Consider the following 54,249-nt stretch of genomic DNA (forward strand, 5'->3'; position numbering starts at 1 on the left):
TCATTGTAGCATCCCTTCCAATGTGGAAGGAGTCATGCAAAGCCTTTAAGAACTTCCACTGGGAGGCTTGAGGAAGGAAGAGTCTCTGGCCAATATATATCCAGGGTCCTTCATGGACACCTCCATGCTCCAAAGCCCAAGATATTTCCTCAGATGTATAGTGGGGCTTGATATCTGAGACGTTTGCAGAGGGGAATAAAGCCATTTGTCTATCAGTCCCTAGCGCTGCTTTCTTTGCTTCTTGGACTGCTCTCCTATTTCCCTGAGAGATATGGGACATATCCTTTTGGTGGCCTTTGCAATGCATAGCTGCCACTTGCTTAGGGAGCCTAACTGCTTCCAATAAATTTAAGATTTCTGGTCCATGTTTAATAGGGGAATTCTTAGCGGTGAGGAGCCCTCTTTCTTTCCATATGGCAGCATGAGCATGCAGAACAAGGAAGGCATATTTGGAGTCTGTATAGATATTGACCCTTCTTCTTTGTCCTAGGATGAGGGCTCAGGTAAGGGCTATAATTTCAGCCTTTTGGGCCGAGGTTGAGGATGGAAGGGGTTGTGCCTCAATGGTGTTATATAAACTAGCTGCTGCATATCCTGCTTTTTGCTGCCCATTCTGTACAAAGCTGCTCCCATCAGTGAACCACTCATCATCAGGGTTTTCTAAGGGCTGGTCTAATAAGTCAGTCCTGCTCGATTGAGTAAGACTAATGACATCTGAGCAGGAATGGATCAAATCGGGGGATGATTCTGTAGACATTAAGGAGGCTGGATTTAGGGTGTTACAGGTCTTTACAGTTACTTCAGGATTGTCTAGCAGAAGGGCTTGGTATTTGGTCAGTCTATTTTTGGTTAGCCAGAGGTGCCCTTTCATTTCTAGCACACCTTGTACCTGATGTGGAGTTAAGACTTCTAACTTCTGCCCGAGAGTTAGTTTATTAGCTTCCTCGGTTAGCATGGCTGTGGCTGCAACTGCTCTTAGACACGGAGGCCACCCAGCTGCTACAGTGCCCAGTTTTTTTGAGAAATATGCAACTGGTTGATGTTCATTCCCTAGTTGTTGGACTAAGACCCCTAAAGCTATTCCTTGCTTCTCTGCTATGTATAGAAAGGCTTGTTTAAGTTGGGGATGCCTAAGGCTGGGGCTTCGACTAGAGCCTGCTTGATTTTATTAAAAGCCTGATCACATTCTTTTTCCCATATAATGGGTTCAGTGTCTGGCCCCTTAGTAGCTTCATACAGAGGTTTGGCAATTACCCCAAAGTTGGGGATCCAAATCCTACAGAATCCTGCCATTCCTAAAAAGGAGCAAAGCTGCTTAGTAGCAGGTAGAGTTAATTCAGTAATCACTTTAATTCTCTCCTGTGATAATTGCCTACACCCAGAAGTCAAAATATACCCTAATTAATTTACTTTGTGTTTGGTCATCTGAGCCTTTTTCTTTGATACCCGATATCCTCTTTCAGCTAGGAAATTCAGAGTCTGGATGGTATTTTGATCAGAAGCCTCCTCTGAGGGGCTGCAGATTAGTATGTCATCTACGTAATGTAAAATGGCCCCTTCTTGTAACTGTAGCTCTCTAAGATCCTTTTCTAATACCCTAGCAAAGAGATGGGGACTGTCCCTAAACTCTTGCGGCAATACAGTCCAAGTATATTGCTGACGTATCATAGTCTTTGGATCAGTCCACTCAAAAGCAAACAAATACTGAGAGTCAGGATGCAAAGGAATGCAGAAGAAGGCATCTTTCAGATCTAACACTGAATACCACTGAGCATCATCTGGTATCTGCGAGAGCAAGGTGTAGGGGTTAGCTACTATTGGATGTAAAGGGACTACTGCTTCATTGACTAACCTTACGTCCTGGACTAGCCTGTATTCTCCTGTAGGTTTCTTCACTGGTAAGATGGGAGTGTTGCAAGAAGACAAGGGACTATGAGCCCATGTTGTATAAATTTAGTTATAATGAGCTGTAACCCCTCCAAAGCTTCTTGTTTAATAGGATACTGCTTCCTGTGAGGGTAATCTGACCTGGGTTTTAACTGGATTTTAACTGGTAATGCAGTCTTTGCTCTTCCAGGAATCCCTGACTCCCAAACTAGTGGGTTTACTGCATCCAGAACTGAACTTGGGATTTCCTCCTGGTTTTGAACACTACTGATTATCATCACCTTACTTAACTCAAGTGGCACTTCAGGGAACAATAAGATGGTTCCCATTTGAGCTAAAAGGTCCCAGCCTAACAGAGGAATAGGGCACTGAGAAACAATCAAAAAGGGGTGTTTGAATATTTGACTCTCAAATTGGCAAGTGATAGGGAATGTATAGAAATATGCCTTAAGATTTCCTTCGACCCCCATTACCTTAGCTGATTTGGAGGAAAGAGGCCAGAGTAAGAGTTAAGGACAGAGTAAGTGGCCCCTGTATCAACAAGAAAGTTGATTTTCTTACCTGCCACATCTAGAGTTACTCGGGGCTCCTCGGTAGAGATGGGAATATGAGTATTCCCTGGGGCTGACCTGTTCCCCGGACACCTTCAGTCCTCAAGAGTAGCCATGGCCTTGGGAGATGACCCCTTTCCACTATGGGAATGGGGGCAGTCTACCTTCCAGTGCCAGGGATCAGAACTGAAGTTCTTGCATAGAGGACAGGGCCCCGGAGGTGGCTGAGTGCAGTTCTTTGACCAGTGTCCAGGGCGCTTGCACTTATAACAGGTCCGATCCTTTTGCCCCTGATTCTTTTGAGGCCTCCCCGAGCTCCCCTGATGGGGCTGGTTTCTGCCAATGGCACTACTAAAGGCTAGTGCAAAGAGCTCTGCTTGCTTCTCCCTTTCCTTCTTTCCCCGTTTTCTTTCCTCCAAATCCCTATTGTTAAAGACTGAAAAGGCCATATCCATGAGCTGATCTAGGGGAGTCTGTGGGCCCATTTGTAATTTCTGAAGCTTCCTGCGAATATCAGGGGCAGATTGACTTATAAAATGCTGTCCTATCAAGATTCGACCCTCCGGGGATGAAGGGTCCAAGTTTGTATATTTTTGGAAGGCTTCTACTAGTCTGTTTCTGAAAAGAGCCGGGTTCTCTTCCTTGCCCTGGGTGATTTCCTTAATCTTTTCATAATTTACAGGTTTCTTGATGCAGTTTCTCATTCCTGCCAGTAAGCAATCTATCATTGCATCCCTACTCCAGATCCCTGCCTGAGTATTGTATCCCCAGTCAGGTTCCTGGTCCGGGACAGCTTGGGCAGCAGGCTGGTTAGTGCCGGGGTTCTGGGTATGCAGCTGGTCTGCATATTTACGGGCCTCCTCCCAGATCCGCTGTTTCTCATCTGGGGAACAGCAGGTGGTCAGAATTATGTACAAATTCCTCCATGACATACTAAATGCTAGAGTAAGAGTCTGGAAATTACTAGTGAAACGTGAAGGGTCCTCTGAAAAACTCCCTAGCCTGTGTTTACATTGTTGTAAATCAGTTACAGAGAATGGCACTTGTACCCTTATAGCACCTTCAGGGCCTGCTACCTCCCTCAAAGGTAGGAATGCACGAGTGGTAGGGAGATAAGAAGCGCCACTTCTAGTATGTCCTGCAGGGCTGGGCTTTTCCTCAGCTGGTGGCTTTAGGTTGCCCATAGCATAAGGTGGTGGAGAGGTCGCTCCCTCTAAGGTAGGGGCAGAGACTCCGGAACTCTGGGGTTCTCTTAATCTCCCTTGAAAGACAGGTAGGGAGCTAAGGAGGGTATCTTCTAATTGATCAACACTTGGGCCTGTAGGTTTTGTCAGGGTGGGGCTGGAGCAAAACAAGGGATCTTGGTACAGAGCCATAAATGCCTGCACGTAAGGAACTTCAGACCATTTGCCTTCCCTCCGGCAGAATAGATCTAGCTGTAGGATAGTATTATAATTTCTGCTCCCATTCTCAGGCCATATCTCTCCATCCCCTAATTTATATCGGGGCCAAACAGTGTTACAAAAGAAAACTAATCTCCTCTTTTTCAAATGTTTTGGGTCAAATTTATCCCAGTAGCTAAGAATGCAACCCAATGGTGATTTGGAAGGGATGGAAGATGTAGTTCCCATCTCGACTGCGGTGATCCTAAAGAGAAGGAAAAGAAACACAAAGATACTCCTTTGCAGACTAAAGGCATCCCTCTTTGCTTGCCTCAGGAGGTTTCCTAGTGGGCCATGGGCGTCCCCTGGGATCCCACCGAACTACCAGACGTCTCTGGCGAAAGAAATCCTAGTGAATGTCGGCCGACAGTAATCTAAAAGACTTGAGAGAATCACCACAGTCTACTTCTGTTTCTTTCTCTGTGATTCAGAGGTTTTGAGTTCCCTGGACACCATTTGCCTATACTGAGTGTCCAGGCTGCAAAGAACTATTAGGAAGGAACCAGTCCAGCATTCTTGAGCAATTGCCTATAATCCTGACAATCTCAGACTCTACCCTTATGGCCTAAGTACATTTCCATTTCTGTATTCTTCATCTACGGGGACCCTCATTTTCCTGTACGCTTTCAGATCTGGGGCAAAGGAAGTGTCTTACTAGAAAAATAGTTTCTGGCCCTGTAAACCATTAAGAGGAGCACCAAGATGATCTTATTATAAAATGACTCTTTTCCCTGGCTGGTGTAGCTCAGTGGATTGAGCACAGGCTGTGAACCAAAGCATCGCAGGTTTGATTCCCAGTCAGGGAACATGCCTGTGTTGCAGGCCATGGCCCCCAGCAACTGCACATTGATGTTTCTCTCTCTCTCTCTCCCTCCCCTCTCTAAAAATAAATAAAATTTTTTAAAAAATGACTTTTCCAGATCACAAAGACCATCAAGTATTTTATCTAATTTTCCAGAGCTTTAAGAAATTGTACCTGCATCTGAAATTTCCCAGAAGGGACCTCAAGAGATGTTTAAACCACCAACCTTCATACTGGAGGTGGATCTCATAGAGGGACAATGAACTGAGAGGGGAAATTAAAATACCTTTATAGGAACAAATAAACCATCTTAGAATTCCAAACTCAATTAATTAGGTAAGAGTGGCTCCACATGGCCATTCTAGTAACCAGTGACCAGCAGGCACCTGTTGTGCAGTTCTGAGCAATGTTGCTGCTTACAATGATAGTATACACGCGCAAAGATGGGAGTGGCTCATTCTTGCAACTGTACTTAGCACTAGCCTATCAATGACCCCAAGGTAGATATCTTAGTACAAAGACAGCAGGAACCCTTCATATATAAAAGGCAAGTGGGATATGAGTGAAGGTATAAAGACCAGAAGTCAGCTTGGGAGGACAAGCATAAAAGACTATCTGTGGGCCTGATGAGGAGACTGCAAAAGGAAGTCATAGCGCAGGTGAGGTGGTGACTGATATCCCGCTTGGAAGGTCCGACTATGCCTACTGGGGGAGTGGCCGTGGGGTGGGGCAGTGTTTTGTGCTTTTCACAGTGTGCCTGACCGTTGTGTGGACATTTTCTTGTACCTGTCGGGGACTAAGGCTAACCCCGTTCCGCACCCAAGTTATCCTATCACAGGAGTCTTCAAGCGGCGGGCGTCCTTGTGGCTTTTAACTGCCCGACCTGTGCCCGCAAATTAGCGACCGACCTTCCATCACGGAACATCAGACTCCCCGAAACAGAATAGGTGATAATGGAAAAGGGGATCCCGGGTGTCAGAGCAGCAAAGGGGGCTTACCACTCCGGCGTCTTCTCCTAGGTTGACTCGCCAAAACTGTCACAGGTGTGCACAGGTGTGCACAGGTAACCAGGTTCTTAGTGATTGAGAACAAAGAATTGAACCGAACACAGAAAGTTTACAGCATAAAGAAAGAGGGAAGGTTTATTAAGCGATAGTACACTCCACAGGACATGGGAGTGGGCCAACTCTGAGCCGAGGAAAAAAAGGGCACGTGGGCTGGGGGATTCTATTCTTATAGGGGCAGATGCTTCCTGGCTAGCCTTTGGCGGGCTTTTCCTGCGCAGGTACAAGGAGTTGGATTTCAAAGCTACTGCGCATGTGTGGTTTCCCATGGATTTTCTTGATTGGCTACTGGAGAAGGGAGTCCCACAATGTTATTTCATTATAATGATATTATAATGAGTCAGGGGTAGTGCGCAGGCGCATTCCATGATTCAGAGTTATACCAGAAAACAGAAACAACCGGTCTTAGGGGGTCTTTGTCATGTATGGATGTTTTTCACCTCAGCCCTGCGGGGCCTCTGGAGTTTCCTTCCTGACTATCTCCGGCCTCAGCTGGGCCTTGTAGGTGTCTCGACCTTGTTTGGCCCGGGAGGGCCCTGGGACCAGGGGAGAGTGCACTGGGTGGTTCAGCTGGGCAGCTGCTCCCGCCTCCCCCTTCCCCTTGGACCCTTTGCTCTCATCTGTCAGCCATGCCCTCAGGCCCAGGGGTAGCAGGAGGGCTGGGGTTTGGGGACAGTGGGGCGGCGGGCTCATACTCAGAGATGACAGAGAGTCTGTGCTGACTCTCAATGACCCCAAGTGATGGGGCGTGAAGTTGGACTTCTGGCTTTGTCTAAGGCCTGTGTGAGCTGACCCTGGGAGTTTCCTGGGCTGCTGAGGGCCCTGGTCCCTTGGCCCCCCTCAGGCCTTTTGCACAGGCCTGGAATTTCTCCAGTCCCCACTGGCCAGCCACTACCCAGCCCCTCCCCTCAGGGGGAATCCTGGCTGTGGGAACTCTCTGAGCACAACCCCCCTTCCCCCAACACACACTTCTCTCTATTCATTTTGAAGAGCTGGCTCCATTTCAGGACCTCCTGGGGCCTGATTCTGCGACTTAGGACTGCCCCTCGGCTCCTGCAACAGGTGCCGGCAGCCCCAGCAACTGGCCGCTTTTCCTTCGGGTATCTGTGGCCTCCTAGGGTTGGTTGGGCGCACGTTGGGGCGGACGAGCCCAGGTCACAATCTTGGAAAGGGCTACCATGAGGAGCCTTTTCCCCACCGGACTCCTGGCCCCCAGGTTCCCGTGGGAACCATACTCACTCCCACCCTAGCCGAGGAGAACAGCAGGCCAATCGGGATGGCGTGCACAGGGCCGAAGCGGGGGTACCTGGGGTGGGGGGCGCGACTCAGAGCCCTCAGAGCTAGGAGCCCTTTCCCCGGCACCTCCTGCGTCGTCGGATTGTCATCCTGGCCCCACCAGCGCCGCTCCCATTGGCAGAAAGTTCCAGGGCCACGCCACGATTGGTCGACCTGCTTCAAGCAGCTCGTGCACCCCGCAGGGCTCTGCAACCAAGTGGCTCGGGCAGTGGGCTGCATGGCGCCTGGGGCAGCTGACCCGCTGCTCCCGGCGCCAAGTGTCTCCGAGTCCTGCCGCCCCCTGCGTTGCTTTGCGGGTTCTGATGCTGCTTCTTGGCCGCGGCCGCCCGCGCCGGCTTCTCGGGGGATCGCTGCAGCTGGAGAGGCAGGTAAGACCCCGCGGTCAGCCACTGGGGCTGCATTCACCTCTAGGAGGAGCCCGCGGGATGGTATAGCCTGTCCTTAGGGTTGGGGGTGGGGGAGCGCTCCGCCCTGGCAGTGAATCCCTGCCCTCACGCTGGAGTGCAGAGGACAGTAGGTCTGATTTCTTTTGCCACAGAGTGGACGCAGCTGTGTGGCTGCGGGGAGCGGCTGCAGGGGAGGGGCTGCTTCGGGCGGGGACACTGGATGCCCACCTCAGCCCGCGTGTCTGTCCCCAGCGGTCTCACCCAGGAGCCCAGCAGCGTGGGGCGGCTGGCCCTGGCCTGTGCAGAGGGCGGGATTGAGTGGCTATACCCTGTTGGTGCGCTGCGCTTGACCCTGAGCAGCTCTGACTGTAGGGCGCGGCTCCGCATCGCCTGCTTGCGGCCAGTGCGGCCCTTTGCTGGCGTCCAGGACTTCGCTGAGAGGGCAGGCGGCGTCCTGGAGCTGCTGCTGGCTGAGGGCCCGGGCCCAGCCGGGGGTCGATGCGTGCACTGGGGTCCCCGCGAGCGCCAGGACCTCTTCCTGAAGGCCACCCTGCACCGTGACATCAGCCGCCCTGTGGCCTCCTTCCGCTTCGAGCTGCGAGATGACGGGAGTCCAGAGCTGCCTCCGCAGGCCCACGGTCTGGGTGAGGATGGTGAGTGGCGGTCTGCGTGGGGAGGAGTAGGAATCATTGAACTCGCGCCCTACCTGAGCAGGTGGGAAATGCCTGCTGTCCCCACCACACGGGGAGAAACGAGCGCTTCTCAGAGGCCACACTGAGTAGTAGCAGCAGTGCCAGGACAGGTCAGAGGGAGGGAGGGCAGTCCCCCGTGACTCATTTTAGGGAAAGAGCCCGCAGGGGGCAGAATGGGAGGAAGGGGAGGCCAGACTGGGCAACCCCGGGCCCTGGTCCTTAAGGGGCTGTGGATGGGGAAGGGGATCAAAACCGCAGGCCAACGCTGTCCAGGACTCCCTGGCCCCGCCTCTGGGGCGACCTCCCTCCCCTCCCCCAGCCCAAACACAACAAAAGTCCAGTGTGGGCCTGTCACCTTGGAGACGGCTCTTCCTCCTGGCAAAGCAGCAGGCCCAACTCTTTGCTCTCCTAGAGCTTACAAAACTTACCCCATAGGAAATGAGGGGTCTCTCTGTTCTGCCTCCTGGCTCCAGGGCGGAGACTCCAGAGCCCTCTTTACCCTCCTGCTGCCTGCCCCAGGCTGGTCCTGGAGGCAGCTCTGGGGAGCCACAGGGTTACCCCGTCAGTGTGCAAGAGCATGCACAAGGACACTGAGCTTCAGGTGGGTGAGTCCTCTTATCCTGGGCACAACCCTCAAGCCCCTGTCTCTTGCAAATGTGTGGGGTGCACACACAAGCCCACATGCATCACCCCAAATGCAGGGAGTCTTCAGGGTTTGTGCATAAGTGGTTCCTTGGGTTCTAACTGCCTAATGGCCCTGAGGGAGTATCTCATCACTTGCCCTCTCCCTCTGCCTCTGGCTGGTGGAAGGGAGGCCTTGGGTGGTCCAGGAGAGGGCGGGGCCTACACTCACCATCTGCCCTGCATGCCAGGTGCCTGCAGGCCCTGCAGCAATGCGGAGTTCCTGCTGGCCTTGTGCACAGTGACTTGGGTGAGAGCACCAGCCACGCCAAGTCGGGGGAAGGGGGAGCCTTGGGCCTCCCTTCCCCTACATGCCAGCCACGGGCCAATGTCTACCTGCAGTGATCCATGGGACCATCCACGGGGTTGCCCACGACACAGAGCTGCAGGAGACTGTCATCACCGTGGCAGCTGCCTGTGTCCTCAACCAGACACTGCCACTGTTCCAGGTGAAGGGCCCTGGGGGCCTGGTGCAGGCCTCCCTTCGAACCCCGCTGCGCTGCAGTGTCTGCCCTGGTCCTGGCACTTTCTTCTTCATGTGCTGGAGCCATTTCGGTGAGGCCTGGCTTGGCTGTGCTCCCCGCATCCAGGAATTCAGCCGTGCCTATGCAGCTGCTCATGCCAACCACCTCTACCCCTTCGAGGTGGCGCTGGACTGAGGGGTCTGGGAGCAGGGCTCTGGGGAGAAGCCAGAAGGAGGGTAGGTGGGGAGCAAGTGACCTCCAAAGGGCATCTCAGTACCATTTGCTCCTGAGGGAGCAGCAATAACCAATAAGGACATTGATTTCACCAGTTAGCGTAGGTCGAGCGTCCCGTGCCTGAGCCCAGCCTGCTTTATGCTGCTGGAGCCTGAGGCTTGAGAGCAGTGATGTCTTGGAACAGTGGCTCATGCCTACCCCCTGGAATGGGGCTGCTGCTGGGCAGGGACACGTGCAAGAACTCTGCAGCCACATGAACCTCAGCTCTGCCACTCCTGCCCCAGCATCAGGTGCTTCCCAGTGGTAGTGGAAAAGCGGCTGTAACTCCCAAGGTCTGAGGCAGGCTGTCTCGTGTGGGGACAGGAAGGCCAGTATTGTTCCCAGCCTGGGGGGAAGTGGTTGCAGTCTGGTGGAATGGCACCTTTCCTCCGAGGTTCGCTGGGGGCCCAGCACAGTCATCCTGACACCATCTTGCCCTCAGGGAAGAATGGGTCCCTCTGTCCATAGGCCCTGCAAAGGGCTGAGTATCCTAATGTGGTGCAGAGCCCAGGGGATGTGGTGTCACCCCTTTGGGGTCCTGCTTGTTGCTGTTTCTGGTAGGCGGGCACATACAACAGGGCCTCGAAGGAGCATTTCCCTCCATAGGCCCCATTGCTGCTGCCTACACCTTCCCCTGGCTTCAGTCACACGGAAAGTCACTGGTTCCGGACAAAACTGGCAGCCCCGAGACTGAGAGCCCCCTGGGTGCCGGGCTTCTGAACCCTGAATGAGATCACTCTGCTCACCCCAAACACATAGCTCCTGGGCAAAAAAACAAGCTCACATCTGGGGAGAAGCCTGGGCTGAACCCTAGAAACAGTTTCCCATCCTCACTTGCCTTCCTTGCTGGGTGGGGCTATGGGTGCAGGTAGAAGCCAGGGGCCCTGCTGTTTTCCAGGCAGGAGCCGAGGCTAGGAGAGGGACAATGCTGTGCAGGGCCCATACACAGGACCCCTTCCTCCAGATGTGGGGGACACTGGACTTCCCACAGAGTGGCTCTCTGGAAGCATGTGCATGGGGCACCGGTCATTTTACTCATGGGGGCTGGTGAGAATTATGGGGCGGGGAGCAGAGCCACCCCGGAAGGCAGGCCTCCGTGGGCTTCCTCCTACCTCTGCCTCTCCTCCCCTCCTGAGGCTTCCTACCACTGCTCCTCACCTCCCCAGGCTCATGGCTTTAAATACCATCAATGTGCTGATGACCTTTATGTTTTGGTTTTCAGCCTGGACCTCTCCCCCCGGACTGCAGACCTAGCATCCGGTCAGCCTCTCTCCCCCAGCCAGGGAGTAAGTATCTCAGCAAAGATCAGAGGAGGAGGAAGCGAGAGTGCTCAGACAGGTCTCTTCCTCTCTGTCTTGAGCAGGCCCCACAGAGGGCTTCCCCTAGGCCTGGTCAGCACCCTTGCCCTTGTCCCTGCCCTCATTCTGTGGCCAGCTCCCCACAGCCTCTTGTTTGGGAGGAGACCCTGGCCACATCCAGCAGTGACTGGACTGCCTCGGACCACCTGTTCACAAAAATGGGCAGCTGCTGTGGAGTGGGCTCTAGGCTCGACACTGGCATCCATCCACCTGCCCCACGACATGCCTGAGCTGCCCATGAACACACTGCCTGCAACTGGTGCTCTCCTCGGGTGCACAGAGGGCAGGAGTAGGTGTGGCCAGCAGCCACTGGAGCCCTGGAAGCCTTGGGCTAGGGGCTTTGCCTGCCCTGGGGGAAGTGGCCAGAGGGAAGCAGCATGAGTGAGCACGCAGGCCGGTGCTGTGGAAGCTGCCCTTTGGGGCCCCTGCGGTGTGTGCACTCACACGGAAACACTCCCTGCTGCCCAGTGCCCGAAGGCTGAGGAGCAGAGTGCCAGGTGTGAGCCGGAGAGAGTTGTGGGGTGTGTATGCTGAGGAGGCCAATTAGATGCATGCATTTAGTCAACAAGCTTTTACAGAGTGCCTGCTAGGTGCTGGTGCTGCCCTGTGCACTGGGAATAATGCAAAGAAAGAGACAAGTGCTATGTAAGACTTCCCCAGCCTAGAGTCTAGGACACACCTTTTCTGGGGAGGGCACAGTGACAGCCCCAAGGGGCTCTAAGGATACTCTAAGCCGGGTGAGGCTGGCTCTCCTCCCCACGGCTCAGGTCTTGGGAGCAGGGCACCTCAGTTTCCTGCCACTCAGGGACACCTGTCTTTCAGGACTGGTGGCAGCTGGGACATAGTACTAGCAAGCGTAGGAGGTGCTCTGCCCTTGGGAGGTAGGGGCAAGGGTCTTGGGTGTGGCCAGTGTCTGGAGCAGCCTGTGTCCCTGCTGGGGTTCCCAGGCCAGGTCCTGTGTTCAGACAAGCCCCTGACATTCATGGCCATTTGGCCTCAGGGTGGGGTGAAGAAGAGATCCCAGCTCTGCCACTTGATCTGGGGCTCTGTCCCCCCGAGTAGTCTCTCCCACCCCCAGGCTTTGTCAGGCCACCTCTGGGAACTCATCTTTTTGTTGCTGATGTTGTCTGGAGAAGAGACATGGTTTCCCCGACTCTTGGTTCTCTCTGTCCAACCGCCACGGCTGGGCCAGTGGCCAACAGCCCTCACGTCCAGCCTCCTTCCACCACACGCACAGAGAGCCAACATCTGTCTTCCTGTGTCTGCTCGATCTTCCTCACATCAGCTCCCTCCTCCCTGCCCCTCGGCTGAGTTCCAACTTCCCCGGCCCCCTCTCCCTCAAATACCAGCATATCCTCTCTTTCCTGCCTACTTGGGTTAATGGCCTCCAACCATGGGAGGGAGCCCCAAGGGTGTTCTCCCTTCAACTGCTCCTGCTCCTAGGCTTGGCTGGATTTTGGGCTGCCCTGATTGGCAGAGTCTCCACCAGCCTCCCAGAGACAGCTGTATGGGGCCTGGCTGTGACTCAGGGTAGTCAGGCCTGGATGTCACCCACCCCCAGTGAGCCCAATTCCCGCTGTCAACCTTAAAATAACTGTTTTACCAGCAAAAAAAAAATGAGTTTATTTGGGAATAGCAGAGGAAGTGCACTTTTGGGCTTACACTCCATGGTGAGCCACAGGCAAGTTAGGAGAACAAAGGAAGATGTTATTTTATAGAGAAAAAGAAGGAAATTGGGAGATGTCATTATAAGCAATGGATCATTGGAAGAGAGCAAGGATTCAGGGTGGTGGTGGCTTCTCATTGGCTAGGTTGTTGCTGGGTAAGAAGAAAAATCTTCCTACTGCTGGAGTGGTAAAGTAGGCTTCTCCTTGCAGTCTGCAGCGTGCAGTAACTGCAGGTCGGTGTCCCGTGCAAAGCTTCCTGACTTGATTTTATGAGGTTTCCTTTATTCACCTTTACATTTTCCACTTTGATCAAGACTTTTCTGAAAGCACCACTGACCAGTTTTCCCACAGTTAGCAGTTTAGTTCCTCTGTGTCAGGAAGGACCTTTCCTGGTTGCCATGTTCCATGTAGGAGGAAAAGTGTACAGAGATTGGAAATGTTTGAGGTCACGTTTGAGTGACAAGGAAGGTTAGGAGGAAGGATGCTCAGGCATTCCCATCTAAAGTCTATCTTATCAGGGGTCACAAGTGCTGCAGACCATCTCAAAGCATTGAGCCCGCATCATTTAGTGCATCCTTTCTGCCGAAGCTTGACAAGCAGCAGGTACCATGTTTGAAAAGTATACAAAACAAAATGAGCAGAATAAAATCCAGTTTGTATAATGGTCCCTAAGTCAGGAGCTCAAGCCTGAGGTAATCAGCTATATAGGCCAGAGGACCATGGAGAGCCTGGTGAAATTTGTTGTAACCAATGGGCTCGTTCCCTAATTCTGTGTGATTGGGTTTCTACTTCTGAAGAATGTATCCATGTGCTGTCGATGGTGTTTGCTATTGCAAACTGAAACGTGGTTCTTTTCAATGGACATAATTAGACTTTTGCAACATTGTGGTGTATGTGTCTCCTTTTATCAGCTGTGGATCAAAAGAGGCAGGGCCTAGATGAATCAGGCACCCCATGGCTCTCTCGGAGGGTGAGAGCTTATGAGTTCCCAAAGCGGGTGGATCTGAGATTTAGAAGGACCGATGGCAACGTTTTGGCCAAGGTTTTGGAGGGTTTCCACAAATTTTGCCCATTGAGTGTTGATGATGCTGTTGGTTCAACTAGTCCGGAGGACTGAGGGTGATAGCAAAAATTCTATAGTACTGGCCAAATAGTACAGTCTTACCATATTTGACCAGTAAAACTGGTTCCCTGGTCTCCATGGAGCTCAGGAGGATGATGTCTTTCCCCCCAGTAGGCACTGAAGAGGCATGTAGCTTGTCAACTTGGGAGGGCTTTGGCCCAACAGGAAAACACAAATCATTACGACGACATACTTGTCCCCACAAGATGAGGGTAGATGAATAAAGGCCATTTGCCAACTCTTAAATGTTCCACTGGACAATTTAAAAATAGCTGGGGGTGGCCCTGGCCTGTGCTGCTGGGTTGGAGCGTTGTCTCATAGACCAAAAGGTCACGAGTTTGATTCCCAGTCAGGACACATACCCAGGTTGCAGGTTTGGTCCCTGGTTGAGGAACATCTGAGAAGGCAACCAGTTGATGTCTCTTTCTCTCTCCACTCCCTTTTTCTCCCTTCATCTCTCAAAAACAATGAAAAAAAATTGGGTGGGAATGAATGAATGAATGAATGAATAAAATGTCCAGGGGTGGTGTGGGCAGTTTTCTCTGGATTTTTTGGGGGGCAGGTGGGGCAAGAAAAGTAGGTGCTTTTTGCAGCCTTCTTGATGTCTTCACCCCAGGACTGGTTTATAAGGCTGGTCAGATCTCCAGTCGACCAGCGCTGCAGTGCATGCATGACAGTTGGTAATGGAGGTTTAGAGATTCTGGCAGGAGTGGGGGAAAGCCAGAGTGATTTTTTTTCAAACCAACAGTTATTAGAGTTCCAATATTTTTCCTTTTCTGGAGCCAATTTTAGAGCATTGCTAGTCAGTTTTTCTTTTCATTTAAAAATTTTTTAAAAAATTTCTTTTACAGAGAGGGGGAGATAAACATTAATTTGTTGTGCCAATTATACCTTCATTGGTTGATTCTTGTATGTGCCCTGACTGGGGATTGAACTTGCAACCTTGGTGTATTGGGATAACATAACTGAGTTACCTGGCCAGGGTATTACTCAACCTTTTTGAATTATCATTTGGGGGAACATCCCTTTGGACCATCAGCAAGGTGGTTTCCTTTAGCCTCCAGGGACTCAGGTTTGGAATGCACAAGTATAAGAGCAAGGCAGCTGGCAGGAGTATGGCATCTAATAGGTTTTGGACTTCAGAGCTATTTTGAATTGTATCCCCATTAGAGGTGAGGAAATCTTGAGGTTTCCATAGCATTCCAAGGTCATGAGCAACCCTAAAGGCATAGTGGCTATTGGCATAAGTTTTGTGGTTTTGCTCTTGGCTAGAACACAAGGCAGAGCAAATGTATAATTCATTCTGCTGGGCTGAGGTAGCCAGAGGCCAAGGTGCTGCCTTGATAATTTGAAAAGTAGTTACAGTAGCATACCCAGCCCAATATTTACCGTGTAAATAAGAACCAACAGTAAACCAGGCAAAATCTACACTGGTTGAAGGAACTACCTATAAGTTATCATGGGGTGTCAAAAGGTCCTGAGGGCTTTTACCAGTGAAGGAAGGGATAATAGCCCCGTCGAGATTAAGACAGTGAGAAAGCTATGAGACAGTTACAAGAAGATCTGTCAGCAGGAGGATTTCACAGGTGAGACAACCGGCAGAAACATTGATTGTGATGAGAATGCAGGAGGGCCTCTAGTGGTTGGTACAAGATGGTGGGGGGTGGGGAGTGGGGCAGAGATCCCGTGGCTATTTCTTCCAGTGGACTGAACTAAAAGATCCGTGGCAGGTTCCTGACCAGTACGGCTCAGTTGGTTGGGCGATGTTCCTCAAAGCGAGAAAGGTCACCGATTACGTTCGATCTGAGCACATGCCTGGGTTGTGAGTTCTGTTCGTGGTAGAGCACTCGTGAGAGACGGCAGATCCATATCTCTCACATCCATGTTTCTCTCTTACTCCCTTCCCCCTCTCTAAAAAATAAAAGTCTTTTTTAAAAATAAAATGACACTGGCAGTCCTTTTTTAAAAAATAAAAGGATTCTGAGGCAAGGGAGTTATCCTTGTGCTCACAGGGTCTTAGCTGCTGGCTGTAGAACCCTATGGGGTGATGGCGTTCACGATGGTCTAGGAAAGTGATTTTCGATCTTTTTCATCTCATTGCACAAATAAACTACTTGCTAAAATTCTATGGCACACCAAAAATATCTTTTTCCCCATCTGACAAAAGAATAGGTATAGTTTTGATTCATTCACACAGACAGGTATTGTGTTGGCTGTCGTCATTTTTTAGACAATCTAAGGGAAAAGAGGTCAGTGCCCCGGACTAAATAGTCAGGTATTGCATCTTTTAAACATTCTTGCGGCACACGGGTTGAAAATCGCTGCTTTAGGGCGAGTGCCACGCTGGATCCTGGGCCCAGGCGGAGCGGAAAGCTCTGGGACCAGCCGCCACCCCCTGCGCTCCGCCCCCCCCCCGGCCCGGGCCTGGGCCCGGCCTTAGCCTTGGCGCAGCCACTTCCGGCGTCGTTGCTGGTGCGTGTGGGGTCTCGGACCTCGGGAAGGATAACTGAGCAGCGTGTTCCGCGGCCATGGAGCAGGACGACCCGGCCGAGGCGCTGACCGAGTTGCGTGAGCGGCGACTGGGTCCGTTTGAACTGCTGCAGGTGGCGGCAGGCTCGGGCCTGGCCGCCTACGCCGTGTGGGCGCTCCTACTGCAGCCCGGCTTCCGCCGGGTGCCGCTGCGGCTACAGGTGAGGGCGCCGGGCCTTCGGAGGGACCACTCAGGGCAGATCGACGCAGAGTAGCTGCCTGCGGCGGTGAGGGCCCCGGGCTCCGACCAGTGGGCGGGGCCAAGTCTGGGGGCGGGGCCCAAACTGAAGCTCCGAGACCCGTAATGGTGGAGCCGGGAAAGTGCTGCATTTAAGCGCCAGCCTGGTTGTGGGCTGGGACTTGTTTCAGGTGGGGTAGAGCAACCCATTCAAAGAAAGGAGCCCAGGTGGCAGGTTCTGTCCTGCGACCAGTGAGATTTAGGTTTGGGATCAGAGATGTGAAGAGCCTGAGTGGCTCATGGACTCCAGCCCTCCAAGCCACGTCTCCGTGCCCAGGTGCCCTATGTTGGGGCAAGTGTGAGGCAGGTGGAGCATACGTTATCGCTGCTGCGAGGCCGTTCTGGAAAGCTGGTGGACCTGGGCTCTGGAGATGGCAGGATTGTAAGTAGAGGGATTGGGGGGGTTGGACCTTCCTCACAACGCACCTCTCCACCTTCGGGTTCTGATACTGGTGGTGCCCGCAGGTACTGGCGGCCCACAGATGCGGTCTCCGTCCAGCTGTGGGCTATGAGCTAAACCCGTGGCTGGTGGGGCTGGCAAGGCTGTATGCCTGGAGGGCAGGCTGTGCTGGCAGCGTCTGCTACCACCGTGAGGACCTCTGGAAGGTAACCTGGGGAGTCCTGTACCTCTACAGATACCACACTTGATCTCCACTCTTCCAGTTCTGACTTGGCTACCTTGCTGAGAGCCCCAGATGCCCCTCCCTCCTGGGTGGGCTGGGGGCAGACACTCAGAAGTTGAGGTAACCCCATGCCTGTCAGAACACTTTCAGGGCTGGAGTGCCGTCCCCTACTGGGGTGACCTTTTCTTCCCACAGGTGAGCCTGAGGGACTGCCACAATGTGTCTGTGTTCCTGGCCCCCAGTGTGGTAGGTCTGGGGGTTGCCAGGCCCAGGGGGAGCTGGGAGGGGACAGCTGTGTTCTGCCCGGCCCACCCTACTCTCCTGCTCTCTCCTACAGCTCCCACTGCTGGAGAAAAAGCTGCAGGCAGAACTGCCTGAGGGGGCCCGTGTGGTGTCAGGACGCTTCCCCCTCCCCACCTGGCAGCCTGTGGCTGTGGTTGGTGAGGGCGTGGACCGTGTCTGGGCCTATGACATCCATAGTGGTGGGCCAGCTGGTCAGGCTGCCCCTGCACCCAGTTCTGCCTCGGTCCCTAGAGCCCCTGATCCTCAGGCTGGCTGACCATGTGGACACAATAAAGACACAGTGGGCTCCACCCTGACTCATTGTGTGGAGGGTTGGGTCACAGGACTTCCCAAGGTGGGGCTGTTGGGGGGATTCCATGCTGGCTGGGAGGAGCTGTGCTCCAAGTTTATCTGACGACCGGCTAGCGGCTGCGGGTCCTGGGGCGCTGAGGCTTGGCTGGAGGCATGGCCCCCACTTTCTGGGTGTCTCCTGAACCCACCATCTTCCTTAGCCTCAGGATCTCCTTCTTGTACCTGCTCGGAGGGACTAAGTTTAGTCCCCTGCCTGGCTGTGAACAGACCCTGCCTCTGGTGTTCGGGGCCCGTCCCCATCCCACTTTTCCCAGAGCGTACCTTCCTAAGTGCTGGTCCACATACTCCTGAAGCTCAGAAAGTTGCTCCTCAGCCTTGGTGGCTCGGACTAGCAGTTGTGCCCGCTCCCGTTCCAGCTCTGCCTGGCATGGAGGGGCATAAGCCATGAGCCAGGACAGAGTATGAAGAAGCATCCCTGGCCAGGCCTTGACCACACTCTACCTGAGTGCCACGGTAGAAGTTCTGGAGCTTTTGGTAGATCTGGGCCCAGGATGCAGCTTCCAGGCTCCTGCGAGCCAAGAGGGGGGTAGACAAGGGCTGGTGTAGTCTTGGGAGCTGACTAGTGACCCTGCTCAAGTAGAGGCACCTAGATCCTCAAGGCACCTAGATCCCCTGCTGGGGGCAAGTTTAGGACAGCACAGGCCCACCCTGCCAGCATGGGAGCCATCTGTGCATGGGGGGCAGGGCAGCCAGGCCAAAAGAGCCCACTGGCCATGTCCAGGGACAATTAAGCCACAGCCCAGCTTGGAAAGTGACTCCAGTGTTTTTACGGATGCTGATGGAGGGCCTTCCCCTGTGTTGGGGGTTCATTTCCCAAAACCCCGGGAGACGGGCCCGCATAAGTCCCTGCTCACTGCACAGCTGGAAGCATGGAGGCCCAGGGGTGAGGGCCATGAGGGGCACCGGGTAGCCTGCTGCTGCCCTGTCCTGTGGGGTCAACTGGAACATCTTTTCTAGGGCTTTCCCTAACCCATTCAAGGTCAACCCCTCTCCTGTCACCCCATGCATTTGGTTTTTCTGTGACTATTAGTGTCTCCCATACAGGCTGAGACCTGAGGGCACAGACCTACCACCTTGTTCACTGCTGCAACCAGAACCCCACCCCGCAGTGCAGAGTTGGTAGGATAAATGAGTTACCCCCTTGCAGGTTGCCCCCACACCCACATCAGGGCACTCACTGTGGCTCTGATGTGCTCCCCGGGGAGGCTTCATCAGGTCCTTTCTGTGGGAACAAGAGCAGCATCCTGAGGCCTCTGGAATAAGGCTGCATGATAGGGATTCTCAGTCAGCTGAACAAGGTGGGCTGCCCACGTGCCCTGGGGGTGGGGGCTCTGCGTAGCCGAGGATGGGCCCCCGCTGGGTTCTGGGCTGTGTGCCCCAAGGCCAGTGTGGGGCAGTGGGGAGGGCTGACCTGGACTTGGAGCTTCTGGAACTGTGTCTCCAGCCTTGCCTGATCCTTCCGAAGGTGGCCAGGCTCAGTGACCAGGGGCAGGGGCAGTGGCTCCAGGTCTGAGGTGGCCGCATCAGAGGTAGCCTTGGGGATCCCAGGTGCCCCATGTGGGTCCACCAGCACCTGCTGCACACTGAAACACATAGGAGGTCATGTAGAGCCACTCTGCCCCATATTCACATCTCAGGGGAGGGGCCTACCTGTGGGCACCTAGCAGCTCCTCATGTCTCCGGCTCACATCTGCCAGGCGCTTGCAGTAGATGCGAGCAGCCCGGGCCAGCTGTTGCTCACGGCTGTGGTGTGCTGCTCGGATGTCCTCCAGAGTGGTCTCCAGGAATGTCTGAAGGGCTCCTCCAGCTGTTGGTACCTGGTTTGCACCATCTGCATACTCCTGGAGGAGGTGGGGTGGGGCCTGGGCTTGGTAGGGTCCATACCGCTCCCCTCTAGCTCTATGGAGGCCCTGCAGTTCAGCAGTGGAGGCCCAGGGAGCCCCTGAAGCAGCCCAGCAAACCCAGGCCAGGCTTGGGCTTCCCCGGACCCAGGGCCCACCCACCCACAATAGGCCCACACTGCCCAGGGCTCACCACCAGGGCTCGGGCACAGCGCTGCAGCCGGACAGTGTACTCCTCATTCAGCCTCTTGAGTTGCAGCTGTAGCCGGCTGTTTTCGGCCTCGGCCTGGCGTAGTTGGCCCTGGCAGGTGGACAACCCCTGGGGAACGGAGGCAGCCCTGAATCTATACTCCTTGAGGTAGACCTCTGCTAAGTTTGTAGGACCCCTTCCCCTGGGTCTCAAAGTGGGTACGGCTGGGCCTCACCACAGCTTGTGCAGCCAGTCGCTGCCCAGCTATTCTGACCTCCTCTTGGGCTCCCTGCAGCTGCTGGCCCAGGGCTGACCTGCAGACATGGATGTGAGGCTCAGTCAGCCTCAGGGTAGGGGACTCCCTCTGCCCCTTGGGAAGAGCTGCTCCGTGCAATGTGACAGGTAAGGTGGCCACTCACACGTGCCTCTCCAGTGCTTGCTGCCTGGTCCTATGCTGCTCCAGCACCCACTTCACTTCTCCTTGTAGCTGCAGATTACACAGGACTGGCTGGATGAGACTCCAAGCTCTGGGTCCCCTGCACTGCCCCACCCATCCTTGGGCTGAGAGAAACCTGGACAGACCCCTGGGTGAGGTGGCTGTATACTCACGTCATTTCCTAGCTTCTGCAGCTCATTTTCAGGGGGCTGGGAGTCCTCAGGCTTTGCCTGTATGGGAGAGTGGGTCCTAGCCTCACTGTACCCCTGCTGCATCCCTATTTGGCTCCCACCCAACCAGGCCCTCCACACACTCAAGTGGTGACCTGCAGGATGCGGTGGTTGCCATGTCCCTGACCCTTGGCCTTTTGCTCAAGCTCCTGTGCAAATGCCTGGAGGTGCTCTGGACCAGCCTCTGCTGAGGCTGCATGGTCTCCATGCAGCTCCAGCTCCAGCACCCGGCTCTCCAGCCGCAGGACCTGTGGGTGACCAGGGTGAGCAGGTATGCCTGCCTGCTGGGCCAAATCAACATCCACTTGGGCATACACGCACCCCCCCCCCCCAACAGCACTGGTCCTGTGTATGCACCCCCCAACCCTCTCAGGCTGGCACATGTGGGCGCACATCAGCACCCACCTCACTCTTCAGCTCAAAGATTTCAGCCTCGTGCTGCACCTGCAGACGATGCGTTGTGATCTGCATGTCAACCAGCTCCTTGGAGATCTGTGGGTGGCCAGGGTGAGAAGTGGTACCTGTATGATCCTGTGGGTACGCTGCCTCCTAGCTCCTTAGGGCTCCCACACTCACCTGCAGTCGCTGCTCCTCACTCAGCTCTAGATCTGATGGAAGCTCTGTCTTAAGACTGGTGGCCCAGGCTGGGGCATCTCCAGGGACTCCTGGCAGCCAGTCCTCAGCCAGGGGTAGAACCTGGGGAGGAACCACCACCCATCCCCAGGTGGGTCTCAGGCCTTGGTTGTGGCCTCCACTCCTGTGGAGCTAGAGCCATCCACTCCCACACACCCAGCATAGCAGAGGTGGGGAAACCAGGCCCATAGCCAAGATTAGGGTCAGGACACGGGTACTTGCACCCCTCCTGGCCCCTGAGGGGGTCAGGGAGGACCCCCAACCCCATGAAAGAAGCAGCAGTGTCCTGGGAGGACTCACATTCTCAATGGCCTGAGATGGGACCCCTAGCTTGGGGCCTGGGGCTGCTATGTGCTCCATAGGTAAAGGGAATTGTGGCTGCCAGGAGCCCAGTGCAGCCTTGCTTACTGGTCTGTTGCTGCGACAAGGTGTCTTGTGTTGCCAAGGTCCCTGTTGGTCGCCAGGAGTCTCCTGCCTACCAACACACACACACACACACACACACACACACACACATGGGCAGACAGGGTGTTCAGTGGTTGGAGAGGTGGGAGGAACTCTCAGTGATCCATTTTTTTCCCTGGCTTCAGTTTCCTCACCTGAGAAATGCAGACGTTCCATTTATCTGGGGCTCGGATGAAAGAAACCAGGGGTGCTTGAAAACGCCCAGTCTGGGCAGCTGTGGGACAGTGCTCACGAAAAGGACCTTCCTCTGCCGTTCCTGTTACCCTACAATATGGGGTCGCATATTCATTAGAAGCCTTTTGTGTGCCTTCCGGGGGTGGCTGAGCGCTGGGATGGGCAGACGGTAAACGAACAAATTGGACAGATCCCCGCATCCCCTAGTCTGAGGGAAGGAGCTCCCTGCTAGGAGCAAAGCCGGATGGTGTGGGGCCTGTTCGCAGCGGCAGAGCTGAACAGTGTGCTCTGTCTAGGTCCCGTGAGCAGTGCCGAAGTCCGCCTCTGTCAGGCGCCCCTCCTGCCGTCCACAAGCTGGCTGATGCAGCCGGAGAGGGTTAAGTGGGCGGCGGGGGAAGGGAGCTGGGATCCCACAGCCCATGGAGGTGTCGGGAGGGCGGGGCAAGCCTCCATAGGGGCGGGGCCCGTTGGAGGAGGCGTGGCTCGCCAGGTCCCAGATTTAGGCTGGGGTGGGGCTGGGGAGAAGGTGTGGCAGAGATGACAAACTGGGGGCGTGGCCCAAGAGGCGCAGGGTCTGCAGCGAGAAGTGGCGTGACCAAGGGCAAGAGTCCACAGCTGTGGGTCAGCTTGAACCTGGCGTGAGGGATTCCACCCGGGCCCTCCCAGGAATCCCTGGGGCAGGGAGCAGGTCTCCTGTTCTGGCCCCTAGTGTGTGCTATGCTTGTGGAGCTGACCCATACAGTGCACAACCCTGCCTAAATTTGGGAGAGGGAAGCCCCACCCTGAGGAAGCCAGAAAGGCTGTGGGCCTGTTTTGGAGGAGGCACGGGGTGGCTGAGCTCTGCGACGCTGAACGTCAAGGTCATCCCTGTGCTTGAGGACAACTACATGTACCTAGTCATCAAGGAGCACACGTGGATGCCTGTGGCCAAGGACATGACGATGCCCAAGAGGGTGAGGGCAGGAGGTGGGCCCAGGCATCTTGGGCAGCAACTGGCCAGACAGTGCCCCTTCAAAGAGGCTCCCCGCCTGACCACCCACCCTGGCTGGAGCAGAGCCTTCCTCTGCTCTCTAATCTGTGGCTGTTTTGCATTTAGGTTTCCTCGATAGTACCTTGGGTCTCCCCTGGGGTTAAGACCACTCTTACCTTCTTTTTTCCTTATTCTGGTACCTAACTGTTCCATACACTCTGGGAGCTTAGTAATTAATTGCTGGACCTTCCCCCCATACAGCATAACGGCCTGCCTGGGGGACTGTGCATGCCAGACCTTGAGCCCCAATATGGGCTAGGGGCACCTGGAGCATTTGCAACTCCTTAACTCCCATTCCTCTCAGCAGCTGGAGATTGTGGGCTGGAAGGGGGTATCATTGACCACCATACTGACCATTCACCATCACGGTTGAGTGTGGTTGGGGTGGGCTGAGGCTCAAGGGTGTTGGTCTCACTCCACCCTAGCCACTGTGTGATTCTGCTCCCACCTGTCTGCAGGGACCAAGAGCAAGGACATGCAGAGATGGAGTTATCTGTGGCCTGGGCTGGTGCTGGATGCCAATGAACACATCTGTGCGCTGACCCACAGACTGGAACATGGTAAGAAGTTCCCCATGAGCACGTGCCTTGGAGGGCCAGAAGGGTGCCGGGTCTGCCTACCTAACCCACCCACCTGCCCATCTGTGGCAGTTTGGTGCCATCCTGTGTGCTGCCTTCTGAGGCCCAGCCAACCTCCAGCCACCTGAGCTACTTCCTGTGGGAAGACAAGTATCTCCGACCTGCCTGTCCTCTTCTCCAATACAGGTGCCCTGCATCCACCTGCTCCAGCTTCTCTGACCCATCTCCCTCCAACTGGCACCTAGAGAGAACGGCTCAGCAGATGTACCAGAGCCTGGCAGAGACCCTGGGCACCCCTGCCCCAAGAGAGTGAGTGGCCTGTCCCCTCTCCTTTCTTGGGGTCTAGCCTCCTAGCACAACCCACAGGCTGTGCACCTAACTTGTGCCAGGAGGACAGGGCAGACTAGGTGTGGTGATGGGTGCACAGGATGGTGCTGGGGACTGGGGATGGGCCTGGACAGGCCAGCCAGGGTGAGTGCCCGTCCCCTATCTGCCTGTGGCAGTGTTGTGTCCCCCACATGCCTCCTTTCTCCAGAAGGTGTTATTTTTTGAAAACTTTTTTCTTTTTTTGATTCTAGAGAGAGGGGGAGGAAGAGAGGAACACTGAACACTGCACGCACCCTGACTGGGGACCAAACCCGAAACCCAGGCATGTGCTCTGACTGGGAATTGAACCCATAACCTTTTGGTTTGCAGGACGACACCCAACTGAACTGCCCCGGCCAGGTGTCCCGTGGCTATGAGCACACACTGGCAACCTTGAGTCTGTGGGGCCCTGCAATGTCCACATGAAGGCAAAGCTGTCAGGAGCCAAGGCACAGCCACTTCTCCCCTCCCAGTGGTGAGAGCTGGAGGGTGGTGGGGATCCAGCAGCAGCTCTGCAGGGGCATTCAGCTCTGACTGGCCCAGGGTGACCAGACCTGGCTTAGCCTGGGGTATCCTGGCCAGCGGAGGCTCCCATTGGTGTGCGGAGGGTTTGGGGCCTTGGACAGGGAGTGGGGCAGCCTGTAGGACCGGCTCATGAGTGGTTGCCCTCAAGGGCCAGCCTGGAGCTGAGGCAGGTTGGCTGGTGCTCTCAGACAAGGCCATAGCAAGGACCTGCAGTTATACTCGAAGAGGGGTGGGTATGACATGCCCACAGTGCCATCCCCTCTGGGGGAAGAGCTCCTCCACGACCCTTTTCAGAGGCTGGTGTGAGGCAGGCTAGGAGTGTATGGCAAGGCCTGAGCCAGTGTGCCCTGGGAGGTCCTGTGCTCTCCCCAGGGGCTGCCCCTCAGAGCCGGCTGACTCAGCCAGCCCACAGTTTGTGGGGACTCCCCGGCAGTCATTTGGACATGGAGGGAGGTGTTGGGGGACCCATGTTATCAGGCTGACTGGCATTGGGGAGAAGCTGCTCAATAAGTGTCTTCTGCCAGCACCTGCCCAGTAGTTCCCTTTGAGCTGCCACAGCACCCCCTCTCCCGGCAGAGGAGCCTGCGAGCAGATGCACTGGGAAGGTGGCCTCGGCTGAGGTCCTGAAGATGTGCTGTAAGGAGCAGGCAGGCTTTGACCAGCAGGCTGAACCATGGCAGCCGCAGTCCCAGGCCCTCTTGGTGATGCAGAGGGGTGGCCCTGAACACACCGTGATCAAAGTGAGTCCCTCGTGGACCTGCTGTAGAGCCAGGTAGTAGGTCCCAGCCCCACCCAACTGGCTGCCCGGCCTTGGAGGGTGGGCACTGTGGTACTTCCTGGTGGTGGGCCCGTGGGTCCCTCTCTGCGGTGCACTTAAGCCCTAAGACCTGAGTGTTTGGGGGAAAAGTCTAGCAAAGTGCACTGGGCTGTTGACCTTTAAAGCTTTGAAAGGCCCTTTTCATTGTTGGCAGAAGCTTTTAGAGTGACGCTGTTTTCAGAGGGAGGCCCGTTTATTACAGTCGGAGCTCAGTAGGAGTGGGCCTGACAGGCAGGGCCCATCTTCTCTGCCTCCCTTCCTCGCCCTGGTAAGTGGGGGTCCAGTTGTGAAGAACTGAGGCTCTCTGGCCCCGGAGGCCACAGCTTTCTCAACACAAACACCTGGTTCCAGTGGAACCACCAGGTGGAGTGGGCACCGTGTCCCCAGCACGGGTGTCACAAGCTGTGCACCCCTCCCTGCCAGGGTCCTTGGCCACCAAGTGCAGTAGGGCTCCCCATGCTGGGCTGTGCGCTGGACCAGCCAAGTGGGTCCGGCTTATCTCTACCCCAGCTTCAGGAAGAATCTAGAACTGGGGGAGAACCCCAGTTTCCCTCATGGGACTGGCTGAAACTGCCACACACTTGGGTCACCACAACCAGGAAGAGCAAGGGCACCGCTCGTGGACGTGGGCCTGTGGCAAGGTCCCAGCACCCGGTGGAAACGCTGGCCTGCACCGGGGGGTCCGGGCGAGCGCAGGCTGGACGTCACCTCCACAGGCTGTAGGCCCAGAGGCCTGTCTCCGTGTGGGTTCTAGCACATCCTCGCAGCTCCCCTCGCATTTTAGAGGTGAACCCCGGGGTCTTGGGGTCCTGGCGGTGGCTATGGTGAGCACTCCTACCACCTGATGCTGAGGCCGGAGCTGGCCTTCTCCACCGCGTGGTAGCTTGTGTGCAACAGAGAGCCCGTCTGCTCCGAGCCCTCGCCATGCAGCCAGTGCTGGTACAGCTCCCGGACTCCGGGCACGTCCTCTGGCGCCTCCGTCCTGACCATGCTGTACAGCCTCTCCACGTGCTGGAAAAGCTCCTTGCCGGGCATCTCAGGGGCCTTGAGCTGGCCTCCGCCATTCAAGCAACCTGTGGCAGAGCAGGATGAGTGAGGGCATGGTCATGGGAAGGGCATTCACATGCCAGTATACCCCTCCTGCCCTTCAGGATGTTCCCAGAAGGGGCCCCTGTACCGTCTGTGCAGAGTGTGCCTGTTAGGAATACCTGAGGGGCAGGCCATGACCTCCACATAGTGGTAAGGGCAGCGCCCTCGCTTGAGCTTCTGCACCAGGTTCTGGATGTTTCGAAAGCCATAGGCTGCAGCAAAGTGCAGCAGGACGCGGCCCTCCCTCTCCAGCGTCACCTCCTGGAAATCCTTGTTCCTGGAGGGCAGAGACAGCGCTTGTCCCCACCCCCACAGCTGCGGCTGCCGACCTTACCAGCTCCCTGGGGGAGGGCAGTGACGGGAGGGAGGGAGGGAGGGCAGAAAGCTGAATTCTACAAGTTGGCAGGTGACTCCACCCCCAGGCTCGGTGTCCTGGTTTGTACAATGGCAACCCCACTCCCCAAGAATGGCTGTGCAGGTCAGAGCCCTCACCTCCCTCTGTGGGACAGGAGGTCCCAGTGGGACCTCCTGTACTGGGCACACCACCCTGCCACCACTAGCCCCTTGGGGTTCTGGACTGCTGTGGTATGGGCAGGGGTCACTGACCTCTACAATGGGAAGACCAAGGCCCAGAGAGCCCATTCAGGCAAGCTGGAGAAGGGGACCAGCCCCTATCCAGGACCTTGGGATCTGTGCCACACCAGCGCACTGTCTTTCACCACACCCACATCGGCAAGGAGACCCAGGGCTTACGATGCTCCCAACTGCAGCCTTTCCCACTGACTGACCTCAGGGGTCTGTAGGTGACCTTATCTACGTGGATTCCAAAGAGCTCTTGGGCTGCATGCCGGAACACGTGCTCCAGGTAGCCCCCGGAGCCTCCACCTCTATGGCTGGTGGGCTCCTGGGCAGACATGCTGCTGTACCTGGGGAAGAGAGTAAGGCCCTAGGTGGCAGTGGGGCTGTTACCTGCTGAGGCTTCCAGGTGGCCTCTGTCTCTCATGGTTGAGTGGTAAGGAGTCATGGACCCCTGGGAGCTTTGTTGGTGTATCAAGAGGTGGGAGAGGACTGTCCCCTTCCATTGAGTCACCTGTACCTGGTGACCTCAGATCTATATCAAGTTGGGGTCAGCTTCAATGATGACTGCCTCTGTGGACACTGAGACAGACCCCCAGGGCAGGTGTGGAACCCACCAGAAGGAAGCTCTGGTGGGAGGAGGTAGGGAGAGGGACATTGCCCATCACTGTGTGCTGCGGCTACCTGCTAGGACACCTGTGACCCCAGTATCGAGAGGGCCCTGATACCCCATGCAGGTTCCTCCCTTCTACTGCGCAGGCAGTGACTTACAGACTGTCCAGGGGGGCTGGCTCCAGTTCTGCTAATGAGACTCCTTCTTCTTCCAGCAGCTTGAAGACCTCTCCTGTGGTGGAACCACAGCAGATGCTTGTGAGCTGGGATCTCAGCAAAAACCGAGAATGTCACAGGACACCGTTATCTGCCTGCCTCACAGCCTGTAATTTGGTACTTGAGGCCCGATGTCCACTCCCTGGCTTGTGGGCAGAGGACAAACCCGACCACAGGGGTGAGAGGGAAGGTCCACTTCGGAAGACATCAGGGGAGCTGCCGTGCTGCCCTGGGACCACACCCACCCCACGGTGACTTGGCAGGGTCCAACGACCTGTTCCCAGGCTCTCCCACAACAGTGCGCCATCACATCTGGGCACGTGCTCATGCATGGAGCCCTTCCTCTGACTCAGCTCTCCAGCATTTACTTTTCTAGTTTTTTTTTTTTAAGCATTTGGAGATTCTGTGGGGCTGCTCCACTCAGAAATGGGGAAACCGACGTGAGCCAGAAGGGCTGACAAAACTCTCCACCCATCCCCTTACAGACTATTTTGGAACAAACACTAATGCTGAGGGCGCCGTGTGCTTCGGGTCCCTGAGACTAGACAGCTGCAAATGCCAACCAGGCTCTGTGGGAGGGCCCCTGCCTTGCTCCAAGCCCCGAGGCACTCTGCACAGGGGATGGCCGCTCCGGCCAGAGCTGTGCCCTGGCTGAGGGGACCCCAGCTGGAGGTGCAGGGACTCAGGGTGGCAGGACCCACACCTGTTGTGATGACACAGTCCACGTCTCGAGTCTGGTGTTCCTGGCGGAAAAAGTCCGGTCTGGATGCCTCCAGCTTTTTGTCATAGCAGGGCATCACCGTCACGTGGTAGATCTTGTCAGGGGTCACATGCTGCACAGAGAGATGTGGAAACATGGAGTCACTGCCTGGTCCCAGCAGTAAAGGGGTCCCATTAGGGTGACACAGGTTGACGTTGCAGGCATGGCCTGAAACAGCCAGGGAGTGACATGAGTCTGTCAGTGGGTTCTGGGACACTGCAGGTCTTGGCTCATCTTTCAAGACAATGCCACTGAATCATTCAGGGTTGGACTGTCCCTGTTACCTGCTGCTGGGAGAAGAAGTCCTTGACCAGGGAGCCCATGACCTGCTGTGGGGACCTGGCGGTGCTAATGTAGGGGATGATGGCGCTCCCGTGGGTCTTCTCTGCATAGCAGATCCAGCCTAAAGCCAACACAGAACAAATGGGGGTGGCTCATAAGTCACCTCTCACTGTTGGCTGTGACATGACATTCTGGGGGCGGACCGATTTGTACAAGGAGTCCCTCCCACTAAAGAACATCTCCCCTCTGTTATTTCTAGCACCCATGTGATTACTGTCTTGGGGACCTGAAGTGACTACAGGTGACTCTCAGAGTAGCTCCTTCTGCTAAAGGAACCATCCTAGGCTGGCAGAACCCTCCTCGCCCCCACCCAGCATTCCCACTACCCACGTCCAGCTAACGTGCTGTCAGCATGTGCGCATACCTGGGCAGGCGGAAGTCAGCACAGGCAGGGCGTGCTTGGAGTCGGCCTGTGCTCGGAATCGCCGCACAAACTCTCGCTGGCTCTCCAGGAGACTGAAGTTCCTTGAGAAGGCGGTATCGAACACATAGTGCGCCCCTGGAAGGCAAGCACCCCTCTGAGCCCCATGAAGGATGGCCAAAGCGTGAGGTGCTGCTGAGCATGCCGCCGGCAGCAGGGGCCTTGCCTTGCACAGTGGCCACGGAAAGCATGCTGTTCTAGTGTCACAGGACACGCTGATGCTGTGGACAGCCTATGCTGCTCGCTGCCTGGGAGACTTGCGTGTGACAACTGGCTTCATTTGCCTAGGACTTTGGTCTGCGCTGGGCTCACCCCACGTCCTCCCCACACACATTCAACCTGAGCCGGGCCTGGGAAACGTGCCTTGATAATGGTAATTCAGAAGCAATACAAAAAGTGGGGGAATCTGAGACATGGGAGACTGCAAAGTCAGGCTTTTTCCTAATGGTACTGCTTCCAAACATCAAGCAAAAACTTCAAGCTGAAGTCAAACTCAAAATAGAGTTTCTGACATGTTTAAGTTCCGTGACTCGGAGGTGTGAAGAGCCCTCCCCACCCCACCCCGCCAGTGCCCCCGCATTCCGCCCTGCAGCTCGCACCCAAAATTCCTCACCTACCTAGTTTTTTAAAGAACGCAGTCAACTTCCTGGCAGTGTCTGTAGGATTCAGCTGAAATCTCACAGCCAGGGATGCTCTGGACTGGGGCGAGACGGAAATGACAACCAGCCTCTGCTGACCAGGCGCCACTGTCTGCAAAGCAAAGGATGCACTGCTCACTGTGCATTTCACACGGATTCCCAGTGGGCCAGGACTGGCGAGAGCAGCCTCAGCTCCATCAGGGTGTCTGTCATCTTTGTGTACGTAGGACCCGAAGTTTAGGGTCTAATACTTCACTGTTGAAATACTGATGAGTAACTCTCTGAGAGCCCATGGACTAGACTTAAAAATGCAGGGGCAGGGGGGGTCTCTGGAGATGCAGGACAAACAGCACCGGGGAGGAGCTGCCCCCGACAGCATGGATGAAGGTTGCTGCAGCTGATGTTGTGTTATAGTGGAGTCTCGAAGACTGCCCGCTGCTTACCTTGTTGGCATCTAGAATCTTCCGCAGCTCCTCATGGCTCTGCTGAGTGATGAGCACGGTCTCTGCCGAGGTGACACAGCCACTGCATGCCAGGCAGTCATCCAATGAGATTCTGGCCTTCTCTAGCTTCTGCGTCCCTCCGTCCTGGAAGCACAAGAACCTGGTCAGCAGAGGGCCTGTCCGCATGAGGAAACCGAGCTCTCAGGATAACGGGACCCTACGGGACCCTATGCAACACCACAGCCAACACGGCAGTTGGCTGGCTTTGTGTGCGGCTAAATTGTCAAAGGTTACATATTCCAGGAGTACTCACACATATTCTAGAATTAAATAGCACCATCAAATTCTGACTTTGGTACAAACTCAGCTGGAGGCCTGTGACTCTCCACAGAGATCTGGAGGAGTCGCTGGTCCCCAGGCTGCACTCCTGGGGCTGTGAGGACAGAAAAATGCCAAAGGCAGGCTCTGAAAGGGGAAGAGAAAGGCAAGGGAGAGGAGGGAGGAAGAAGGACAGAGGGCAGAGGGAGGAGGTGGTGGAACCTGTGTCTGTGGGCTTTGCCCACCTGGCACTGGCCCCGGCACTGGCACTGGCACTGGCGTCAAGGAAGAACACAGCGGACAGCAATAAGTCAGACTCTGCCAAGCAGACAGAGCTTTGAGTTTGGGTCAAGCCTCCAGACTGAAACGCAGCGACTTTTCTTAGATGTAGATGATCCCAGCTGAGCCCCTTTACTCCTGCAAAAGCAGGAGTAATCTGAACCCAGGCCAGGTGAGCTACAGGGCTGACAATGTGATCAGAGGGCCGAGAAGACTGAAATTCCCAGCCAGGCTCACCAGGCCTGCCCTCTTCACAAAACCACACAATTTGAGCTGAGTAGCTATTTGATTTCCCGCCAAGTGAGGCAATGCTGCTCTGGACAGCGGGGCACACTGGCACCCCTGCCTCAGTTGGGTCCCTTCATTCGTGGGACCCCTCCTGAGGTGTCTCTTCCCTAAAAAGGACCCAGTACCCCGTGCTGCGACAGGCTTGGGTGGGAGCCCTATTGTGCTGCTGGCTCACCCTCCTGCACCAAGCGAATAGCCAGCTCTCTCCCTGTAAATTCTTGGTCCATACCGTCTGTCCCCACCAGGAGTCACCCTGGGGCTCTTCCCCCTACTTATAAGGGGTTCCTGGGCCAGGGACAGTCCATGGGATGACACAGATGTGCTTGAAAGTCCAAATGGCAGATAGGTGGGGTGAATTTTAACACCATTAGTTCAGGATTTTGTCATGGCTAATTATACCCTAAGTAGGTATTCACTAAGAACAAGCAGTCTGAACTGGAAAATTTAACGCAATTAGAACTCAGAAACGGAGACAGGGAAAGATGGGAACCACCATTTCTGCAAAAAGGGCCTCCTGTGCAGAACAAATCAAGCTCCATGTTCAGCTTCTATTGTGTCCGGCCCCTCCTGTACCTGCTCTCTCAGGCTTCCTGAAAGTCAGTGAGTTTGACCCGTGACAGAGGGCTAGCAGACGTGGAAGGTCTCACGGCCACTGCACTTGTGACTGGACAGAACGGTGAAAGGACTTTCAGATCACCTGAGCTGGAACCTACCTGACTGACTTGGAAGTAACTCCCATCATCTTCGATGTGGATCTTCGCCACGCCACTTCCCAGCTTCTTATCTATCTTCACAGGCTTGATGCAGTCCTATACCAGGAAGACACCCCAAACCAGGCCTGAGTGGGCAGAGTATCCTAAAGAAGGGGGGTGGCCTGCTTACACCCTGGGCACATATCCTGATACCCTGCTCACATTGAGGGTCGCTGCAGCTCAAAGTCATATGAAGACTGGTGCTGCCTTGGCTGGTGTGGCTTAGTTGGTTGGGTATCGTCTCGCAAACCAAAAGGTCTTAGGTTTAACTGCCAGTCAGGGCACATGCCTAGGTTGTGGGTTTGGTTCCCAGTAGGGGCGCATATAAGAGGCAACCTGTCGATGTTTCTCTTCTTCTCTCCCTTCCCCTCTCTCTAAAATCAGTAACCATGTCTTTAGGTGAGGATAAAAAAAGAAAGACTGGTGTTAACTGGGTCTGCATTCTAACCTGTCAGCACACACCTGCCAACTTTGACTTTTACCCTTCTTACTGTAAACAGGAGGCGTGGCCACCCCCCCAGAGAGCCAGTGGCCAGTGTTAATTGGCTACTGAGAGGAAGCCTAGGAGTTGGCAAGAATGCTTTGCTTGAACTTCACCTCCCTGCCTAGTGCCCCAGAAAGAAAGTTCATCTCTCTCCTCACCTTCCTTTCTGATTCATCATTACTAGGAGAACCTCATTGACCTTGGCCTTTCTAAACACGACCAGCCCCAGAAAGGCCTGGCAGGAGGCCTGTCCGAGCTCATCCCTGTTTAGGGGTGTTACACTCACCCTCTTCCTGGGACTCAACTATGGCCCTCGCAGCCCTGGGCCTGCACAACTGGAGGCAATTGATGGGCAGCTGCCTGACTCCTTTAGGAGCAAGCTCTGTCCTCCAGAAAGACAGCAACGCCAGTGGCCACACACCCTAACATTTACTGGGCAACCACGTGCGAGATTCCAACGGACCACCTTCCCTGCTCTGACAACTGGTATGGGATGTCTTGCCTGTTTACACGTTAGAAAAGGGCTCAGACAAGCTAGGCAGGGTCTTCCCAACCCCAATCCAGAGCCCACCACTATCCAGCTGATGACTCTGGCGGCAACTGCCTGGCATCCTCAGGCTTCCGTGTACCCATCCGTGAAGGGGGACACCGCGCTCCCCTAACCTGGTCGTCCTGAGGGCAACATAACTGGCTCCTACTTGTCTCATTAGGCTGTGTAGGATGGCAAACCTCCGACCCCAAACCCGTGGACTTGGCCTAGAGCACAGGAACCCAGTGGGGGCACCACCCTCCTGAAACTGGTTTCGGTTTTCCAGTTGGTAGGAAGCTGGCCAGAGGGCCGGAGGCCCTGGGGGCACAGGCCGGGGTTTCCGGGTCCCGATCCCATTTCTCAGGGGGACAAACTGAGACGGGATGGGGCTACCACTTCCTCTAAATCCCCACGCACGTATGCCGCCCACCCGGGCCGCCCCACCTGAGACGGCCCGATGAAGTCATCCAGGTCCGTCAGCTGCAGGGCCCCGCTGAAGGGCGACGCCATGGTGGCCACACTACCGTCCGGCACTGCGCGCGGGGATCGCCAAACAACGCAAAACCATTGGGTGGTTCTGCCACACTGCCGGAAAGCGCCCCCGCTAGGCGCATGCGCGTATGGCCCCCTGAGCGGGTGCCTGGAGGGCGCGCGCCCCCTGCCGCCGAACTCAATCCAGCTGTGGAGACGACTTCCTTACCCTACACCTTGTCCGCCTACCCGGCAGCGACTGAAGGGACCGCGTGGACACGAATGACGTCTCCCTCACTCACCCAGTGCTCACCCGCCAGCCAGGTGCACGGCCACGAGGTCTCCAACCCCGGGAGCTCATGGAGGCACGCTTCTGGTGTTCCTGCTCTCACAAACCACTGCAGCCCAAGAACCCAGAAGGGCTCCTGTCACACCAGGGCGCCAGTTACTGAAGAAAATGAAAGTGACAGCGATAGGGAGCGGTTCCTGGCAACTCTGCGGCTCACGCGTGGCTTCCACACCATCTTCTGTTATTTTTGGAGACCAGTCTGAGAAAACTCCATCTCCCTGTAAGATTTTAAAACCCGAAACAGCCGCTGTCAGGCTCAATCTTAAACCCCTTGTTAAATGTGTTAAGTACAGTTATACTCTTAATTAACACTTTTTGATAGGGCTTTTCAGAAAGTTGCAGTGGTCGAGTCTGGCCCGTCCCTGGGCCCCAGGTGGGCCCAGCCCTGTAGGTGCCCTGGCAGGTTCAGCCCCAGAATGTTGGTGGTAATCTGAAATTTCTGAGGGGCCAGCCTAGCTTGGGGGTCTGCTCTTGGGGTTCTTGCCCTGAGATCGATACTACCTGGTGACTCCCACACCTGCCTATGAGTCTACTGCATGGTCCAGGTGTAACAGGGTGCAGCCAAGAGTGGAGCCCCAAATAGGGATTTGTAATAGGGTCCAGAAGAGCTTGGAGATAATTGACTCCACACCACAGGGCCACACCTGCCCAGAATGCGGGCAGCTGTGGCCAATTATGAGAGGAGCCAGAAATGGGGCTACAGAGGAAGATTAGCGCTGGGATTTAAACAAAGGCACAGCAGCCATTGGGTGTCTCTCTTTCTGGGACCATGCGTCTGTTTAGGACTACACGGCTTTGGTGTCCTGGTTGGGACCACAAGGCTTTGGAAGTACTCCCTTTTGCCACATGGAGGGTGCTGGGAGGACTGTGCATTTGTGGGGAACTTTAGTTTGTGTTATTTCAAATGAATAATAAATTCCTTTCCTTTTCACGAATCTCTGGCATTGAGAGATGTCTTTCCTCTGGCGGTGGACATAACGAACCTGGGGGGTTCCTTTCGGGTAATAGTATATTGCCTCGGCTGCCCTTGGCCCCCCCTTTTGTACTGTAACACAGGGACCCGAGACCACCTGCTTGTGTGACCTCTTCAAGCCCTGCAGCCACTCCTCTTGGCTCCTAGGACAGAACTTTTCCCAGCAGCTGCCCCAGGTAGGCTTCCGGGCCACGCCCATCCTCCCTGTCCTGGCTGAGATACTTGAGCAAGGGCTGAGATGTGATTTCTGAAATCTGAACAGTCCCACTAATTATTACAACCAGTGGAGCCCAAGATAACCTTAGTTTCACTGAAATGTCACAGAGTGGGTTTGCAAAAGTTTGTGACAGTGACATGTGCTGTTGGGATTGGGGACAGTTAGGCAGGTGTGATGGAAAAGATTTACAGTGGAGGGGTCTTTGGCTTTGGCTGGGGAGCAGAGGGTGGTCTCCATTTGGGGTAGGGAGATAGTTCCCGCAACACTGGAGAGGAGGAGTTTAACAAGTAGGTGTGCAGGGTAGGTTTCAATATTTAAATGGGCAAATTGTTTAATATGTGAACTGATATTCTTTTTAAAAATGAAGGGGCCGGCCCTGGCTGGTGAGGCACAGTGGACTGAGCACCAGCTTGTGAACCAAAGGGTCTCTGGTTTGATTCCCAGTCAGGGCACATGCCTGGGTTTCAGGGCCAGGTGCCCATTAGGGGGCACACAAGAGGCAACCACACATTGATTGATGTTTTCCTTTCTTTTTCCTTCTCTTCTCTCTAAAAAAGTAAGTAAGTAAGCAAGTAAATAAATAAGGGGGTTAGACTCAACTTGGCTGCCCCAAGGTGACCCCAAGAGGCCACGGAGTAAGCACATCTGGTGTGCCTAGGCTAGACCTATTGGTCCCATAGGAGTGTCTGGGTGAGGGTGACTGTGTCCCTAGAGACCCTCAGGCTCTAGTGCCAACATTATGCCTCACCTCTGGTGTGCCTGCTCTCACATTTTGCAAATTGTTTCATCATCATCATTAGTGAGTATTTGCTGTGCACGTCTTCCCATGTGCAATAAGTTTGCACATGTGGTGGGGGGCAGGAACTCAGGGGCCAGCTGAGGACGCACAGAGGGGCCATGGCTCCTGTGGCCAGGCCAGCTGGCTGGTCTGTGCAGCTACCGTGACGCAGTGACTGTGTGTGTGCCCACTTACCTGAGCTGGAACAAGTGCAGAGCTTGGCCTCTGCTCTGGATGTGCCCACAGGTTTGCCCAACACAACCAGCTGACCCCTGGTGGGCGCAGGTGTGGTTCCCACCAAGCACGCAGAGCTGTCTATCCCCCAACTGGATGTCAGTTTCACTCTCCAAGGGGTTGGCCCTGTGTTAGTGTCCTGGAGCTGCTGTAACAGAGGACCACAGACTGGGGGTGGGGGGGTGGGGGGGTCAAAACAACAGAAACTTATTCTCTCAGTTCTGGGGCCCAGAAGTCTGAAAGGAAGGTGTGGGCAGGTTGGTGCCCCCTCCAGAGGCCCCAGGGAAGGCTCCTTCTCCTGTGTCCACCTTCTGTCATCTCCAGGTGGCCTGGGCTTGGGTAACATCACTGCAGCCTCTGCCTTCACTCTGGCCATAGAGCTCCTGTGTGTCCTCCCGTCTCTTGTAAGGACACTTGTCATTGGATGTAGGGCCCACCCTAACTCAGGATGACCTCATCTAGGCATTCTTTATTACATCTACAAAAAACTATTTTTTCCAAATAAGTTCCCGTTCATAGGTTCTGGTTGGACATATCACTTGAGGGGCCACATGCAGCCCACCGCAGCCACATGTCTATGTTTTCATGGGATCCTCAGGGGTTGGAGGACAGCTACATGATGGGACGCATCTCACCAGGTTGCAGCCCACCTCCCGAGGACTGGGCCAGCCCTCAGGGGACTGGTGGACAGAGGGGACACAGCTCAGGCCATCCCAGCGGCTCCGAGTCCCGTGGGCTGTGTTGCGCAGCCGGGGCTGGGTCAGCAGGTGTCTTTCTGGGGCAGCGAACCTGTGTGAAATGACACAGGATGGGAACAAGTGAAAGGCATTTTGTTTTTTCCAAAATAACTTTAAGTTTACCCTAAACATGGGATTTCAAAACATTTATTGCATGCTCCAGTGCTACTGTGTGGTGGGTCAAGGCTCCCGAAGACATTGGACAGAGTGGGGTTTGCTCCTCTCCTGCTCTGCATGGCTGAACTGTAGGAGGAGGGACGTGCATCCAGGGTGAGGCCCACAGGATCCACCGAGATACCCCTGCATCCGGCATAGGTGAGGGAGGGGCAGCCGGGGCCATGGGGGAGAAGGCTTCCTTCTGCTGTCCCCAGCACTGCAGGATAAGTTGCTGAGAACTGCCCATATTAAGTCTGGGGGCCCAGGAACTGCCAGGTGGGAGGAGTGGGGGTGGGCTGGATTCATGAGCTCCCACCTGTGGGGACACAGCCCCGTGGAATGGAGGATTGGTTTCTCAGAGGTCCGGCTCAGGCAACCCTCCGCACACAGGGCTGGCCTCCTACCCAGCTGGGTGGCTCTTGCCTTCCAAAAACACCCCCATGCTTTTCATAAACCAGGGGCTATTTAGTTTGTTAGTGTGGGTGGCCCTCTAGGGGTCTCCTTATGGTAAGGGGGTCTTCATACTCAGGTGTTCTGGGTAGATCAGCACTGATCCCTGCCCGTCTGGGTGGACGTAGTGATACAGCCTCCGGGCCTGTTTCTGCAAACCCTTCCACACGTCTCTGAGGGTTCTCCAGGCCCTGAGTACTGGGTGCAGGACGAGAGGTGAGAAAGCCACACAGCCCGCCCGTACCTGTGAGTCCCTGTGCCCGTCACTCTCAGAATCCGAGATAGAAAGTGGCCTGTCTCAGGAAAACATGTAAGCACTGGTGATTTGGCCCAAGCCTGAGCTGCTACTACCCAGCCCCTCACCCCCCACTTTATAAGCAAGATATGCATCCCAGACATGGTGTTTTGTCTGGGGAATTACCAAGGGCGATGAGCACACCATTAGTGCCATAATCAACACACAGCACCTTCCCACTGGGGCCGCCACATCTTGTCAACAGGTGTGATGGGGGCAACAGCCCTGGGAGGCCCCGCACAGACCGCAATTAGCGGCTAATGAGGAGGCTAGCACAGGGTGGAGGCAGGAGGGAAGGAAGCTCAGAGAGAGCTCAGCGGCCCGTCAGCGGCCCATCAGCGGCCCGTCAGCAGCCCTCCCTCTGCTCCCACCCGAGCAGGGCTACAGGAAGCAGCAGAAAGAGCAGGTCGTGGAGAGGGCCTCACTGTGCAGTGGGGACATTCAAGACCTTTGGGAGGACAGGTGCACTGCACGCCTGTCCTCAGGCATGTGAGGCTGGCTCTGTCCCGGCCCCTCGAGGCCCAGCAGGGGACACAGAGACCACAGCTCTGTGGGTACAGTGGACTGAGCAGTACCAGCGAGCAGGCTGAGAGAGGAAGCCCCCTTCTTTGCCTGACTATGTGCTGGAGGGAGAGTGCGGGAGGGTCCGGGGGCAGAGCAGCTCCCTGCTCTGTTGATGGGCCTCTGGGTTGCAGGCCTGGGCTGGCCAGGCTGCCTGGTCTGCTCTTTCAGGAGAGTGGACACACAGCTGGTGAGGCAGAGTCCAGTCACACATCGGCAGGCCTGTGCAGAGCAGCTCTCTCCGGGGGGCTTACTCAACTGCCTGTCTGGGATGAGTGGCAGCAGGCTAACTGTTTGGGGGCATTTCCCTCAGCCCACGGTGTCACAACATCATGGTCATGGCCACCATGTTGGAGCATCCAGGCTGGGCTCTCCAGTGGTCCCTGAGGTGCCACTGCACTCACACTTTGTGCTCAGCCCTTCGAGTCAACACGGGGACCATCTGGGCATCTGAGGAAGCATGTTCCTTGTGACAGAGTCGTGGGGTGGCTGGGTGGGGTCGGGGGCCCCATGGGAGCCCCCAGCTTCAGGGCCTCCCCTCAGGCCCAGGCAACTGGGAGCCCCTCGGTCCCAGGCAGCCTGGCTGGTTTTCTCTGACGTTTTTACTGCTCTGCGAAGGTCAGGCCTGGCCTGCTGCCAGTGAGAGGGTCACCCTGGCAATTGTGCACTTCAGCCCCCTGCAGCCTGGCCTCAGGAGCTCCCTGCCCGTGAGATCATGGGCCCTTCCCGGCGGACCCCGCCCGGGCTCCCTTCTCTCTGCCCCTGACGGCCTCCTTCGTGGCTGCCCCCCAACTCACCCAGTTCAGCTGCAGAAGCTGGGAGTAGGCTGGGGGTCTCCCATACACTGTGGAAGAAGAGGTCTTTTTCATACTGGGGGCTCTGGAAACTCTAGAGAAGGGAGCCAGCTGCGTTGGTGTGTGTGCGGGGGGCGTAGGGAGCCACTCTGTGTGCCCAGCATGGTGTCTCCTACTGCTTCACCCAAATTCCACTGAGGTATTGGCTCTCGATATCTCTGGTCTCTGTTCCCCGTCCCTGGTAGGTGTGGAGCTGGTGACCTGGGGCCGCCTCTGGGCTCAGCCACACGCTCCAGCCCTGACTCTCCCCGGAGAGCTCGGGGCCCGGCCTGGCTCCTGCTCCTGGAGGCATCCTGACCGCACATGGTGGGTGGTCATGGCGGTGAGGCAGGCGTGTTTGTGAGTGTGCGCGGCATGTATTCTCCTGGGGGGAGCACGGCAGGAGCCAGAGGATATTGGGGAGGCAAAGTCACCCTCCAATGGCCACCAGGGCCTGCCCTGGCCGGCACCTGGTGAGGTGCTTTCTGAAGCTGTCCTGGAGCTAAACAAGGCTATCACAGGCAACGAGGGGGCTGAAGAAGGACAGCCACATGGGGTCCGCAGTGCTGGGTGGGGTACACCCGAGTCTGGGAGCAAAGTGGGAGGGACTGGGTGAGCCCCTCTGAGTGCCCTGGCTGAAGTGGCCTCAGACTGTCCCCAAGACACCTGTCATATCGAGGCCAGGGGCCAGTCCTGAGACCCACCGGGGGTGCTCCAAGGAGAGCTAGTCCAGTGCCTGGCCACATACAGGTCCCAAGGATGGTGCCCGAGGCTACGGGGAAGGTGGCCAGCTGGGCTGGTACAAGCCAAACCAGGGCCTGGGCTGGTGGCAGGCACTGCCCCACCAGCTTGGCCACTCCCCAGTCCTGACACCCTGAGTCTGTCCTCCTGGCACTCAGTGAGCCACCTGTCCTACCCCAAGGCACCCACCCCTGCCGAGCACCCCTCCCCTCACGCTCTCTTCCCCTAGCTGTCCCCTCCCTTGGCTCACACCACTGAGCCTCAGGTTCCAGTGCAGCAGGTGGCTGGTAGTTGAAGACGCTATTTCCCAGGTGCTCATACAGCCACATGCCATTGGGCATAGGGACATGTGTGAGCGTGAGGGTCCTTGGGGGGCCCTTCACAGCCCAGCGTGCTTCAGATTTATGGTGGTGGGCAGCCCTCAAGCCTAGGCCCTAGAGCAGGACTGTCGGGGCCCAAGCCTGGCTTCTGATCCCAGCCAGGACTGCCCCTGAGAGCCCTGCCCATCTGCTGTCCCCAGCAACTGTCCCAGGTCCAGATTGTGGTGGGGTAGGGGGTCAGAGGGTTAGGGTGGCCCTCCTCATCTGCCCTCACTCCTAGATGCCTTGTAGGTCAGGAAATTTCTGTAGCCCCTCACTCTCGGGTCAGGGCATGTGGGTGGGGTCATTACCCAGTCTCTCTCAGACCTAGTGCCGGGGTCACCCATCCCCCCCACCCCTCTCACTTCTACAACTGCTGGAGGGTGTCACAGGAGATGTCCACTGGATCTAGGCCAGGATGGCACTGCCCACAGCCTGCAGGAAGGGCCGTACGCAAGCCTGGAACTGGAGCCCCATGTCCTGGCGCCACTGCCTGGGAGGCAGGGGCCAGAGTGTGCAGGAGCGGTCCAGCAGGCAGCAGCTGGGGCAGTGACGGGAGCTGGGCCTGTGGGACAGGGGTCAGCTGGGCAAATGGCAGCCCTCCCTCCCTGTACCCAATAACTCAGGATGGCCGCTCATGTGCATCAGCCTGTCTGAGAAACTGGCCAGGGCACGGAGGAGTGTCTGGGGGTGCTGCCCCTCCTGGGCCAGCACGCTGGGCTCACAGCTAGTGCAGCTGGTTGGGTTGGGGTCAGCAGTGCCCAGGCAGAGAATGGGGTCAACCCCAGGATTGTGCCCCCTTCCAGACTCTGCCATGTCATATTAGGGGTGGCCTGGGCCCTGGATCCAATTGTGCATGAGCCTTCTCTGCTTCTTCGAGAAAGCATTGAAGGCTGCATCCTGGACAGTCACGGTGAGGGGGATGGTTGGGTGAGGGTCCAGGAACTCACAGCCCTCTGGAGCACCACAGGTTCAGGGGCAACTCTCATAGGCTCCACTGGGCCTCACAGCCCAGGTCTTGGGCCGCAGTGACAGCAGGCAGGCAGGCACTCAGACTGGATGGCTGCTTCTGCCCAGCCTGTGTCCACTTCAGGTCCTGGCAGTCCCAGAAGGGCCCAGGAGGGCAGTCCCGGGTGGGCCCACAACCCCCACCTGGGGACTTGGCCTGTGACCCCCACCTTGGGTGAAGCAGTCCCAGCTCTGCCTATAGCCCCATACCTGTTGAGGGGATGCACATGGTCTCCAGATGGGAGCAAGGAAATGAACAGGGCAGGGGCCATAGAAGCCAGGAAGAGGGTCAGTGGCCCTCAGAACCAGCTCCTGAGGAACCAGCTCCTGGCTCCTAGTGGCCATAGAGAGGTGGAACCTGACATAAGGCAGAGGAATGTGGCCTCCAGGACCACAGTGCAGCTCCCTGGCAGGAGGGGGGTAGGACTGAGCTCCCAGAGTCCAGACAATTTGGCTAACCATGGAAAGCTTCCTGGAAGAGGCAACCTAGGGCGGCACTCCAATGACAGGTCTGTCTTAGGCTCCAGGCCACTGGACTCTGGTCTCCTTTTCTATTTTGCTCATGTTGGGGTACAGTTTTTATTGTTTTAGAAATCAGAGCAGGAGCCAATCTTCTGAGCTCAGGGCACAGCTCCTGCCCTCTGAGAACATGGCCCTGCCTGGGGAGCTGGCTGGTCCCCCTTGGCCTCATGGGGATGATCACATTAGAGCTAAATGTGTGCACACCAGCAATCAGATCAGCAAAGCCAGGCTTCTCAGACATGACTGGAGGTATCAGAGTTAGCCAGGTGAAAATAAAAGAAAAAAGCTTAAAATATATACAGAATGCACAACCCCCAAGTTTTGTTCACTCAGAGGGAAAAGGCCAATAGTAGCCCAGGGGCAGGTACTAGTGGCCAACCCTGACGGAGAGCGAGGACTAGCAGGGATCGTATGTAAGTGATGACAGGTGTGCAGGAAGCCAGCTGTGAGCCCCAAGGCCACCTGAAAAGTGGTAAACCAAGACCAGAAGGAAGCTCACTCCCAGGCTGCAGGAGTGGGAGATGGGAACCAGGGCAAATGTCTTCTTTCCACAGTCCAAATTTTTACTACATCTTTTTTTTTTAAGCTTTCATTTACTTATTTTCAGAGAGAGTGGGAGGGAGAAAGAGAGGGAGACAAATATCGATGTGCGAGGGAAACATCAGTTGGTTGCCTCTCACATGCCCCTACTGGGACTAGCCCGAAACCCAGGCATGTGCCCTGACTGGGAATCGAACCAGTGACCCTTCGGTTAGCAGGCCGGTGCTCAATCCACTGAGCTACACCAGCCAGGGCAAATTTTTACTACTTCTTTAATGATCATCAGTTACTTTTGCTTATTTTAAAAAATCAGTTATTGGCGTTGTCTCTCCAAACGGTCAACACCTGTTATTATCTACCTTTCTAACTTTGTAAATACCCTTGTTTGAATCTGAATTTCCGTGGTTACTACAAAGGTTGAGCCTGTCTTTATAAACCACTAGCTGTTCCGTCTTCTTCTTATGAGAATTCCTGCTTATCTCCTTGTCCCCTTTCTGTTGGTTTCCTGTTTTTCTTGTTGATTTGTGGCTTGTTTTCTCCCTTACCAAGCCATGGGTGCTTCTAGGTGATAGAAATCTCTCCTCTCTGTTAGCTACCAATTTGTCTGTTGAATAGGAATCTTAAATTCTGATGAAGTCAAATGTACCCCTGCCCTCTGCAGTGCGGTCGCTGTGCTGGCTTCTTCCTCCATTCTGCCAAGTCTTTTTCTATCCATATAGTTTCCCTGGTCACAAGCATGCCTTTAATGTACTTGGTATCCAACCTATACATGACGTCAGCTAGGGGTCTGCTTTATTTTTCTTGACACAATGCGTTGTGTGTATATGTTACAAATCCACTTTATTTGTTTACTTTTCCATAAGTTTAAATCCCTGTGGGGCACAGCATTACACAGATTCTGTGTCCCATGCATGCCTTAGCAAGAAGACTGCTTCGGAACCTTGCACGAGCCCGGCCAGCGTTTCCGGGAGCACAAGTCACCCCTCCCCAGATGACTCTGGCTTTGTTCGGTCTGCCACCGGGAGTTGTGTTGTTCCTTGCTTTGTACACATGGGCACATCCCTTGCCTAGATAGAATTCAGTTTCATCTCGAGACCCTCCAATTTTAAGAAGACTGTGTGCTCCCTCTCATTCCCGAGCCCTGCTTGTAGGTGGCAAAGATGGCCTCGGGCCACAGCCTTCCAGACACAGTCATCACTGTAGCAGTCCTGCTCCCCACAGGCCCCGAGGGCTCCTCAATGGTGGAGAAGGCTGAGTCAGGTTTTCAACACCGTCCGTCTGTCACACAGATCTGCTCCTCCCGGCGCTCCCTGCCATTGTTTGTGGACCACACTTCTAAGTACAGAGTCCCCATGTGTACGTGGGTATTTTCTGCTTGGAGTCTCTGGTCTGTCTCTTTGTCTGTTTCTATCTTAATTACTGTGGCTTTGTCTTAACATCTGGGAGCTTGCTGCTTCTTTGGATATCACAGATATTTATTTTCTTTATTTTTTGAATGAATTTGTTTTGTTCCTGAAAAAAAATCCCCTAGAATTTTTATTTAGATTGAACTGAATTTATAGAATAATTTCAGGAGCACTAACCTCTTTGTCCTGCAGGGTTGTTCCACAGAAAGGTCTTCTGCATTATTTGTTAGGTTGATTTATAGGACTTTGTGGATTTTGTCGTTATTAGAAATGACATGTTTTCTATTAAATTTGTTATTACTGCTGACATAAAGAAGTGCTACTGATGTTTTATTGTCGTAAAATATAATTTACCATTTTAATAATTTTTAAGGGTATGATTCAGTTGCGTGAGCACATTCCCAGTGTTGTACCATTATTACCACCACCAGTCTCCAGAGCTTTTACATTTTCTCAAAACTCAGCACTCATGAAACGCTGACTCCCTCCTTTCCCTTGCCTCCCCACATCCTGGCAACCTGTATATATTTTCTGTCGGTGTGGATTGCCCTAATCTGGATCTTTCATGTAAATGAAGTCCCATGATATTCGTCCTTTTGTGTCTGACTTCTTCCAGTAAGGTTCATGTTTTCAAGTTTCATCCATGCAGTAGCACGTATCAGAACACTATTCCTAGCCCTGACTGGTGTGGCTCAGTTGGTTAGGTGTCCTTCCGCAAAGGAAAGTCACTGGTTTGATTCCTGGTCAGGGCACATGCCTGTGTTACAGGTTTGGCCCCTGCTATTGGGGTGTGTATGAGAGGCAACCAATTGATATTTCTCCCCCTCTCTTCCTCCCTCCTTTCCCCTCTCTCCATTCCTTTTTATGGTTGAATTATGTTCCATTTTATGTATGTCATATTTTGTTTATCCATTCACCTGTCAATGGACCCTTAGGTTTCTCCACCTTTGGCTCTTGTGGATAAACACTGCTATGAACATGGCTGTACAAGTGTCTGTTTGGGTGCCTGCTGTCAGAGCTTTCAAATGTCTTAAATTGGTGGGTCATGTAGTCATTCTGTGTTTACATTCTTGAGGGAGCTCCACACTGTTTTCCCGCAGTGGCACCATTTTACATTCCCACCAGCAGTGCACAGGGCCGAACTCTCTGCAGATCCTCACCAAGGGTTGTTATGCTACTGATTTTTAAAGCAATTTAATCATGGTTTAATCTATGTACGGGAAAGGCATTCATTGACAGCAGACAATGCAGGAGCACTTGAGGTCTTGCTCCTCAGCATATGTTGTACGTTTGGCTTAAGCACACTCATAAAAATTCCCTACAGGTTTGGACATTTCTTATGGCAAAACTTACTTGGCACAGTGTGGCAGGATTTGGGAGAAGCCTGCCCAGGACCACCCCAGGGCCTGGGCCTGCAGCTGGGTAGGGGGGCTCATTGTGCTCCACGCTGCCCTGCTTTGCATCACGTGAGCTTGGCTGAATCTCTGTTGGAGTTTCAGGCCTCCGTGCTTCAAGTAGCAGGCCATGGGTTTGTTCAAGCTGTTCTTAGAAAATCCTTGAGATGGATAAGGGTTGAGATGACCCAGGGAAAGGGAAAAAAACGGGTTGCTTCTTTTAATTTTGGCTTTTTAATTGGACTGCTTACTGAGAGTTTGAGCAATAATTTTGCTGGTTCAGTGAGAGAAGGAACTCTTTTTAGCTCAGAAAGAGAAAGGCCACTTGCTTTCCCAACCTGAATAGCCAGTGGGGTGGTGATAACCGTTCAGACCCCCACTTCGGGAGTGGTGGAGGTGGATGCCAGGAGTTGTTCAGTGCAGTGGCACAGCTGGTTCCAGAGAAGCCCGAGGTAGAAGGGTAGGGTGCCCTGGAATGGGTTCACCCTGAGAAGGGGACCTGAGAGAGGGGGGCCCATGCCTTGCAAAGCATTATGATTCGAGGGGCAGCTGGTAGGCTCTTGCTGGCCCTTGCTTGGGTATTCTCAGGGGGCTAAGAATCTTTGTGGGTTGTCTGAGAAGTTCCCTCTAAGGTGGAAAGCAGTCCTATGGGGACAGCAGTGCATTCGGCGCATCTGCAGACGTGCACATAAGGGCTGGATTCCCCTAGAAGTTCATTCAGACTCCGCAGATCTCAAAAGGAACACGGGAAATTGTGCCTCTCAGGCCAGCAGGGCCCAGGGCGGTCAGCCTCCCGTTAATGTGAAGCTGGCCAAGATAAGAATCATTTGATACTTCTAAAGTTAGTCTTTTGTGTACACAATTAGAAAAAAGCCAGCTATCAAATTAGGCAGGATGACTGGAAAACAGGTTTAATTGGTCTCTCAAAGCTGTATCCTTGAAAGAGGATCGAGATACAGGGATCAAGCCGCACTGCTCTTTAGATTTCAGCCCAGTTCTCGGAGGTGTGAACATGGTTGTCCTTGTTTTAGAAGGGGAAAGTCACTTGGAACTTGACTTGCCAAGGACAGGTTCGAATTGTAAATGCCTCCAAGACAAAATCTGGATCCAACTGTTCTGTTTGTGTCTGCCTGTGTATGTCTTAGTGTATGTTGTCAATGTGACATCATTTTCTACCTCTGGATGGTATTGTTAAAATTAATTTAAAGGCAAGCACTTGTAAGGGGTGATTATTCTAACATTCTCAGAAATATAGAAACTAACTCAAATGCTTTTCAAGTTCACGTGATCTAGGATTAATCTTTAGTAAACAAAAGCTAGCTTAAGTTTGTTGGTTTAAATAAAACAGACATACCTTTATTTTGCCTGGCTTTTACAAAAATAGCCCAATGTTAATATAACTGACTTTCTTGACTCTAGAACATGTTTTAGAGGCGTGAAATGTCCCCATAAACCTGTCAAGCTAAAGAATGCTGATTATTTCTTGGTTTTCATTAGACTTAGAGGCTTTAAGGGCTGCAGTCTCAGTGGAGGTAGGAATACTGCAGTGTTTCCGAAGAGCCCCTGGAATGCCTCAAAAGCTTTGTTCTATAAGCATTCTAAAGTAAGTAATGAAAAACTTCTGGGGTGTGTGGGGTAGGTACACAGTGGTTGTAAATTAAAGAAGTCAAGGCTGTAGGAAACTCAGACTCCTGCTTCATTCCTCCAGGCTCCCTGGCATCATTACAGTGCATTAAGCTGGACTTAGATGAGAACTTATGAGCTGACATTATTTATTGATTGATTGATTGATAATCCTCACCCAAGGATATGTATATTGATTTTAGAGAGAGGAAGAGAGAAAGAAAAAGAGAAGCCATCGATGTGACAGAGAACTATCATTTGGTTGCTTTCTGTACGCACCTCAACCTGGAACAAACCCGCAACCTAGGAATGTGCCCTGACTGGGAACTGAACCCGCAGCCTTTTGGTGTACAGGACAATGTTCCAATCAGCTAAACCACCCAGCCAGGGCTAAGCTGATGTTATTTAAAGGAGACACCTTACACTACTGCCAAGGTTTGGTAGAGTCAGTTGAAGAAAATGCCAAATTGGTAACCACTGCCTTTCACAACAAGTTCCCAGGAGAGAAAGACTTTAAAGATCATTGACTGACACCCAGAGATTTTATTTATTGGGAAGAACATCAAATAAAAAACACTCTCCAACTTCATTGGAAGGGACCTTATTAGGCACCTCATCTTGAGTGGATATCTGCTCTTGTCCATGGACATCGGACTCCTAGAGGACAAGAAGCTGCTGACGTTAGAGGTAAATAGCTGTCTCAAGATGTCGACAAGGCTGGTATACCTATGGGTTGGTGCTAAACTGAGAGTCCATTTTCATTTGCTTGTTTTGTCTACTGGAAAATAATATCAAGTAGGGGTTTTGTAACCAAAAAGGTTGGTTTTATTTGGGAAAAAGAAAAAGTTGCGGAACTTCTGGTCAAGATGGCGGCTAGGCAGACGTGGCTTGCCTCTTCGCACAACCGCATCAAAATTACAACTAAAATATAGAACAACCACCACAGATCGAGTTTAATGGAAGTCTGATGACTACAGAATTAAAGCAAACATACTCATCCAGGCTAGTAGGAGGGGTGCAGATGCAGAACAGGCTGATCCCTCACCCACATGTGGTGGACAAAAATTTGGGAGGGATATCTCAGGAGTGAGAAGTCCCAGCCCTCCATGAAACCCTCAGCCCAGGGTTCCAGTGCCAGGGAGGTAAGTCCCCACAACCTCTGGTTGCAAAAACCAGTGGGGCTTGAGTGAGTGGAAGAAACTTCTGGGGCCTCAGCAGTTCTTCCTAAAGAACCCACACCTGGACTCACCTTCTCAGACTCACTCCCTCTGAGCTCCAGCACCGGGGTGGCAGCTTGAATGGCACCAGTGACATACAGGGAGAAACTGCAGTGTCTGGCATCAAGGTGAGCAGAGGTCATTGTCTCTTTTCTAAACCTTCCCCTCACAGAGCTGGAAAACTCGTACTATATCTGAGACTACATCAACTTGGCTAACATTGTTTGACCCCCCTTAGAGATCCCCAGAGACTCTGCTCCATCCAACTTACAGGCCCACCCAAGCTGCTTTTCCATATAAATGGCTGGTCTTGGTTTATGCTTCACAACTTCTTAAATCCTATCAAATAAGCAACAGCTGGCCTCAGTGCGCCTCAAGCCCAGCACTACCAGGAGCCAGCCTAGATTCACAGCTTGGCTTTGCCTGGGAAACTATAAGCCCAGCATATGTAGTAGCCTTCTCAGATTGCTTTATAGCTCAGGCAGGGGAACCCTGGGAAAAACACAGGTGGGAGTGACCTTGGCCTGCACCACCTGGGAAACCCCAGGGCCTGTGCACCCAGTGGACAGCTGTAGACCATGCTGGAGCACCACCACCCTGCCCTTGCACAGATGATCCTCCACAGAGGGTGGAGGCTGGTAGTAAGTGGTCACAGCCAATCCTTGCAGCTGACTGGCCTGGGTAAATCCCTCCCATCGATCTTCCAATGGCAACTAAGGCTCAACTACAAGAGGAGGGTGTACTCAGCCCACATGAAGGGCCCACTTGAGTATGCAGCTTGGGTGATAGGGGAGGCTGTGCCACTGAACTGTACAGGACACCTACTACATTAGGCCACACTACCAAGATACACACAGTCAAAGCAGCTCTACCTAATATATAGGACAAACACAGGGAGGATGCCAAAACAAGGAGACAAAGAAATATGGCCCAAATGAAAATAGATAAAAACTTAAGAAAAAGAGCTAAATGAAATGGAGATAAGCAATCTATCAGATGCAGAGTTCAAAACTTATAATGAGGACCTCAACAGCATAAAAAAGATCCAGTCAGAAACAAAGGATACACTAATTGAAATAAAGAACAATTTACAGGGAAACAACAGTAGAGTGGGTGAAAGTGAGGATCAAATCAATGATTGGGAGCATAAGGAAGCAAAAGGCAACAATCAGAACAAGAAGAAGAAAAAAATCCAAAAAAAACAAGGATAGTATAAGCAGCCTCTGTGACAACTTCAAGAGGTCCCACGTTCGTGTCACAAGGGTGCCAGAAGGAGAAGAGAAAGAGCAAGAAATTGGAAATCTATTTGAAAAAATAATGAAAGAAAACTTTCCAGTCTGGCAAAGGAAATAGACTTCCAGGAAGTCCAGGAAGCTCGGAGAGTTCCAAAGAAGTTGGACCCAAGGAAACACACACCAAGGCACATCATAATCACATTACCCAAGATAAGGAGAGAATCTTAAAAGCAGCAGGAGAAGAGGAGAGTTACCTACAAAGGAGTTCCCATAAAGCTATCACCTGATTTCTCAAAAGAAATCTTACAGGCAAGAAGGGGCTGGAGAAAAATATTTGAAGTCATGAAAGGCAAGGACCTGCATCCAGGAATACTCTATCCAGCAAAGCTTTCATTTAGAATGGAAGGGCAGGTAAGTGCTTCCCAGCTAAGGTAAAGTTAAAGGAGTTCATCATCACCAAGCCCTTATTATATGAAATCTTAAAGGGGCTTATCTAAGAAAAAGAATATGATAAAAACTATGAACAAACTCACAACTATCAACAACTGCACCTAGAAAAGAACACTAAGCAAATAACTAGAACAGGAATAGAATCACAGAAATGGAGATCACATGGAGGGTTATCAGTGGGGAGTGGGAGGGGGAGAGAGGGGGAAAAGGTACAGGGAACAAGAAGCATAAATGGTAGGTACAAAATAGACAGGGGGAGGTCAAAATAGTATAGGAAATGAAGAAACCAAAGAACTTATATGTATGACCCATTGACATGAACTAAGGTGCGTCGGGGGCGGGGGAGGGCGGTATGCTGGTGGGAGTGGAGGTGCAGGGCAGAAGGGAATAAAGGGGAGAAAAAAGCTCTGGCTGGTGTGGGTCAGTGGTTGATTGCCAGCCTACAAGTCAAAGGGTTGCTGGTTTGATTCCCAGTCAGGGCACATGCCTGGGTTTTGGGCCAGGTCCCCAGTAGGGGGTGCGTGAGAGGCAACCACACATTGATGTTTCTCTCCTTCTCTTTCTCTCTTCCTTCCCCTCTCTAAAAAATAAATAAATAAAATCTTTTTTTTTAAAAGGGGGAGAAAAAATGTCACCACTGTGATAACATAATCAATAAAATATGCTTTACAAGGAAATAAAAAAGAATGAAAGCTTATCATTTGTGACAGCATGGGTGGACCTAGAGGCTATTATGCTTAGTGAAATAAGTCAGATGGAGAAAGATGAATACCATGTGATTTCACTTATATGTGGAAACTTAAGAGCAAAATAAATAAACACACAAAATAGAAACCAATTCATGACAGAGATCAGACTTGTGGTTGCCAGAGAGGAGGGGGCTTGGAGGGCTGGGCGAAAATGTGAAGGGAATAAGAAGTGCAAATTGGAAATCCCAAAATAGTCACGGGGCTGTAAAGTACAGCATAAGGAAGGTAGTCAATCATACTATAATAACTACATATGGTGCCAGGTGGGTCTTGAAATATTGGGGGCGGGCCACTTTGTAAAGTGTGTGATTGTCTAACCACTATGCTGTACACGTAAAACTAATACAGAATCATACTGAATGTAAAATGTAACTAAAAAAGAAAAAAATGCCAAAGTGATCACATTAATTTGTACCCCCACCAGCTGTGTTTGAGAGTTCCAGTTGTTCCACATTCATGCCAACATTTGTCATTGTCAGTCCTTTTAAATGTAGTCATTCTGGTGGGTGTGTAGCATATTTCACCACGGTTTTGATTTGCATTTCCCTAATGAGTGGTGATGTTGGGCATATTTCCATGTGCTGATTGGTCATTCACACATCTTTTGTGAAATGTCCATTCAGATCATCAACCTGTGTTTTAAAAACAGCTTACTGAGATATTCACATACCATGTAGCTCATCCATTTAAAGAATACAGATTGCTCCGGTTGGTGTGGGTCAGCGGATTGATTGCCAGCCTACGGGCCGGAAGGTCACAGGTTCAATTCCTCATCTAAGGCACGTGCCTGGGTTGTGGGTCAGGTCCCCAGTGGGGGGCGTGTAAGAGGCAACCAGCCAATGTTTCTTTACTGCTCTTCCCCCCTCTCTAAAAATAAATGAATTTTTTAAAAAAGTGTACAATTCAATGTTTGTCAGTATATTCACCAAGACCCTCCTTTAACCTGAATTACTGAACACTGAATATCTTTGGAATTTAACATTCGCTTCAGATTTGATAATGTTTCTTAATGATGATGACCTAAGATCACAAGGGAAAACAGCACTTACATACAAAATGTGCGATGGGTCGCCATTGCTTTGACAACTAATGCTGTGTGACTCACAAGTGGCACACTTCATGCACTTTCCCAGCTGTCAGAGTTAAAACAAGCAGTGAACTCTTCCTTCCCACGCAGGTGTGCAGCCGCTGTAACTTCAGCTCTAACTATTGTTCTCGGTGCAAACACAAAGGAAATTTCCACATTTTAAAATCCATTTAATTGTTGAGAAGCTCCCACTTAACCCTTGATTGGAAGTGACTAGTCCTGTTATTAAGCCCATCCAGTGAATTTTTAAAATTCCAGAGTTTGAATTTTTCATTTCTAAAATTTTCTATTTTGTTCTCTTAAAAAACATTTTTCTACCTCTCATTCATGAGAGCCTACTTCCCACGACCTCGTTGGATGTGGTTACAATAGCCTGTTTAAAATCCCTGTCTGATAATTCTAATGGCTGACTGACTCAATTTGGCATTGGCCTCAGCTGATCCTTTTCCCTTAAGGATGGGTCACACTTTCCTGGCTTTTTCTATGCTGAATATTTGTGGATTTTCTCACGAACATAGCGACAATTACGTTGTATAGACACTGAATGGTCATATTCCTGTGAAGACTATTTCTTCTTTGGTTTTGGTGGGCGATGAACTTCGTTAGACTATAGCTGTGAATTCTGCCGCTCCTGAGGTGGGCAGAGGTCAGTCTCGGCCCATTTTTCATTTTTGGCTGAGCTGTTTCCAGTCTGCTCTGCATGTACTTGACTCAGGGGCCAGCAAGAGCCTCAGATAGAGTCCGAGTGCTTGCACCACCGTGACCACGCCTCCGGCTGTCTGCAGGGCAAAGCCACACGCATACGGAGAAAACCTCTCCAGACTGGCATCTTCCCCCAGATAGCAATTCCCCTCCGAGATCTGACTTTTGTTAACTCCCCAGGGTCCTTGTGGAGTGGGCGTTTCACATTCTGTGCAAAACTTTGCAGTTGTTGTCTGTTCACAGGGCTTTTTAAAGGCACTTAACTTCTCTATCGACTTCCGTAAGTTGACTCTTGTACCTGGCAGCCTCGCTGAATTTCATGCAGGCACACCCTGGAGATGTTGCGGGTTCAGTGCCAGACCGCTGCAACACAGCAGGTCATTCATCTTTGCTAGTGAAGGGTCTTGTTTTCAATTTGTAAAAAAAAAAAAAAAAAGCAGCATCTGTGAAGCAAAAGAAAACAAGGCATGCCTACTTAATTAGCATTTGGTTTAACTGCATACAGCATATTATGCAGCAGAAAGAAGGAGCTCCTACCCTTCCTGACAGCGTGAATGGAACTCGAGAGCATTATGCTTGGTGAAATAAGCCAGGTGGTAAAAGACAAATACCATATGATCTCACCTCTAAGTGGGGCCTAAGCGACAAAACAAACAAGCAAGCAAAATATAACCAGAGACATGGAAATAAAGAACAAACTGACAGTAGCCAGAGGGGCGGGGGGAGGGGAGATGACAAGGGAAAGGTTCGTCAAGGAACGTGTATAAAGGACCCATGGACAAAGCCAAAGGGGGGAAGGACTGAGGGTGGGAGGGAGGGGTGGACTGGGTGGGGAAAATGGAGACAACTGTATTCAAACAACAATAAAAAAATGATTTAAAAAAAAAGAGAAAAAACCCACCCATAGAAAAGGTCAGAGATGGGGCAGCTGCACATACTCAGCTCAGCAAACAGAAATATCTTCAGGTGTTAAACTCATAGGAGTCCCCCACAGGGAACTCCTGTGCAGGAAATCATCAGCGAGGTCACAGGGGAAGTGAGGGAGCTTCCAGGGACCTTGGCTTCAAGGTCACATCATGAAAGCTGTGGGCTAAAGTCAGGAATTGGTGAGCAAGCCCTGGAGTCCAGCCGCCAGAGAGGTGTGTGTTGTCCATGCCCAGCGCCCAGCAGCCAGAACATTGGAGAGGAGGCCTCTTTCTGCCTGGGAGACAGCGGGGGCGGGGGCTCCCACTAGCCCCACCATCATGGGGGGCAGTGCTGTGTGCTCACTGGGGCTAGCTGGGTTGGCTTTGTCTCCCCAACACCTGCACTCTTGCAGTCCCCCATCCGGCCACTTCACCCCCTGGTGACATCCACACTATAGTGCTATGAGCCCAGAACTCACTCAAAAGAAATCACACTGTGGCTGACACTCTGAGTGGCCACCACAGAAAATGGCTTTGTGGGGTGGCCTGTGGAGACCCTACCAGGGCACCACTGGGAGACCATGCCCTGGCTGTGCTGTGTGGTTTTGGCCATTCATCGAGCCTCCGTTTCTCCACCTGAGAAACAGGAGGGTAAGAGAGCAGGAAGCAAGGACTTGGCTCTGACACATGCCTGGTACATGATGGTCAGCCCGAGCGTCCACCCACGCCCACCAAGGGAAGGGCTGAGGCAGCTCTCCACCCTGCACCCCTCCTCCCTGGGCGGCCCCTCCTCGGGGTCCCCACCCATACATTCCTGGCGCATGAGCGGTGCTGCTCTCAGCTGCATCAGAAATGCCTCATTTCTTTCCCCGACAGACCTGAGAGGCTGCCGGTCTCTTGACCACCCACTTACCAATTGAGGAAACCGAGGCAGAGGAGGTTCAGGTTTGGTTCATCACTCTGGAACATCAGAGCCGCCAAAAGCAGGGCCTACCTGGACCCTGGGGAGGTACCTGGGAACACCAGGATTTTTTCCAGGGGCCTCCCGGTACCCAGCTCAGTGTTAAGGCTTGAGAGGGGCTGACCACAGCCTCATCTGTGGGGTTTGGGGGGTGGATAGGGGCCTGGTCAGGGTCTGGGTCATGTGTGTGGTCTTGCCTGGGGAGGTGAGGGCCAGGAAAACCTTGTCAGCGCCTCTGGAACCAAGCAGCTCTGGGTGGGAGCAGGGAGTGGGCTGAGGCTGGTACTGGGATCCACCTGGGAGGGGCCCCTGACCACCCCAAACGAGCAAGCTGGGGGAGGTGGGGCAGCCATCGCCTCTGCCTCCATGGATACCCCCTCTTGAGTCCTCATTGCACTTGGGGAGCAGTGAGGACCCTGCCCCACCTCTCATGCTGTACATAGAGCACCAGCTCTGTCCTAGTACCAGTCGCTCCCGACGTGCTGTGAGCCCCTGGGCTTGCTGCACGGCATCTGTATATCAGACCTGTCCTAA

At 53.5% G+C, this 54,249-nt stretch overlaps 6 protein-coding genes across 10 annotated transcripts in view; 4 read left to right on the plus strand and 2 right to left on the minus strand.

Moving 5' to 3' along the window:
- The first annotated feature begins 6,474 nt into the window (after nucleotides 1–6,474).
- METRN (meteorin, glial cell differentiation regulator) lies at nucleotides 6,475–9,460 on the plus strand. Its single transcript, XM_045848825.1, is given in 6 exon segments — nucleotides 6,475–6,484; nucleotides 6,963–7,048; nucleotides 7,301–7,410; nucleotides 7,681–8,081; nucleotides 8,993–9,073; nucleotides 9,144–9,460. Coding segments are annotated over 6 exon segments (1,005 nt in total).
- A 6,651-nt stretch (nucleotides 9,461–16,111) lies between these two features.
- ANTKMT (adenine nucleotide translocase lysine methyltransferase) lies at nucleotides 16,112–17,669 on the plus strand. Of its 2 annotated transcripts, XM_045849119.1 has the most exons (5): nucleotides 16,112–16,376; nucleotides 16,731–16,835; nucleotides 16,919–17,059; nucleotides 17,272–17,322; nucleotides 17,414–17,669. In XM_045849119.1, exons 1-5 carry the CDS (start codon nucleotides 16,215–16,217, stop codon nucleotides 17,633–17,635), a joined length of 681 nt encoding a protein of 226 aa, XP_045705075.1. In that variant the 5' UTR covers nucleotides 16,112–16,214; the 3' UTR covers nucleotides 17,636–17,669. The 2 variants fall into 2 exon arrangements, with proteins under 2 accessions (XP_045705075.1, XP_045705076.1); XM_045849120.1 differs by lacking the exon at nucleotides 17,272–17,322.
- Nucleotides 17,670–17,777: 108 nt separating this feature from the next.
- On the minus strand, nucleotides 17,778–21,420 carry CCDC78 (coiled-coil domain containing 78). The gene is made up of 12 exons (XM_045849118.1): nucleotides 21,361–21,420; nucleotides 21,004–21,123; nucleotides 20,833–20,919; nucleotides 20,523–20,675; nucleotides 20,371–20,427; nucleotides 20,181–20,248; nucleotides 19,997–20,075; nucleotides 19,765–19,890; nucleotides 19,381–19,571; nucleotides 18,172–18,238; nucleotides 17,992–18,092; nucleotides 17,778–17,892 (listed from the first exon to the last, which is right to left on the minus strand). The coding sequence occupies exons 1-12, from the start codon at nucleotides 21,418–21,420 to the stop codon at nucleotides 17,781–17,783; spliced, it is 1,221 nt and encodes a 406-aa protein (XP_045705074.1). The 3' UTR covers nucleotides 17,778–17,780.
- Nucleotides 21,421–21,943: 523 nt separating this feature from the next.
- Nucleotides 21,944–24,142, plus strand: HAGHL (hydroxyacylglutathione hydrolase like). Its single transcript, XM_045848826.1, has 6 exons — nucleotides 21,944–22,025; nucleotides 22,522–22,652; nucleotides 23,034–23,097; nucleotides 23,188–23,289; nucleotides 23,494–23,616; nucleotides 24,004–24,142. Exons 1-5 carry the CDS (start codon nucleotides 21,944–21,946, stop codon nucleotides 23,550–23,552), a joined length of 438 nt encoding a protein of 145 aa, XP_045704782.1. The 3' UTR covers nucleotides 23,553–23,616; nucleotides 24,004–24,142.
- Nucleotides 24,143–25,189: 1,047 nt separating this feature from the next.
- CIAO3 (cytosolic iron-sulfur assembly component 3) lies at nucleotides 25,190–33,362 on the minus strand. Its single transcript, XM_045849262.1, has 11 exons — nucleotides 33,207–33,362; nucleotides 31,711–31,806; nucleotides 30,113–30,256; nucleotides 29,649–29,781; nucleotides 28,975–29,109; nucleotides 28,553–28,671; nucleotides 28,212–28,341; nucleotides 27,452–27,524; nucleotides 26,893–27,030; nucleotides 26,224–26,381; nucleotides 25,190–26,088 (listed from the first exon to the last, which is right to left on the minus strand). The coding sequence occupies exons 1-11, from the start codon at nucleotides 33,270–33,272 to the stop codon at nucleotides 25,850–25,852; spliced, it is 1,431 nt and encodes a 476-aa protein (XP_045705218.1). The 5' UTR covers nucleotides 33,273–33,362; the 3' UTR covers nucleotides 25,190–25,849.
- Nucleotides 33,363–53,580: 20,218 nt separating this feature from the next.
- The window catches only part of MSLN (mesothelin), a 5,963-nt gene continuing 5,294 nt past the window's right edge, over nucleotides 53,581–54,249 (plus strand). Inside the window, exon 1 of one of the 4 annotated variants that reach the window (XM_045849081.1) lies at nucleotides 53,581–53,699. The gene's annotated coding sequence lies outside the window, so the exon portion shown is untranslated. Of the gene's footprint in view, nucleotides 53,764–54,249 lie in introns of all 4 variants that reach the window. The other 3 variants (XM_045849082.1, XM_045849084.1, XM_045849083.1) reach the window with 3 other exon arrangements.

This window comes from Phyllostomus hastatus, unplaced genomic scaffold, assembly GCF_019186645.2.
Source record: "Phyllostomus hastatus isolate PE091 unplaced genomic scaffold, TTU_PhHast_1.1 phas_contig_64, whole genome shotgun sequence".
Classification (NCBI taxonomy): Eukaryota; Metazoa; Chordata; class Mammalia; order Chiroptera; family Phyllostomidae; genus Phyllostomus; species Phyllostomus hastatus.

What these genes read in the sequence shown, in the direction of transcription:
- HAGHL (XM_045848826.1), top strand. Translation starts at nt 21,944, where the DNA reads ATGGTGTGGGGCCTGTTCGCAGCGGCAGAGCTGAACAGTGTGCTCTGT. An exon ending in ACATGACGATGCCCAAGAGG is followed by an intron (nt 22,653 to 23,033) that starts GTGAGGGCAGGA and finishes CATTCCTCTCAG; the next exon opens with CAGCTGGAGATTGTGGGCTG. An exon ending in ACTGACCATTCACCATCACG is followed by an intron (nt 23,098 to 23,187) that starts GTTGAGTGTGGT and finishes ACCTGTCTGCAG; the next exon opens with GGACCAAGAGCAAGGACATG.
- ANTKMT (XM_045849119.1), top strand. Translation starts at nt 16,215, where the DNA reads ATGGAGCAGGACGACCCGGCCGAGGCGCTGACCGAGTTGCGTGAGCGG. An exon ending in ACCGTGAGGACCTCTGGAAG is followed by an intron (nt 17,060 to 17,271) that starts GTAACCTGGGGA and finishes TTCTTCCCACAG; the next exon opens with GTGAGCCTGAGGGACTGCCA. An exon ending in TGTTCCTGGCCCCCAGTGTG is followed by an intron (nt 17,323 to 17,413) that starts GTAGGTCTGGGG and finishes TCTCTCCTACAG; the next exon opens with CTCCCACTGCTGGAGAAAAA.
- CCDC78 (XM_045849118.1), bottom strand. Translation starts at nt 21,420, where the DNA reads ATGGAGCACATAGCAGCCCCAGGCCCCAAGCTAGGGGTCCCATCTCAG. An exon ending in GTGAGGAGCAGCGACTGCAG is followed by an intron (nt 20,920 to 21,003) that starts GTGAGTGTGGGA and finishes GGCCACCCACAG; the next exon opens with ATCTCCAAGGAGCTGGTTGA. An exon ending in GTGGACCAGCACTTAGGAAG is followed by an intron (nt 17,893 to 17,991) that starts GTACGCTCTGGG and finishes CCCTCCGAGCAG; the next exon opens with GTACAAGAAGGAGATCCTGA.
- CIAO3 (XM_045849262.1), bottom strand. Translation starts at nt 33,272, where the DNA reads ATGGCGTCGCCCTTCAGCGGGGCCCTGCAGCTGACGGACCTGGATGAC. An exon ending in GTTACTTCCAAGTCAGTCAG is followed by an intron (nt 30,257 to 31,710) that starts GTAGGTTCCAGC and finishes TTGTGCTTCCAG; the next exon opens with GACGGAGGGACGCAGAAGCT. An exon ending in GGTCATGGCCTGCCCCTCAG is followed by an intron (nt 26,089 to 26,223) that starts GTATTCCTAACA and finishes GCTCTGCCACAG; the next exon opens with GTTGCTTGAATGGCGGAGGC.